Source organism: Schistocerca gregaria, chromosome 2 (assembly GCF_023897955.1).
Source record: "Schistocerca gregaria isolate iqSchGreg1 chromosome 2, iqSchGreg1.2, whole genome shotgun sequence".
Classification (NCBI taxonomy): domain Eukaryota; kingdom Metazoa; phylum Arthropoda; class Insecta; order Orthoptera; family Acrididae; genus Schistocerca; species Schistocerca gregaria.
This window is the reverse complement of record NC_064921.1, coordinates 883508703-883561599: the sequence shown is the minus strand read 5'-3', so window position 1 is coordinate 883561599 and position 52897 is coordinate 883508703. Positions and strand designations below refer to the sequence as shown.

Genomic DNA, 52897 nt, shown 5'->3' with positions numbered 1-52897 from the left:
GGAGTGCATCAAGAAAGAGAACATTAAGGAACATGGAACAACTCAGGATAATATATAAACAAAAGACAAGGAAATAAATTAATCTCTACATTGTACCAACAATAAACTACCACCATAGTGCTTACATCTTTTCATGCTTATGCTAGGTGTATTTAATCAATGAAATTAGAAAGAAAGTTGTTACTTTAGGAAAAAGCTGCTGCCTCCTCACCTGTAGTAGACTGCTGTTGTCTATTTGCTGTCAATAGCTTAATGATTTTTTTAAAGAGAATATTTACCTACATACGTAAATATAGAGTCATGTTTTCAGTACATTCCAGCTTGTTGTGAAGTTTTACAATAGATATTGCCAACTGCCTTGTGCGTAGCATAACTTTTCAATCTTCAAATCTAAATATTCAGATTATTTGTAAAAAGAGTGGCAAATAAGATAGACTTTTAATTTTATTTTGATTTGAAGTGATTCTCAATTTCTTACTTTATGTCAGTTGGGAACTTGCTGAATATCTTCTCACCAGACTACATAGCTTCATTCTTAACCCTAGATGAGGAGGCAAATGAAAATTTTTTTTGTGTCTTGTATTGTGACTGTGCAAATCACAGTTGAAAGTGACTCTTTGTGGTCACAGACAAAAAGCCAGTAAGCTAAGTATATCGGGAAATGAATGTAAGAATTCCAATATTCTTAAAAAGACTGCTGTAAAATTTGAGGTTATCTACTTTACACAGTATTCTTGCTGTGCGCTTCTGCTCAATAAATATTTTATTTATGTTAATGACTATATTGTTAGAAGAGTAGACTACTAATCATCATATAGCGGAGACACTGAGTCACAGATAGGCACAACAAAAAGACTGTCAAACAAGTAAGTTTTCAGCCTTAGCTGAGGTGCATTGTCCCAGAAAATAATTCAATAAGACAACAGGCAATGAAAAAATGAAAAATAAGCCAACACTCATACCTTTCGGTCAACAGAATGAGCTTCTTGATTAGTTTACCAATTTGTTGACTCCATTTTAACTTGTTGACCAACTAGACTTTGAGCAAATTCACACAGAATTAACATCTTCCAATGCATGCAAGTCATTATTGCTTGTTTGAAATCGCATGAATCTTTATGATAATGAAAAGTACTTTGTGGAATACATATTGCTGTGTGCTGTAAGTCACCTGACACTCTGTAGTGGTTGTAGTCACAGTCTGGCAACTTATTTCTGACTGGTTTAATTCTTGTCTCCTTTTATTATGTATCATTTAAGATTTGTAATTTCTGGATGCTTCTGGGACTTATTTATGTAATACTGGAATTTACTTGAACCTTCTATGCATGTATAAACAGAAGCTATATCTGTTTTGTTGTAACAAAATTTCATGATGCAAGCCACAGGTGCTGAAGTAGCTAGATGAGCCCCATGTTCTGAGTAAACTGTCTGAGTTACTCCAGTCTACTACATACAATAAACCCTAATTCTGAGACACCAGTATTCCAGGAACTGGCACAAAACAATAGGGTTTCCCACAACTCTGTACATGGTATATTGGCATACCAGGGTTGAAGAGTTTTGTGAAACACTTAGTCAACATTAAACGCTAGCAGAGTTCGGTCACAGCAAACATCAGCTCCTTTGCAATTGCTTCTATAAGTTTAGACAGCCATATCACCAGTCTGGACAGCCATATCACCACTCTGTATGTTGAACATGTGCCAGCCAAGTGTCATCGTGTTGTGGTTAGTCTGTGAACCAGTCATTAAATAATGGAAGGAGAAAGGTAACAATTCACTGAACAGTTGAGATGATGAGTCATCAATGCACACATGAACAGTACGAACTGTCACTAGCATTCAGATGCATCCTCCTCCAGAGCTATGGAGTACACGTACACACAGGGCCATCCTCCAGAGCTATGGAGTACACATACACACAGGGCCACTTCAAGAACATTTTTTTACACAGGCGACTTATCATTTAATGGGCTCCCATTGCTTTTGCCTCATACGCTTTCACCCATGTCAGCTTTTACTACTAATTTTGATGCACACTATAAACAAATCTTGCTCTTGGGCACTCCTGGCACCTCCCTCCATTTCGTGTCCCAAGTGACTGCTACTAATCGTGATACATCCTGTACATAGCCCTTACAGTTGTGACACCTCTGGCCCGTCTCAGTTTGGCGTCCCAAGCATCAGTTTTGTGTCACATGGGCATTAAACCGGCCGTGCACGTACGCATATACACCTGCACGGCTACATTGTCCTGGTTGACTTCAATTTGCCAGCACTGCAGGTATCTGGAGTGATCTGTTGTGCTAGGTGACATGAGGAGGGGAAGAATGTGGCATGGGGCAGAAGGAAGGGCTGGGGAATGGTGGCTGATGGCTGCGAGATCCGAGGGATAGGAATGTGTTACTGGTGGGTTCACATTGGCCACGAGCAGTGGGAGTTGTACACAGTAAATAATGATATTGAAGAGTTGGCTAAGAGGGTAGTTATGGTCATAGGGCAGGGGGCGGAAGTTGTCGTGGGACAGAGCTAGTGGACACTGAGGCCAGAAGGACAGTATCGAAGCATATGTTGCAAGTACAAATCCCATCCACTTAATTTAGAGTAAGTAGATGGTATTGGGTGGAGGTACCCAGATGGCAGTAGTCGTGAAGTAGCCATTGATGTGCCCCACCAGAGGTAGGTCAGTCCTGCTCTTGGCCACAGTTTGGTGGTGATCATTTGTTTGGGCGGACTGCTGACTGATGGTATGGTTTGGACCTGTAAAATGCTGTGCAGAAATTACAGCAGAGTTTGTATATGATATGGCAACTTTCGCAGGTGACCGTGCTTCAGACAGAATAGGGTAATCCTCTCACAGTACTGGAGTAGGATGGGTGGACAACAGATAGATCTAACACCTTAGTCTTCCACAGGGGTGTGACCCATGTGGCAAAGGATAGGATGTTAAAGCCAGTGTACTCATCTACTCCCAATACAAGTGTATGTGTTTGTATGTAAGTGTAATCTATACCTCTGAAGTATTATAAAAACCTGACTGGCAGCTGGAGAGCAATTATGAATTCAATGTAAAGAAAGCTTCAGATACAGAGCTCTTTTTTGCCTTGATTGCGTGTAGGTACACTGGATTAGTAGTTCCGGCAGGGCTAAGCTACTATCTTCACAACTGCAAGGTTACAAAAATATTAGTCTGTTTTCGCTGTAATTGTAGCTAAATGATTTTACATAAGTTATTTTTGGCATACCATCAGTGTACAGGTTATGAAGTCATGCTGGGTGATAAAACTGCACGTTTCTTTTTTCTACCACTGTAACAGACTGCGAATTTGAAATGTAAGTTATTACAGTTCCAATATAAATGCCTCAAGTAACATTACCTCATGATGAAGAGAGAGTAGAGCATTAAAAAATGTAACTGTGCCCTCATGGCAGCACAGAGTCATATAGGTGTGGCACATCAAGAAGTGCAGCATGTGTCTGAGTTGACTGCCAGCAACATACTGGTGGAAACCAGGTGGGGCTAATACAGTAATATAGAGGAGTACGATTACATGATGGACAGTTCCTCACCATAAACCAAATAAATGTACAAAGGAGAGTAAATTTGATTTGGAAAAACATTAGGATTACAAACACACACAACATGGAAAACTTTAAACATAAACTACAACACATGGACTGGTCTTCTGTGTATGCTGCTATTGATGTAAACTCCAAATTTAATATATTTATCAACAAGATTACAAGTATTTTTGAATAAACATTTCCTAAAAAGTAATTAGAGAAAATCTGTATAAATCAGATCACAGGCCTTGGGTTACTAAGGGCATCAAAATTTCCTGTAGAACAAAATGGGAGCTTTATGCAGGAGCCAAGACATCAGACGATTCACATAAGATTAAGCATTACAAATTGTACAGTAAAATTCTTAACAAAACCATACATTCATCAAAGAACATGTTCTTAAAGGCAGAAATTGATAACTCGAACAATAAAGTAAAAACTATTTGGAATTTTGTAAAGAAGGAAACGGGGAAAAGTGCAGTTCACAGTGAAAATATTCAAATAAAAAATCAGGATCATATTGTTAGTGATCCAAAAACAGTTGCTGATATGTTCAACTGACATTTTTTAACAGTAACAGAACAAATTGGATCGCAAGGCTCTATAAATCAAGCCATTAGTTTTCTGCAAGCCAGTGTACCTGGCACAGTACCACAAATCAAAATAACAACAGTCACTATTCCAGAAATTGAAAGAATAATTAGATCCCTGAAAAGTAAAAACTCCACTGGAGTTGACAACATATCTAGCAAATTATTAAAATACTGCTGCGGCCACATAAGTAGAATCCTTTGCCACATCTTTGATGTGTCACTTAAGCAAGGAATAGTGCCCAAAAGACTTAAGTATGCAGTTGTGAAACCTCTGTATAAAAAGGGAGATAAGGCAGATACTGCTAACTATCGGCCAATCTCACTACTGATGAGTTTTTCTAAGGTTTTAGAGAAACTAATGCATGCCAGGATTGTTAATCACCTCATTGAATATAAGATCATCAGTAAAAGTCAGTTTGGATTTCAGAAGGGGTTATCAACAGAAGATGCAATATTTGCATTTGCTGCCAATGTTTTGAAGTCCATCAACAAGAAGATGAAGATAGTTGGAATATTTTGTGACCTCTCAAAAGTGTTTGACTGCGTCAGTCACCAAATATTTTTGCATAAAGCTTCATATCTAGGCATAAGTGGGGCAGCAGGGAAGTGGCTCCATTCTTATCTTTCAAACAGAAAACAGAAAGTTGTACTGGATAGTCATCGGAATGGGGAACAATCACCTGTGGAGTGCCTCAAGGCTCCATTCTGGCCCCCTACTTTTTATTATTTTTATTAATGATCTTCCTCTATGTACAGATTTTTGTAAATTCACCATCTTTGCTGATGACACTACGCTACTGGTTGATAACTCAGTGGATGAACTTGAGGTGACAGCTAATAAGGTTTTTAGTGATATTGTGAACTGGTTTAATGTAAATGGTCTTTCTATTAATCACAGTAAAACAAACTATGTCCAGTTTCAGACAGTCTCTAAAGAAGATGAACAAGAACAAAAACTAGGTGACATGCAGATAGCTAAGGTCGATAGTACAAAGTACCTTGGCTTACATATAGATAGCAAACTAAACTGGTCAAACCACATCTTGGATCTCAGCAAAAGGCTGAATTCGGCATCTTATGCTTTACGCATTATCTGCTCTTACAGAAATACGGAAACAAGTAAATCAGCTTATTATGGTGATTTTCATGCCGTTATGGCATATGGAATCATATTCTGGGGAAATCAGCCACTTGCTAGGAAATTGCTATCTGCACAGAAAAGAGCCATAAGAATCATGAGTGGAGCCCACCCTAGAGCCACATGCAGAAATCTTTTTAAAGAACTTCAAATCTTCACATCCATTGCACAATATATATTCTCCTTGATGTGTTTCATAAGGAAAAAAAGCCCCTCTTCAAACCTAATAGTGTTTATCATAATCATGATACTAGATGAAAAGATGATATCCACTATGAGCACGCAAACGTGAGTCAAGGTATCTCTGTAAATTATTGTAGTATCACATCTTTACAATTACACTGTTCAGTTGTTAACTAAACACAGAGCAATGTTGTAAACATCAATAAACAATCTTTACAAATTGCAAGTTGTCTTCATTTATTTCCTTGGTCTAGATCTCATAGAATTATTACTACAGTATAAAATGTACATGTGTACACTTGTTATGAAATATGTAATTCTCCACATGAAATCAGTAACCTAGACCTCGTGTTATGGCATGTCCTTCCGATATGTATATATCCATTATTGTAATATGCCAAGATGCTGTCACTTTTATGCCAAGTTTTGTGTATGTATAAATTACAATAAAAATATGTAAAACTGCACTATAATTGGAAATTTCAATGTGAAATCTACTGTGAGATGAGAAGTATAATAAATGATATATAAAGTGAACGAATCTCATGCTGTTATCTATATTGTGTCCCACTTGACTTCATTCATTTAGCCTTTAACAAATGTTTAACATTCACTGCCTTATTGGGAATAACTTTTCCTATCTTGAAAACTGACTATGTATTAGTACGTATTGTATTTTCCATTTTATATGACTGGCATTGTACTATTTTTCATTTTAAATTATTCACATTGTATTCTTTCATATACTACTGCATGTATGTATATGTTGTTAAAAAAACCTAGAATATATTTATTACTGCCATCTGGTGGTACTGCTCTGGATTACTCTAGTAGCCTAATTGGTATTTGGCAGTATGTTGACTGCAGTCAACTCAAACACACGCCGTACTTCTTGGTGTGCAGCACCTGTATGACAGTGGATTGCCGTGAGAACACAGTCATATTTTGTACTGTTTTACTCTCTTTTCATCACAGGATATTATCGTAGGCATGTGCTGGAATTTGTATGTTTACTGTAATAACTTATTTAAAAGTAATTTTACTTTTTATTTCAAATTCACAGTCCATTACGATGGTACAAAAACAAGTGTGAGGCATATCACCCAGTGTGATTTCATAATCTGTGCATTGAGGATATATCAAAAAGAACTTATGTAAAATCATTAATTAACTACTACGGTGTCAACAGTATAATATTTTTGTAACCATGCAGAGCTGAAGATGGCAGCTTAGCCCAGTGAAACTAATAATCCAGTGTACCTACAAGCAATCACGGCAATAAAAATTTCATTTCTGTAGCTTTCTGTACATTCTTAGTATTGTTGGATAAAATACTGAGGACTTAGTGCTTCAGTTATTGTCAGAGTTGTTATCTTCACTCCTTAAATTATTATGGATTAGATCACCCAAACTTAAACTGCTAGCTTAAAACCACTTAGGCTTGTCCAGTTGTCATATGAGCTGAGTATGTGGTATAACGAGTCTGGAGCCTCAAATAGCGTGCTTGTGTTATCAGCAAACATTAAAGTTTTTGATGTTCCCTTTAAAGTAATTGTAAGATTATTTTAAGAAAAAGTGTGGACCCCATATGTTATGTTCCCCCATTATGAGTTTATTTTCATCTGAGTATGAAAGCCTCTGCTTTCAGTTATGAAGATAACAGTCAATCCAGGCAAGAGAGATACTGTTGATGGCATAGTACTTTAGTTTGCAAACATGAATTTTGTGATCCAATGCCATTTCTTTATCTTTGGACAATTCTTTGTGCAAGTGTAGCTCAGCATCATAGTGAGCAGCATTACTACTTTTTTCTGACTTGAGGAGTTTTGTAATCATTTTCGAGGTTGTATTTTGAAACTAATGTTTGCTGGTGTTGCATACAGAGTGTATGCACAAGTAAAACTAATCCATTTGTATCTGGTTTTTTACTAATGGGTGTCATGTTTGCTGCCACTGTCAGGAAGTAATGACTGAATCTGGTGACCAATATTTTGAGTGTCATTATTTCTGCCAAAGTTATTTTCTGGGTGCTTCATTTAATTAGCCTTGATATTTTTTTAATAATAGTGGAAATATTTTTGTTTTATTCTTGGAGTGTTAATCCCAAGAATTACCTGTAATTTATCCTTGCTTCTGAAGTGCCGTAGGACTATATTTAAGAAAGAGTTAAATTTTCCAGGTACATGTCTACTCCCTAAGTTTTGCCTCAGTGTTCTTCCCACAGTTACGAGGGTTGTTTTTTAAGTAAGGGCCATTTTTATTTTTTAAAAAAGGTACAAATACTTTTGTAAAAAAAACTTTTATTTCCTGATTCTACAGACTTTTACCTATTTTTCTACATATTTGCCTTGTTTATTTAAGCACTTGTCATACCGTACAACTAAGTTTTTAATTCCCTCTTCAAAGAATTCGGCCAGTTGCTCCGACAGCCAAGAGTTCACGGCCACTTTCACTTCATCGTCGTCATTGAGGCGCTGCCCGCCAAGATGGTGTTTCAGGTACCGGAAAAGGTGAAAATCGCTAGGAGCAAGGTCGGGGCTGTATGGTGCATGGTCCAAAACTTCCCAGCCAAAAGAATCAATCAAATCCTGAGTCTTTTGAGAGGTGTGAGGCCTAGCGTTATCGTGCAGGAGCAAAACTCCTTTTGTCAGCATGCCGCGCCATTTGTTTTGAATTGCTCTGCGGAGCTTCTTTAGAGTTACACAGTAGGGATCTGAGTTGACTGTCGTTCCTCATGGCATAAAGTCCTCTAGCAAAACACCGCGCCGGTCCGAGAACACAGTTGCCATAATCTTGCGCTTTGACAGCGTCTGTTTGGCTTTGACCTTGACGGGTGAGGTTGTGTGTCGCAATTCTATTAATTGTTGCTTGCTTTCGGGAGTGATGTGGGATACTCATGTTTCATCTCCAGTAACAATTTGACTCAACATGTCATTTTTTTGAGGACTTTTTGGTAGGAAGGACCCAGCATGTTATCTTGGATGGAGAGTCATCATCACATGTAGAAGTAACTTTGGGTGTGCCCCAGGGAAGTGTGTTGGAACCATTGCTGTTCATGTTGCATATCAATGACCTTGCAGGCAATATTTATAGTAAAATCAGGCTTTTTGCAGAGGATGCAGTTATCTACAATGAAGTTCTATCTGAAAGAAGCTGCATAAATATTCAGTCAGACCTTGACAAGATTTCAAAATGGTGACGAGATTGGCATAAATGTAAAATTGTGCATTTCACAAAACAAAAAAATGTAGTATCCTATCTCTAGAATATCAATGAGTCACTGCTGGAATTAGCCACTCACACAAATACCTGGGTTTAACATTTTGAAGAGAAAAAAAAGTGGAATGATCACAGAGGTTCAGTCATGGGTTACACAGGCGGTAGACTTAGGTTTATTGGTAGAATTCTGGGGAAGTGCCATCAGTCTGCTAAAGAGATTGCTTAAAAATCACTTGTGCAACCCATCCTAGAATATTGCTCAAGTGTGTGGGACCCATACCAGATAGGACTACAGGGGATACTGAACATACACAGAAGAGAGCAGTATGAATGGTCATATGTTTGTTTAATCAATGGGAGATGTCAAAGAGATACTGAAGGAACTTAACTGGAAGACTCGAAGATGGGATGTAAACTATTATGAGAAAGTCTACTAACAAAGTCTCCAAAACAGCTTTAAATGATTACTCTAACTACTACCCCCTACATATTGCTCATATAGGGATCTTGAGGATAATATTAGAATAATTACTCCATGCACAGGGGGCATTCAATCAATCATTCTTCCTGCAGTCCATATGTGAATGGAACAGGAATAAACCCTAATAACTGGTACAATGGGACTTACCCTCTGCCATGGACCTTACAGTGGTTTGTAGAGTAGGGGCCTATAAATGTTGATGTAGAAAGTACTGGATGACTACACATTTATTAGTTGCTAGAGAACATCACTTACAGGTGGGGTAGAAATATATGTAAAAACATATCTTACACCAAGATACGGTACCTTGGATCTCAACACTCTTTGTGATGAACTACATTTTGAAATATCAGGTTTAGTAACTGAGGGTCTTAAGCTAGTTATAGTGGTAGTAGGCCATCTAGTCGTGAAAACCATGTCTTCCTTGAGACACATGAGAACCTTTTAAAGCACACTTTTCATACTAAAATGTGAAAAATATAGTACTATCATTGGTTGGGGGTGTCTATTCAAGTCTTGATATGTTGCAGGACAATAAAAGCAGTGACAGAGCTCATAAATTTGCTTAAACAATATAACTTACATTATGTTAAATGTAAACCTGCAAGGGGCTCTGCTTGTCTTGACAATGTGTTTACAAATATTAAGAAAAATTGTATGTCCACTGATTTAATTAGTTTCCCTTCCTCACATCATGATGCAGTACATATTAGTCTTAGTAATGTAAATTCAGTCTGCATTGACATAAAATTCGAAATTGTGACTACCAGTTCGATGAGTAGTGAGAGTTGCTTTAGTTGGGCCTCCTTTAGTGGTAGAATTCAACATCACTCCTCTGATTTTGTTTTCACTGAGTGCATCATTGATATCTAAATCGCAAATTCCTACCAAGTCTCTGAACTAAGGAAGTTTAATAGACTAAGTGTGGACTTTAAAGAATTGCCTGTAAATGAATTTGAGGCTAAATTGTATAAGCTACTACAACCATCGTTATTACAGTTTTTCAGGAGATGACAGTACTGCTTCCTAACATGCAGTTCCTACTTTTACCTATTTGATGTAAACCAAATATCTGATACAATAGGTAGTGTAGAATTTTATGCTCCTGACTTTCTTTATAATTGTAATGCGTCGGATGACAATATTTTTTTATTATTACCACTTTATAACGCGTACCTAATGTCCATAATACTACTTAACTCAAGGAGAATATTTGCAGGAGATTTTTTACACATTATTTTGCTGATACGCATGTATGATTCAGATCCATACGAACAATTTGGGCACTAACATTTTTAGCTGTTTGTCACATTGACTGCTAACACGAGGAAAAAATAAGTTATCACTAATTAAAGAAAAACGCTTTTACCTATTCCAGCTAGCACTTTCTAAATATATATATTTTTTTGTTGACAGAAGTGTTCCGAGATATTACAACAAATGGCCCTGAGGGCAGACAAGGTAATGATAGTCCAGAAAACAAAATTTCAGAGTCCTCTTTGTACGGTAAACTATCCTCTGCAAACCAAACTGAAATACATGGCGGAGACATTACTATTATCTGCAATGCTTCATAAACGCATGTACTGGAATATAGAATTCTGCAGTTCTGGTAGCGGTAATACAATACGAAAAAAAAAACATCGCTATGATCCCTCAGCACACCATTAGCTGTCGCTATAATGTGGATATAATCATGTTGTCATTCGTGCATAGATGAATTACATTAAAATCATATTCTACGAGTCAAAAGTCAATATAATATCCTGTCGATAAAATCTGCAGTTGCCACTTTTATCCATCAATTCGTGTACCCTTACTGAACAATGTTTCTACTATATTTATGAATTTAAATCTACAATGCTATCGAGGTGTGATCACCAGTCACGAGAAAACACCTGTCGAAAATTGAATTCACAAACTGACGTAATATCGATGTTTAATAAAACTCGTTAGAAAAACAAATGAACGAATATTATACATACAGCGTAAAAAAATTGAACACGTAGTGAGATATAAAACGCTCAAGAACTGGGCAGTTTCTCTCTCGTGTGTATATTTTATTGTATTAGTATTTTTGCGGCACAATGACTGGAGATACAATACCATTGTTAAAACGATTTCCACAGAAATTGTGGGATATCATAAACAACTGTGAGTCAGACGCAATTCGTTGGGGGCAACAAGGAAGAAGTATTGTTGTGGACTACAATGTATTTCGCGATCAATATCTTAACTGCACAGCACCATTGTTCAAAACAAGAAATATTACTAGCTTTGTTAGGCAGTTGAATCTGTACGGTTTTCGGAAGATTGTTGCTCGTGGTAACCCTTCTGGTCGGAGTCTTGATGTTCACGAGTTCCAACACAAGTATTTTCGCCTTGGACGGGAAGACTTACTGGTATACGTCACCAGAAATTATACTAAACCCCTGGAAAAACTGGAAGAAATTAAAATAGAAAATCCTCTCTCTGTGGAAAACGAGACGAAATACGGATCTACGTTAATGAGATGTCGGGTAATATTTCGTTTCTTTGTGTGTTACCTTGTTTTAAATTACTAAAAACTGTTTAATAGTGCTAATGGCGTTGTTGCCAGATTAAATAGAGATAATTACCCAATACTGCATGGCGAAAAAACACTTTGTAAACATTAAAAATTACAGATATTATGGTGGTGTCTGAAAACGCGATAACGGCATATAAAAATGTAACCGATGTTGTTGCCTGTTACAGCTTTTAACAAATTTTTGTTACCTCTAGGTTATTGGTAAACCTCGTTGTATGTTTGCAAACTTAAAGTAACAACTAATGCAAAATTCTTTTGCCATAAGGACACTCATTTTGTTGGCGTAGAACGTCTGTAAGTTCTATTTAGTGTAGGCATCGAATGTTTATTGACTTGATTTTGCGGATCAATAAATATAATAATGATATGAGCGGAATTCTAAAAATATCGATCCATTCTTCGCTGCCGAACTACGAACACGGGGCTGAAATAGCGAACAGTTCGTTAAAAATCGAACACCTGGCAATCCAGGTTGTAATGCAGACAAGAAAAAAACCCTTATGCGAAGGTTCCTTGTTTACCAACAGAATTATCGACTAGAATCTCGAGTAAAATTTTCAATACAATTTCTATGCTTGCCAGATATTTTAATTTTTTGTCACAATAGAAACCACGCTTCCTCATTGTCTGCGTTTCAGCGCAATGTAAGATGACACTCCATACAAGCAGTTTATCAACTTTTCCTCAAATTTCAGTAATTGGTTTTTTTACTGAATGCTTCTTTCGCTATTGCTACCCTGGTTTTAATTTCTGTGCAGCACTTCCAGTTGGTTTCTGTTCTGCTTCGCAGGTAGTAATTCTTGCCATGCTACTAATAGTGGAAGCTCACTGTTAGACATTGTGAGAAATTGAAGTAAAAGTTAAACATAGAAAGAATTCATCCGTATGAAATTATTATCATCAGTTCTTTATTGCGTTAGCAAGTGCATTGTATGTCCGTATCATGTAGCCTATTTTTACACCTCCAACGATATTCGTGGCGGGTCGCTGAAATTTGACAGAGACGGGGAATACCATCGCATTTAAATTAGGGACTATACCTAAGATGGCGCGTAGCGAGTGAATAGTGCTCAGTACAGCTCGCCAGTTTACTCTTAAGTTTAGGTGTTCTGTACCAGTGTTATTCAGAAGCTCTCCAAATCACTTGTTGAGTGTTTATGAAGAGTATTACACTTCCTCCTTTTGGTCTGTGTGTGTGCCGTTTAAAATAATGGCAAGGCGACGAGGCACGCCACAGGCAAAGTCAGCAGCGCGGGTGCTCAGCCAATCCCTACAGAGGCGGCCGCGCCGGCCGGCGTCCTAGCGGACGTTGCGAGATCCTCTGCGATGAGGTGATGGCAGCTCTACAGCACGCCCACACATCAGACCCACTGTGCAAGCCATCACCTACGTGGTCTCTACCATAATGCTCGGGAAAATCCAGAGCACCACTGAACTTGACAAGAAGGGTTTTGTCCTAGACTCCGTTGCCGTAGCTAAGAGAAAGTACGTATCCTTTAGGGAAAAAAAACGAGTTGTTAACAGAACGGATGAGACTGAACAGTACTGAAGACGTAATAACGTTAGCCTTCGGTGTACCAGAAGAACATTTTGAAAAAAAAAAAAAAAAACGGGCGAAGTATTATTCAAAATCGCACGTGAAAAATTAGGCGTACAAGTCTTGAATTTGCAATTGGTAGGATTCACATAGTAGGACGCATGGTGCCAGATTCCAGAGAACTGTGGGCCCATTTAACATTAAGGTCATATCGGAAACGTTACGAAATCTTTGGAAGAAATTAGCAAAATCAGAAGTGACCATACGTGAGGTGGAATGAGGCAGTAATTGAACAGTGCGATTTCCCAGTTCGTGTTGCAGAATGCGTGGACCAGCCATAGCAGGATAATCGTGAAGACAGCTACGGAAAAGCACTCAGTGAACAACACATGGAACGTAGAAGCTTTAACTGTGCGCGCCCAAAGCGATCTTTTGTAAAGAAACATTTTATTTTGTAGTATTTTTCTTGTAATCAGTTCCCTGTTATCGTTATCAGTTTGTTTAGGTTAACCAGTGGCGTCAGCTGAGTCAGAGCACAAGGACACATGAACACCTAATTTTTGACACCTTGTGGATTTATTGGTTATTTTTCTTTGAATGTTGTTAAACATAACATAGATTAGGTAATCTGAAATATACAACCCCGCACTACTGCTCTTGTATAATCTGTTTAACTTGGCATCAGTGCTGTGAGCACATGTTCAGTTGTACACGTTTTGAGTAGCTTCTGCACATGCACAGTTGGTATGACGAAACTACCATATGGGCCAAATACAGATGGATTTGATTAACAATGTGCATGGTTTGTGGCATGCACAGCTATGCATTACCACTCAGCTACACGTTTAAGTTGGTGCCGCTAGGTGATAGCACACTGTGGCAGACAGTGGTCTTCGCTCATTTGGCAGTTGGCATAAAGTCTGTTAGATGATAGCACACTCCTCAGATACATACATCAAAAAAGGTTTTGCATACCTCAGTTCCGACAGTCCTGGAACCTGTACAGAAAATTGGAATAGAGATCAACATAAACCATTTCTGCAATTTTTATTGCTCATTAAAACCACACACTGCATGTTGTACCACTATACAGCAAGACCTTCAGAGCTGGTGGTCCAGATTGCTGTACACACCAGTACCTCTAATACCCAGTAGCACGTCCACTTGCATTGATGTATCCCTGTATTCATCATGGCATACTATCCACAAGTTCATCAAGGCACTGTTGGTCCATATTGTCCTCTCCTCAATGGTGGTTCGGCATAGATCCCTCAGAGTGGTTGGTTGGTGGGTCACATCGTCCATAAACAGCCCTTTCCAATCTATTTCAGGCATATTTGATAGGGTTTATGTCTGGAGAACAAGCTGGCCACTCTAGTTGAGTGATGTCGTTATCCTGAAAGAAGTCATTCACAAGATGTGTATGATGGGGGAGCAAATTGTCATCCATGAAGACAAATGCCTCGCCAATATGCTGCTGATATGGCTGTACTATCGGTCGCAGGATGGCATTCACGTATTGTACAGCTGTTACGGCACCTTCCATGACCACCACCAGCGTGCATCGGCCCCACATAATGCCACCCCAAAACCTGGTTGCCTCCAAACACGTCTCTGATGATTGGTTGAAGGCATATGCGACACTCATCGGTGAAGAGAATGTTACGCCAATCCTGAGTGGTCCATTTGGCATGTTATTCGGTCCATCTGTACTGTGCTGCATGGTGTCGTGGTTGCCCACACCCGGGTTCCCAGGTTCGATTCCCGGCGGGGTCAGGGATTTTCTCTGCCTCGTGATGACTGGGTGTTGTGTGTTGTCCTTAGGTTAGTTAAGTTTAAGTAGTTCTAAGTTCTAGGGGACTAATGACCATCGATGTTAAGTCCCATAGTGCTCAGAGCCATTTAAACCATTTTGTCGTGGTTGCCAAGATGGACATCGCCATAGATGTCAGGAGTGAAGTTGCACATCATGCAGCCTATTGCACACAGTTTGAGTTGTAACCCGACATCCTGTGGCTGTACAAAAAGTATTATTCAACATGATGGCGTTGTTGTTAGGTTACTCCAAGCCATAATCCATATGTAGCAGTGATCCACTGCAGTAGTAGCCCTTGGATGGCCTGAGCAAAGAATGTCAGCAACAATTGCTGTCTCTGTATCTCCTCCATGTCCGAACAACATCGCTTTGGTTCACTCTGAGATGCCTAGACACTTCCCTTGTTGAGAGCCATTCCTCTCACAAAGTAACCATGCAGATGTGATCAAACAATGGTATTACCCGTCTAGGCATGGTTGAATGACAGACATTATGACCCGTGTACCTCCTTCTTGGTGGAATGACTGGAACTGATCGGCTCTCATACCCCCTCCGTGTAATAGGCGCAGCTCATGCATGGTTGTTTACATCTTTGGGCAGGTTTAGTGACATCTCTGAACAGTCAGAGGGCTCTGAACAGTCAAAGGGACTGTGTCTGTAATCCAATATTCACAGTCAATCTCAATCTTCAGAAGTCCTGGGAACGGGGCTGATGCAACACTTTTTTTGATGATATATGTCCATTCACTCACTATATTGTAAAATTAGATCTGATGTCATTCTTATTTTATTGTTACTATTATTAATATTGTAATACCAGAGAAGGAAAGTTGTTACACACCATATAGCGGAGACGGTGAGTTGCGATAGGCACAATAAAAAGATTCACACAATTAAAGCTTTCGGCCATTAAGGCCTTTGTCAGTAGTACACACACACACACACACACACATAAAATAGAAAGAAACTTCCACATGGGAAAAATATATTAAAAACACAGATTCCAAGACTTACCAAGTGAGAAAGTGCCGGTAGACAGGTACAATAAATAAAACACACACACAGAATTTCTAGGTTTCGCAACCGACGGTAGCTTCTTCAGGAAAGAGGGAAGGAGAGGGAAAGACGAAAGGATGTGGGTTTTAAGGGAGAGGGTAAGGAGTCATTCCAATCCCGGGAGCGGAAAGACTTACCTTAGAGGGAAAAAAGGATAGGTATATACTCGCGCGCGCGCACACACACACACACACACACACACACACACACACACACACACACACACATGTCCATCCATACATATACAGACACAAGCAAACAAAGCTCGAAATTTTGTGTGTGTGTTTGTGTGTTATTTTATTGTGCCTGTCTACCGGCGCATTCCCGCTTGGTAAGTCTTGGAATCTTTGTTAAAAATGCAACTTGCACACACATCTGCTGTCTCAGAGAGCTGAGATCACACTGCGAACAGCAGCACCAGCGCATGATGGGAGTGGCGACTGGGTGAGGGTAAGGAGGAGGCTGGGGTGGGGAGGGGGAGGGATAGTATGGTGGGAGTGGCGGACAGTCAAGTGTTGCAGTTTAGACGGAGAGAAGGTGCGGAGGGGGGAGGGGGTAAGTAGCAGAAAGGAGAGAAAATAAAAGACTGGATGTGGCGGTGAAATGACGGCTCAGTAGTGCTGGAATGGGAACAGGGATGGGGATGGGTGGGTGAGGACAGTGACTAATGAAGGTTGAGGCCAGGAGGGTTACGGGAACGTAGGATGTATTGCAGGGAAAGTTCCCACCTGCGCTACTCAGAAAAGATGGTGTTGGTGGGAAGGATCCACATGGCACAGGCTGTGAAGCAGTCATTAAGATGAGGGTTATCATGTTTGACAGCGTGTTCAGCAACAGGGTGGTCCCCTTGTTTCTTGGCCACAGTTTTTCAGTGTCCGTTCATGCGGACATACAGCTTGTTGGTTGACATGCCTACATAGAATGCAGCACGGAGGTTGCAGCTTAGCTTGTAAATCACCTGACTGGTTTCATAGGTAGCCCTGCCTTTGATGGTATAGGTGATGTTAGCGACCGGACTGGAATAGGTGGTGGTAGGAGGATGTATGGGACAGGTCTTGCATCTAGGTCTATTACAGGGGTATGAGCTATGATGTAAGGCATTTGGAGCAGGGGTTGTGTAAGGATGGATGAGTATATTGTGTAGGTTCAGTGGATGGCGGAATACCACAGTAGGAGGGGTGGGAAGGATAGTGGGCAGGACATTTTTCATTTCAGGGCATGACAAAAGCTAATTGAAACCCTGGCAGATAATATAATTCAGTTGCTCCAGTCCCTGATGGTACAGAGTTACAAGGGGAATGCTCCTCTGTGGCCAGACTGTGGGACATTGGGAGGTGGTGGGAGACTGGAAGGATAAGGCATGGGAGATTTGTTTTTGTACAAGGATGGGAGGATAATTACGGTCTGTGAAGGCTTCAGTGAGACCCTTGGTATATTTTGTAAGGGACTCATCACTGCCATTGTGGCTAGGCTGTATGGAAGGGACTTCTTGGTATGGAATGGGTGGCAGCTGTCAAAGAGGAGGTATTGCTGGTGGTTAGCAGGTTTGATATTACCGGAGGTACTGATGTAGCCATCTTTGAGGTGAAAGTCAACATATAGGAAAGTGGCTTGTTGGGTTGAGTAGGACCAGATGAAGCAAATGGGGGAGGACAATTAATATTATTGACAGTGGCTGCAGTTGTATAAATTTTTTCATAGAGTTGCTATTGCATACTTTCAAGTTTATCTGAATTTAAAAAAAAATAATTGTGAACATCCAAAATGTATACTCACAAGCCGCCACTAGACACAACCTTACATATACTGTGACTGTTGCTGTTTCTGTTTACTTTTGTGTTATTAATTTATTCCAGTTTCAGTATAATCAGGTGGTCTTACTGTTTTCTCTATTATTATTGTTATTATTATTATTTTGTTTTCAGTATAATAACTCTTTTATTACCATTGTCTCATACTATTGTACACTGCTCATCTTGTTGCTGTGTTTTATTGATCTCTAAAAAAACTTACACAACTTCAACTTATAGGCTGTGAGTCAGACATGTATACCCAACCCTGAACTTCTCACTTCCTGTAACCACTTTCTCCCACTTCCCCCCAGACTTTTACAGTTACATTTGCCTCCTTCTTCCCCTGCCCACCACCTTTTACAAGGTGCTGGGCAACAAATGACTGTGACAACTGACTCCTCTACCTGCCAGCTAATAGAAGAAACAACCCTACAGCTCACTCACCCAAATGTGCAGTCTTTACCAGCCCACCTGACTGAGTTCTGCTGCATATTTCAGGGCCTCAGCTTTTATGTAATACTCCTGTTGGAGACATGGTTGTAGACGAGTATTCCTTCCTGTTCTGTGAGCCTTGACAGATACAATTTTTTGGAGGTGTGACAAGATGTAGCAGATGAAGGAGAGGTGTGGCAAACTTGCCCTCCCAGGTCATGCTCATATCCAAAAATGAGAACTAACATACCACATACATGTTCATTGAAATTAAGCTGCTTGGTAGATGGAATTATCCCCCAATGTGTGAAACTTGTTGAGTACCATTCTCAGTACACTATATTTTAACTACATGTATTTCCTATGTAGGTGTTACGGCAACTGTCAGTTTTGCAGGAGACTTGCCCACCATCCTAGCTAACAATAGAGTCAGTGTTTACACACATTGTAAAATTTTGTGAAGTATCAGGCCACCTACCTAAAGTTTTGAGAGAGGAAATCAATGAGATCTGAGTGGACGGCTCAGCCCCTGCTTTTTCTTTAAGTAGCCAGCCAACCATATAACAGACAGTGTGTCACTAAGACCTTTTTTTTACCAAATGATCTGAGGATACAAACTACGTACTTGTCGACATGGCCAGACTTTCTGAATAAATCTAGTAACGTGTATCTTGAGGAAATGTTGTAGCATATTTGCTTGTGAGAACAGATATTCCAACCAACTTAAGTGTGTGGGAAGTCAGTAGCCATGAATTTGTGAAATAATCTTTGGGGACTGATGCCACAAATTATAAACTTTATTGATATGAATACACACAAAGCAGAGAACACTGGAGACCAGAGTACATTAGACAAGACAATAGCAGGCACAGAAAGGCAATGACAATAATTTTTCTCAAGAGAGACACTGGCTCATTGTTTTTAATATTGATTTGGCAGTCAATGTTGGTTTTGGTGATCGATGCTGCCCCTTATCTCACTCCCTCCAGTGCAGAGCACCATGGGGTGAGTAGGAATGGAATTCTTTTCAGATATGTAATCTTGAAGAAATACTCGAGGATGAAGAGTTGCGCCATAGTGACAGCAGGTTGGATCATCAGCGATGCTTGAACCAGCGGAACGGACATTGAAATCAGCCTTTGAAGTTGTATTATCTTAATGAAGTTCCTTGGTGATGGAGCTGGAAATGGTTGAAGAATCCTTAGGTCATGAAGGAAAGTTATCATCCTCCTGTTCTAAAACCTAATAGAGTTGAGGTGCAGAACCAATACCATTGAAGGTTTGCCTTTCATTAAGATGGAAAATGTCAATCCCCCTGCTGATGGATGACTTTGTAGGAGCCAGAATAAGGTGGTTGGATTGCAGCATGAACTGTGTCATTTTGTAACATTACATAATTGCAGTTGCATGGTGCTATGGACTTGAGGAAGCAGCATGTGGACGTTAGCTGTGTGACGTTTGACGTTTGAATGCTGACAACGGTATTTCTAAAGAAGTTGCTGTTGTAGTGGGTAAGAGGAAGTCACCCGACAGTAAGAGACATTCACCATACAATACTTCTTTAAGTAAGAACTTCAGGTCATAATTGTATGGAGTCCAGATACCCAGTAGGACTCATGGCAGTGCTTCGGTCCATTGTGTGTTGTGGCATATCCAAGCGGCAATCAGGGTTTGGGACCACCTTTCAACCAAACCATTGCTTTGAGGGTGATAAGCTGTTGTATGGAAGCATTGCATTCTGCAGAATTGCTGTCCAGGTTGGTCATGATAGATAACAGGCACCCAAAACAAAATATCCATATGTTTGTGAATGTTCGTGCCATAGACTCCGCCGATGTATATTGTAAGGTGAACAGCCTCAACCCGCCCTGTCATATGGACGATAGCTGACAGAATGTGTCTGGAGCCATTGGTTGAAAGTTGATAAAGAATTGACCAAATCCAGCTGAACATGTTGGAAATGGCCTTTTGGTACTATAAAAATGTCTTACTGTGGAAAAGTTTAGTGTCCAGTATTGCTGTGCAAGCAAAGAAACTAGGCACATGACCATTTCCTACAATCTGCCTTAAACCTGAGCCAGACAAAATGCTTCATAATGAGCCTCATGGTGGGGCGATTTGCTGTGTGTGACAGATTGTGCAAACTGTCAAAGAAAGTCATTGGGACTAAAGGGTGTGGCCTGCCTTGTGATGTATTTCACCACAGGTAAATTTGAGAGCCAGGTATCCTAATGTGCTGTAACTGTATAAGCCCATATTAGGGTCATTTAAGGGGGCTGGTAATTGTTCACCTTGCTCTTGACCCCCAGGGGGTTCACAGTTCTCTTGCTTGTTCTCTTTCATACTTTTTGGCGTTTTGGTCCCCCCTTGGATTTGAGTCGTTTAGGGAAGAACTCCCTCCATAGCGTCTAAGGTATGGGTTTCTTTCCCCTTCCTTTCTCTCTTCCTTACCTGCTGCTCACGCTCTTTCGGTCCCGAATCTTGCAGAAGCCTGTTCTCCCTCTGTGACTCGCTCTTTTCATCCTCCGAAAGAGAAGAAGACGTAACACAATCCCCAGGAAAAGCCCCCTCCGGTGCCCCCTGCAGGTACCATCTTCCTCCTCACAATTTTAGTATGACCTCTTATTTATGGAGCTCACCCCTCCTTGTCAGTGCCGACTACTGGCCAAGTGACATGACCTCCCCTTGGCTTCCTTATGTCTAACCTTGACTCTTGGCACATGCTAAGCTAATGGAATTGCAATGAATATTATCATCACCTACCCGAAATAGAACACCTCATTTCCTCTTATTCTGCATTCTGTCTTGCTCTTCAAGAAACGCATTTCTCCAATATTTCATGGCTATTAGGCATTCTGTCAAAACCGCGCTGGCTCCAGAATAGCATCTGGAGGGTCTGCACTGATGTGATTAGTGACTGGATCCTGCTCCTTACCAACCTGGTAGCAATAGCGGTACGAGTGCAAATGACCACAGCAATCACCATTTGCAGTGTCTACCTCCCTTCAGTTAGGCCACTCCCTTATGTTGACCTGCCTATCTTAATACAGTAACTCTCGTCTCCATATCCCCTCCTCGGGGAATTCATTGCACACCACTCCCTGTGGGGGAGTGCGACTTTGACCGGTATGGGTCTTCTAATTGACCAACTTATTACAAACTTTGATTTGTGTCTCCTCAATTACGGTCCCCCTACCCACTTCAGTGCCACTCATGCCACCTTTTCTATTATTGATCTCGTGATCTTCTCCCCTACTCTCGTGGCTTCCACAAATTGCTCACCCCATGATGATCTTTGTGAGTGGCCACTTTCTGGTGTTCCTATCATTCCCCTGTCACTGCCAGGCAGACAGGCTCCCACATTGGGCTTTCCGCAGAGCCAACTGGCTTTTATGTACGTGTGCTATGTACTTTGATACCTCTCTCTCCATATGCACTGATGCTGCCATACAAGACATCTCTGATACTATCCTTCATGCCGCTGGCACTGCTATCTGCCCGTCCACAGGTCCCCTTCATCATTGACAGGTACTGTGGTGGACAAAGGATGTAGCAGTTGCTATCCAGGACTGCCGATGGATGGTACAGTGATTTCAACACCCTTCACATAGCAACTGTATCACTTTTAAGTGTCTCCGTGCTAAAGGCTGCTGCCTTATTAAGCTGAGTAAAATGGAATGCTGGGAGTGCTATGTTTCCTCATTGGGGACATATGCCTCTTCATTGCAGGTTTGGACCAAACTCCGTAGCCTTCTGGGCCACCAGTGACAATCAGCTGTCCAGGGTCTTATCCTACAGGGTGCCCTGTGTGCTGATCCATTGGTCCTTGCAGAACACCTCACGACACACTTTGTGACAGCATCATCATCTTATTCCTCGCTCTCTTTCTTCTGCAGAAACACCGATTTGAACAAACCCCTCTCTGTTTCAACCCCCAACAAGCTGAAGCCTATGTCAAACCCTTCACCGAATGGGAATTCATGCAAGCTCTTACCTCGTCACATGATACTGCTCAGGCCCAATTCCATCCATAACCACATGTTCAAACACTTGGATTTTACCCAGAGGCATCATCTACTCAAGGTCTTCAACTGCATTTGGCTTACGTGTGCATACCTCCCCCTTGCAATGGCAAGACAGCATAATTATCCCTGTCCTTAACCACGGGAAAAACCCAATGTCTCTCGACAGCTATGGACTGATTAGCCTGCCAATGTACTTTGTCAACTACTGGAGAGGATGGTTAGGTTTTGATTACATTGGGTACTCAAATCTTTGGACCTTTTATCCCCATGTCATTCTGGCTTCCTGGAAGGACACTCCACAATTGACCATTTACTCAGATTAGAAACAGCAGTCTGACAGGCTTTTACTAACAGCCGACAGCTTGTCGCATTCTTCTTTGACCTACATAAGGCACACGACATAGCTGGGCACTGTCACATTTTAGTTATCCTCCATAACTGGGGCTTTCACAGCCCCCTTCCAATTTCTATCCGTGAGGTTTTATCCCACCGGTTCTTCCAGGGTTGAGTTGGATCCAATTTCTATCCACGAGTTTTTATCCCACCAGCTCTTCCTGGTTTGAGTTGGATCCTCACTCAGCTGCTCACAGACACAGGAGAACAGTATCCCACAGGGTTCTGTGATAAGCGTCACACTGTTCCTCATTGCAATCAGTGGGTTTGTACCTTCTGTTGTTCCTGTGATTACCCCGGCTTTGTATGTCAACGATTTTTGCATCTGGTGCACCTCCCACTTGTTAGCATCTGCTGAATGCAAGCTCCAAGGGGCCATCCAATGGGCCTCTGCGTAGGTCCTTTCCGATGCCTCACAGTTTTCTCCCTCCAAAATGTGGGTTTTGCTTTTTTGTTTGGACCTAATACACCCTGATCCAGAACTTTATTTAGGGGACCAGCACCTAGATGTTGTAGTGCAGTTCCATTTCTTTGGCCTTCTTTTTGATAAAAAGCTGACCTGACTCCCCCATATTTGCCACCTGAAGACTACATGCATGAAGAGGCTTAATGCTCTCTGCATCGTGGCCCACACATCATGGGGTGCAGACCATGATACTCTTCTCCATCTTTACCATGCTCTGGTTTTGTTCAGACTATGAGGGCTATTCAGAAAGTAGGGAACATTTCCATCTGACGCCACTAGGTGCACACCGATCATGTATATTTTGGCATGTGCATGCTCGGCAGCTCAGTCGGCATCCATCTGCGACAGCAGGAACGTCTCTGTGCATCTGCTTTTTTCGATATTCGGAATTTGAAATTGGCACTGGAATTGAAAATCCCACCAGTTGTGAGGTGCGGTCTGTGATATGGTTTTGTTGGCAAAAAACCTAAAACCTGTAGAAATATATTGTGAACTGTGCAAAGTGTATGGAAACAACATAATCAGTGAATGTTCCATGCGTAAGTGGTGCATTTGGTTTAAAAATGGCTGAACCAACATTCACGATGAAGAGAATGAGGGGACGCCCAAGCATTGTGATTGACAATCTTGTCGCTGAAGTTGATGAAATGATTCGTGAAAACAGACGCTTCACAATAACGGAGCTTTTCGCTTTCTTTTCCGTAAGTTTCACAGACTTTGTTGTTTGAAATTGTCACTCAAAAGCTGATACCACAAATTTTGTGGTCCCCCCAAACACCAAGAAAATGTTTGCAAACCTTGTCAGCAAGGAAGTTGATGGCGACAGTGCTTTGGGATAGGCAAGTTGTGCTTCTTATTGATTTTCTCTCAAATGTGGAGCAACCATAAATTCTTCCTGGTACTTTCAAACTTTGCACAGCCTTAGAAGAGCAGTTCAAAACAAACACCGAGGAAAGCTGATATCCAAAATTTTGTTTTTGCACTACAATGCCTGACTTCACATGGAAAACCACACTAAAGAACTCCTTAATACATTCAGAGGGGAAATTTTCCCTCATCCACCCTACAGCCCCGATCTTGCACCAAGCGACTTCCTCTTGTTTCTGAAGATGAAGAACTGACTTGCAATGCAGCGCTTTGATGACGACATGCAACTCCAGGCGGACATGACTCACTGGCTGAAGTCTCAGGCGGCAGAGTCCACCGCTATGATAAGTGCCTTAATGTGTTTGGTGACTATGTGGAAAAGTAGTATGTCAGTCGCTCTTTCAGATGTATGTAATAAAATGTATTTCTTGTACTCAGTTTTTTTAAAATTCCAAAATGTTTCCTACTTCCAGAATAGCCCTTGTAGATTTTAGTTGTCAGGTTTATGGTTCAGCAGCTCCTTCCACTCTGAAACTACATGACCCTGTTCATCATTATAGGCTACATCTGGCTATCAGTACCTTTTGCACTAGTCCTGTTGACAACCTTCTCACAATGCTCTCTGCCTCATGGCCCACACATTGTGGGGCGCAGACCATGCTACTTGTCTCCATCTTTACCATGCTCTCGTTTTGTTCAGACTAGAGTATAGTGGTCATGTTTATGGCTCAGCGGCTCCTTCCACTCTGAAACTCCTTTATTATGTTCATCATTATAGGGTGCATCTGGCTATCGGTGGCTTTTGCACTAGTCCTATTGACAGCCTCCTCACAATGCTCTCTGCCTCGGGGCCCATACAATGTGGGGCGCAAACCATGTTGCCCCTCTCCATCTTTACCATGCTCTGATTTTGTTCAGACTTGATTATAGTTGTCAGGTTTATGGCTCAGTGGCTACTTGACCCTGTTCATCACTATAGGGTGCATCTGGCTATCAGTGGCTTTCGCACTAGTCCTGTTGACAGCCTCTTCCCAGTCACAGGGATTCCTCTCTCTACAAATACGGTGGAATCAGCTACTGGTTTCTTACACAATCACCATTCAATGATTCCCTGACCATCCCATGTATCCTGTCCTATTTGCAAATGATGGATGTTTCCCTCCTGATACCTGCCCCTGGATGGGATTGCTGGTTGGAATGCATCTTACTTTCCTGCGTTGGGATCTCCGTCTCTGCTTCCTGGAAAGTGCCCCGTCTACTTCTTCCCATGCTCCCCCTTGGGTGGTGCCTTGACCACAGATTAGGACTGACCTACGAGGTGTGACTGGAAAGTTTTAAGAATGGATCCACTACTGCTTACTGATTTGGTGGGAGAGTGGAGAGTGAGTCATTGCCTTGTCCTTGAACGCCCTCTGACAGGCATCTGCATTTCCTTTATTCAGTTTGTTGTGGCAGCTGATTGAGTGCGGGTCTGGTAGGGCTTGTTGCTGGATGCTGTCTGCATGAAAATGGACGTAAAAACGGAGCATCAAGTTTCTGTGAAATTTTGTTTTAAAACCAGAAAATCAGTTTTTGAAACTTACAAACTATTAAAAACAGCTTTTGGAGATAATTGAATGAGCCAGTCAAATGTTTTTGTCTGGTTCAACAGATTTAAAAATGGCCGCGAATCATTTGAAGATGAACCACGATCCGGCCGTCCTTCCACCTCAAAAATGAATGAAAATGTTGTGAAAGTTCACATCTTAGTGCACTCTGATCATAGACTTACAATTAGGAAGATGGCTAATGAACTTAATTTAAGTTTCTATGCAGTTCAGGCAATTTTATCTGAAGATATGAACATGCATTGAGTGTCTGCAAAATTTTTCGAAAAAAAACACCGCAAAGTTGGTTGAAGGTACGTCGTGAATTTACCCCTGGAGGACAGACAATTAACCAGGAATACTACAAATGTGTCCCTGAGCATTTGTGTGAAATGGTGCAGAAGAAAAGGCCTTCATTGTGGAAAGACAGGAGTTGGGTGCTATACCATGACAATGCTCTGGCTCATCGTGCCTTCTCCATCATTGAATTTCTGACCAAATTCAAAATTCCTGTGCTTCCACAACTGCCATATCCTCCTGATTTGGCCCCTGTGAACTTCTACCTGTTTCCTAAACTAAAATTTTCACTGAAAGGGAAGCGATTTGACTCGATTGAAAACATCCAGGCAAATTCGGAGAGTGTCCTTAACACACTTGAGGAAAAAATTTCCAGGATTATTTTCAAAAGTGGAAACACCATTGGAGTCAGTGTGTTCAATAAGAATGGGACTATTTTGAAGGAGATGCATCACAGTAGCATGTAAGTACCACCATTGTACAATTACAGGCCCATTCTTAAAACTTTCCAATTACACGTCATATTCCAGGGTCCTGTCTCTGTCATCCCAACAGTATTCAGGCATCTTGTACATTCCATCTTTGAGGAGTTGCAGGGTGCTACGACCTTCCACACTGATGGTTCTAAAGTGATAGATCTACATCTACATGACTACTCTGCAATTCACATTTAAGTGCTTGGCAGAGGGTTCATCGAACCAAAATCATACTATCTCTCTACTATTCCACTCCCGAACAGAGAGCGGGAAAAACGAACACCTAAACCTTTCTGTTCGAGCTCTGATTTCTCTTATTTTATTTTGATGATCATTCCTACCTATGTAGGTTGGGCTCAACAAAATATTTTCGCATTCGGAAGAGAAAGTTGGTGACTGAAATTTCGTAAAAAGGTCTCGCCGCGACGAAAAACGTCTATGCTGTAATGACTTCCATCCCAACTCGTGTATCATATCTGCCACACTCTCTCCCCTATAACGCGATAATACAAAATGAGCTGCCCTTCTTTGCACTCTCTCGATGTCCTCCGTCAATCCCACCTGGTAAGGATCCCACACCGCGCAGCAATATTCTAACAGAGGACGAACGAGTGTAGTGTAAGCTGTCTCTTTAGTGGACTTGTTGCATCTTCTAAGTGTCCTGCCAATGAAATGCAACCTTTGGCTCGCCTTCCCGACAATATTATCTATGTGGTCCTTCCAACTGAAGTTGTTAGTAATTTTAACACCCAGGTACTTAGTTGAATTGACAGCCTTGAGAATTGTACTATTTATCGAGTAATCGAATTCCAACGGATTTCTTTTGGAACTCATGTGGATCATCTCACACTTTTCGTTATTTAGCGTCAACTGCCACCTGACACACCATACAGCAATCTTTTCTAAATCGCTTTGCAGCTGATACTGGTCTTCGGATGACCTTACTAGACGGTAAATTACAGCATCATCTGCGAACAGTCTAAGAGAACTGCTCAGATTGTCACCCAGGTCATTTATATAGATCAGGAACAGTAGAGGTCCCAGGACGCTTCCCTGGGGAACACCTGATATCACTTCAGTTTTACTCGATGATTTGCCGTCTATTACTACAAACTGCGACCTTCCTGACAGGAAATCACGAATCCAGTCGCACAACTGAGATGATACCCCATAGCTCCGCAGCTTGATTAGAAGTCTCTTGTGAGGAACGGTGTCAAAAGCTTTCCGGAAATCTAGAAATACGGAATCAACTTGAGATCCCCTGTCGATAGCGGCCATTACTTCGTGCGAATATAGAGCTAGCTGCGTTGCACAAGAGCGATGTTTTCTGAAGCCATGCTGATTACGTGTCAATAGATCGTTCCCTTCGAGGTGATTCATAATGTTTGAATACAGTATATGCTCCAAAACCCTACTGCAAACCGACGTCAATGATATAGGTCTGTAGTTAAATGGATTACTCCTACTACCCTTCTTGAACACTGGTGCGACCTGCGCAATTTTCCAATCTGTAGGTACAGATCTATCGGTGAGCGAGCGGTTGTATATGAGTGCTAAGTAGGGAGCTATAGTATCAGCGTAATCTGAAAGGAACCTAATCGGTATACAATCTGGACCTGAAGACTTGCCCGTATCAAGCGATTTGAGTTGTTTCTCAACCCCTAAGGTATCTACTTCTAAGAAACTCATGCTAGCAGATGTTCGTGTTTCAAATTCTGGAATATTCCATTCGTCTTCCCTGGTGAAGGAATTTCGGAAAACTGCGTTCAATAACTCCGCTTTAGCGGCACAGTCGTCGATAACAGTACCATCGGCACTGCGCAGCGAAGGTATTGACTGCGTCTTGCCGCTTGTGTACTTTACATACGACCAGAATTTCTTCGGATTTTCTACCAAATTTCGAGACAATGTTTCGTTGTGGAACCTATTAAAGGCATCTCGCATCGAAGTACGTGCCAAATTTTGCGCGTCTGTAAATTTTAGCCCATCTTCAGGATTTCGCGTTCTTCTGAACTTCGCATGCTTTTTCCGTTGCCTCTGCAACAGCGTTCGGACCTTTTTTGTGTACCACGGGGGATCCGTTCCATCTCTTACCAATTTATGAGGTATGAATATCTCAATTGCTGTTGCTACTACATCTTTGAATTTGAGCCACATCTCGTCTACATTCGCATAGTCAGTTCGAAAGGAATGGAAATTGTCTTTTAGGAAGGCTTCTAGTGGCACTTTATCCGCTTTTTTAAATAAAATTATTTTGCGTTTGTTTCTGATGGATTTGGAAGAAATGGTATTGAGCCTAGCTACAATGACCTTGTGATCACTAATCCCTGTATCAGTCATGATGCTCTCTATCAGCTCTGGATTGTTTGTGGCCAAGAGGTCAAGTGTGTTTTCGCAACCATTTACAATTCGCGTGGGTTCGTGGACTAACTGCTCGAAATAATTTTCGGAGAAAGCATTTAGGACAATCTCGGAAGATATTTTCTGCCTACCACCGGTTTTGAACAAGTATTTTTGCCAACATACCGAGGGTATGGCACTCTCCCTTCTTCTCTTCTTTGAAGGAGACTGCTGTCTTGTGCCATCTACACATTGGTCATACTTGCGTAATGAGCCACCCTACAATGTGGTTGTGGAGTCAGACTGACAATATCCCATATACTGGTGGCATGTCCCCTTCTTTTGGTCCTTCATACTAAGTATAGCCTTCCAAATTTCTTGCCTTTAATATTTGCAGATGATCCATGGATGGCTGAACTGTTCCCCAGTTTCCTTTGTGAAAATGGTTTTGATTTTCAATTCTAATGTTTTGCTTTCCTCATGGAGCAGGACAGGTTGGTTGTGGTTGGGGCCTCTCTTCATATTTTCTGGATCTGGGACCCATGACCACCTCCCCGTGCAAAGACCGCTACATTATCCCTTTTGTTTTTTCCAGTTTTTAGATCTGACTTGCCCTTTTATGGCTTCTACTGCGTGCGTTTTTAGCTTACTCACCTTATAGTTTGACCCTTCTGACTGGATCCGCCCACTTTTCTTGGACACTTATATCTTACACATGTAGCTTTTGAGTTGTGGGCATGATGACCTTGCTGTTTAATCTCATAACCCCCCTCAACCAATCAAGTTAATCAATCTTGCTCTTGTGCTGCAGCAAATCCATCAAAATCTATCCAGCACACTAAGAGCATGAATGCGAGACACGTAATCTGCAGTCACGTTATCCCCCTCTTCTCATGCCATTATCGGTTGAAAATAGCACAATATAGTCCATATGCCTGAACTGATGGGGTAACATGTCCCAACTAGGGGTATAGATAGCATGGACCTAGGGGCAATGGTCAGTGAAAAATGTGAGAGATTGGCCCTCAGTGTCTTCCTTAAAGCATATAGCACTACTTAATGTAGCCCTACTGTTCAATTTATACATTGAAGGAGAAAAGATGGAAATAAAAGAAATGTTCGAATGGGATTGAAATTCAAGCTGAAAAGATATCAATGATAAGATTTGCTGATGACATGGCTATCCTCAGTGAAAGTGAAGAATAATTACGAGATCTACTGAGCAGAACGAATACAGAATATGGACTGAGAGTAAAACAAACAAAGAAAGATGAAAGCAATGAGAAATAGCAGAAATGGGAACAGTGATAAACTTAACACAAGAATTGGTTATTGTGAAGTTAAGGAATTATGTTACTAGGCAGCAAAACAACCCATGACAGACAGAGCAAGGAGAATATAAAAAGCAGACTAGCACTGGCGGAAAGGGGATTTCTGAGAATGGAGGTTTGAAGCACAGCATTGTATGGTAATGAAACATGTACTGTAGAGAAGAGAATCGTAGCATTTGAGATTTGGTGCTACAGAAGAATGTTGAAAATTAGGTGGACTGAAAAGGTAAGGAGTGAGGAGATTCCTCACAGAGTAAACAAAGAAAGAAATATATGGAAAATGTTGACTAGGAGAAGGGACAGGATGGTAAGACATCAGGGAATAACTTCCAGGCTGCTAAATGGAGCTGTACACCATAAAAATTGTAGAGAAAGACAGAGATCGGAATACATCCAATAAATAATTGAGGATGTAGGTTACAACTGCTACTCTGAGATGAAAACATAGGCACAAGATAGCAATTTGTGGTGGGCCACATCAAACTAGTCAAATACTGATGATTCAAAAGTAAATCACAGTCAAATGCTGACCACTACTATTGTGATCCTTTTAATTTACAGGGCTGTTGGATACAATCCACTGTTTGTTGTAAAGCTGCATTAGTTGCAGTTTTGCTAGTGTCAGCAATGATAGACAGATGGGCTATGGATGAGAAGTGAGCCATGGTCACGGCATTCTGTAACAATCATTTGATCAGTTCAAAAGCTCATAACATTTCCTGTGACCACTGCACAGGTCGTTTCCCCTTATTATTCTTTCGGTGTCTCAGTTAGAAGTGCATGGATTTCCACAGCCTGTGTTATATGATGCTAATAGGAGTTAATCATGCCTAAAAATCTCCTTAGTTTCTTGTAAGTTGTAAGCCTAGGTATCAGCTGAATTAATTCTATCCTTTCTTCTATCAGTTTGATCCCCTCTGGTGATACAGAATGACCCAAAGATGTTACATTCTGTTGTCATATCGGACATTTCACTACCGTGCCTAATTGATACAGGGTACAAGAAATCTACTAGAGGGGTTCTTCATTTCTTTTGGTGAAGAAGAAAGTATGGAAAACAAAACAGGAGCTTGCATAAAACAGAATTGCTGACTATCCGTCATGTTTCTGTGCTACATTTTTTTTTTTTTTTAACACAAGCAGTACATGTAACATTTCAGATAACCTGAAGGGGGTAATAATAGCAGTTTTAGGGATATCCTCCATTGCCATCAGTATTTGCAAGTAAGCCTTCTGGCAGTCTATAATGCCAAAGACTGAAGCACTTAATAATGAATCTGGAAAAGCTTCTGAAATGTTCAACCTTTTTTTTTTTTTTTTTTTTTTTTTTTTTTTTTTTTTTTTTTTTCAGAACTGAATGAACTGGTAAAGCCTGTGCACTCTTTGAAGGGTGTATAATGCCCTTTGTTAACAGTATGCTTATAGCATTTTTGTAATCTGTAACTTATTAGGCGAAAGGCATCATACCTCTTAAGAGAAGGGTGGTCTCACCATAGTTTTGATTGTATGCACTGTAATCTCCCTTAATCGTGTGGTGGGTCAGGGACTGGGAAGCACTAAATGTTGTTGGTCATTGTCACTGGATACACTGTCAGTAACCTGTATGTGTGTGTAGTAGGTGCAGAAGAAGTGTAGTTGTAATAGGTAGGGGATGTCGTCAGCAGTGCTAGATGATTTCCTCAGCTTTACTTCAGCAGTGGTGTGCGCTCATCATCCTTAGTGTCCACTGAGCCCAAAGCCAGCACAGCCTGGGTCAGTAACTCATAGATGTGTCTATCTCGCCATACCGAGGGCTGTTGATGAAGTCCCATTCTGTGATTTAAATATCCTCCACGTTATGCCAATTGTCCGTGAGGTTGAAATCCACACCACTCATTGTTGGTGTCAGATGAAGGTTAAAATGAAGAAAGCTGACATTTAGCCTCTGTGGACTGATTGCATTGCACACGCAATGTCTCCTGTAATGAGGAATCTTCTTTTTGCAGTGAGAGACGTTCCTTTCTGGTGCCACTCTACAATTTATTGGTTGTGCTAGTTGATCCTCAGGGGAGGAGTGTAACTACTGAAACCTGCACATAGGGGTTTACAATGCATCTGCATGTTGTGGAACAGACTGTGTTGAAGGTCTCCCAATCAGGCCCTGAATGCTAACACCCCATCATCTACAGAAGAGCACTCCATCTTAAATCTGGATTCAAAATACAAGTGGTGGAAAAATTCTGCTCCTAACATGGATTCATTATGTCTGCTTGCATGAAAGGCCTCTTGAAAGTCTGGCTGTTGTTGAAGTCAGTGTTGTGTAAAGCAGATCTGTGCATGGTAATAATCGTCCCCTTTGCCACCTTCAATTCAGATGTGATATCTGTAGCGTAAGAAAAAGTAGTGGTGTTTGGGATTGTGCTAACTTTGAAACCCAAGTCAATGAAAAAATGCTGGTTAGTAATACAATCACATACATAGAGGTGACCATTGCAGATGATGGAAACAAGTTGGTTTGATTCACCTGCTTGTATTTTTTTTCATATTTTGATAATGTTGTGTCACCTGACGTCTAATGAAGGTCACAAGTGGTACTTGTGTGACTGCAAGGAGGAGAACACTTGCACGTGGCAGTGTCAAACCATTCATGGAACCAGCATCTCTGCACTGTGAAAGGTGAGCGACACCCGGTAGTTTGTTGTTGTCAGCTGAGCACAGTGCGTCTCAATTGCCTGAAATCGGAGCAGTGTTGAACATCTTCGGGCACACTTGGTCCTGCACAGTTGTTGCATGCTGAAGGGAAGGCCGAGACGGCTGCCGTCATTCCATTGTGTTGTGAGGCATCAGGTACTGTTGGTTCTGCTTGGTCACCAGTGACTGTTGTGTAACAAGGGCACACTTGGTCCTGCACAGTTGTTGCGTGCTGAAGGGAAGTCCTAGACGGCTGCCGTCATTCCATTGTGTTGTGAGGCATCAGGTACCGTTGGTTCTGCTTGGTCACCAGTGACTGCTGTGTAACAAGGGTGTCCACATTGCAACATGAAAACGCAATCTGCTAACTGTAACTTAACATCTTGTGTGAGTCCCTCATTACATGTTAAAGATGCTTGAATCTCGTGAGGCACTTTGCTTGTCCATCTGGGTCACAATGAATTGTTGGCCATTAATATAGCATCTACTGAAGTTTCTAGGTGATGCAAAAACTGCGAGGGCATCGGTCCATTTAATTGTTCCGAGAAAATAGCCAGTTGAATATGCAGGTCAGGCAATTTTCTCAGTCTTTGAAGTAATGCTTCCTTGGCTGCCTCAGACTTGTTAAAAGGAGGTAGTGGTAGTATAACAACACTGATGGTGGCAGCATGTTCACCAGTATGACACAGTAATGCAAAATATTTCACTGTATCATTAAAAAGTTGGAAAAGGGAGAGAAGGAAACATAGTAGGTGAATATGGATTGGAGCTAAGAAGTGAAAGAGGAAGCCGCCTGGTAGAATTTTGCACAGAGCACAACTTAATCACAGCTAACACTTGGTTCAAGAATCATAAAAGAAGGTTGTATACATGGAAGAAGCCTGGAGATACTGACAGGTTTCAGATAGATTACATAATGGTAAGACAGAGATTTAGGAACCAGGTTTTAAATTGTAAGACATTTCCAGGGGCAGATATGGACACTGATCACGATCTATTGGTTATGAACTGTAGATTAAAACTGAAGAAACTGCAAAAAGGTGGGAATTTAAGGAGATGGGACCTGATAAACTGAAAGAACCAGAGGTTGTGCAGAGTTTCAGGGAGAGCATAACGGAACAATTGGCAGAAACAGCGGAAAGAAATACAGTAGCAGAAGAACGGGTAGCTTTGAGGGATGAAGTAGTGAAGACAGCAGAGGACCTAGTAGGTAAAAAGACGAGGGGTAGTAGAAATCCTTGGGTAACAGAAGAAACACTGAATTTAATTGATGAAAGGAGAAAATATAAAAATGCAGTAAATGAAGCAGGCAAAAAGGATGTGAAAATTACCAAACAATCAGTTTAATAAGTCACGGATGCAAAATACTAACTCATATTGTCTACAGATGAATGGAAAAACTGGTAGAAGCTGACCTCGGGGAAGATCAGTTTGGATTCCGTAGAAATATTGGAACACGTGAGGCAATACTGACCCTATGACTTATCTTAGAAGCTAGATTAATGAAAGACAAACCTACATTTCTAGCATTTGTAGACTTAGAGAAAGCTTTTGACAATGTTGACTGGAATACTCTCTTTCAAATTCTGAAGGTGGCAGGAGTAAATTAAAGGGAGCGAAAGGCTATTTACAATTTGTACAGAAACCAGATGGCAGTTATAAGAGTCAAAGGGCACGAAAGGGAAGCAGTGGTTGAGAAGTGAGTGAGACAGGGTTGTAGCCTATCCCCGATGCTATTCAATCTGTATATTGAGCAAGCAGTGAAGGAAACAAAAGAAAAATTCAGAGTAGGTATTAAAATCCATGGAGAAGCAATAAAAACTTTGAGGTTCGCCAATGACATCGTAATTCTGTCAGAGACAGCAAAGGACTTGGAAGAGCAGTTGAACGGTATGGACAGTGTCTTGAAAGGAGTGTATAAGATCAACATCAACAAAATCAAAACAATGATAATGGAATGTAGTCAAATTAAGTCGGGTGATGCTGAGGGAATTAGATTAGGAAATGAGACACCGAAAAGTACTAAAGGAGTTTTGCTATTTGGGGAGCAAAATAACTGATGATGGTTGAAGTAGAGAGGATATAAAATGTAGACTGGCAATGGGAAGGAATGCGTTTCTGAAGAAGAGAAATTTATTAACATCAAGTATTGATTTACGTGTCAGGAAGTCGTTTCTGAAAGTATTTGTATGTAGCGTAGCCATCTATGGAAGTGAAACATGGACGATAACTAGTTTGGACAAGAAGAGAATAGAAGCTTTTGAAATGTGGTGCTACAGAAGAATGCTGAAGATTAGATAGGTAGATCATATAACTAATGAGGAGGCATTGAATAGGATTGGGGAGAAGAGAGGTTTGTGACACAACTTAACTAGAATAAGGGATCGGTTGGTAGGACATGTTCTGAGGCATCAAGGGATCACCAATTTAGTATTGGAGGGCAGCATGGAGGGTAAAAATCGTAGAGGGAGACCAAGAGATGAATACACTAAACAGATTCAGAAGGATGTAGGTTGCAGTAGGTACTGGGAGATGAAGAAGCTTGCACAGGATAGAGTAGCATGGAGAGCTGCATCAAACCAGTCTCAGGACTGAATACCACAACAACAACAACATCATTAAAAATTTTGTGACCAGTGAACACTGATTAATTGATAGCAAAACAAGTTTGCCACTGTTCTGATAGGAACCAAGGCAGTTTCGGTTTCATATGCTGTACGGTGGAAACACCGCAGGGTATCATTTAACCCCTCAGATGAAAATTTAATAACGGCATGAAACTTGGTTTTCTCGATTTTCAATCTCAGTCAACACACTGACCAATTTAGACAGCTATCGGTAACAAGCTGTAAGCTGTATGTTGTTGAAAATCATATCATTGTATGATTCTTGGAGTAATTGAGCTTACCAACCATGAAGGCTCAACAAAAATGTCCCAGTCTTTCACGGAAACTTACCAGTCTTGTCAAACCACGCTCGTATATTGATTTTCCAGAATAAGAGTCTCACTAGAATACAAAAGCAATAAAAAATCTAAATGTGCTGTTCATAATGTGTGTTTTAGAAATTGCCGAGGAAGAGTTATTAAGATCATTTTGTTTCTGTTATGTATATAATCAAGGTCAGATTTATATGTGAGTGTGATGATAAATGTTAACGTCTTATTCAGTTATTTAAAGAAAAATAATCACAAGTACCACAGGTGCCTTCATATTTACTTTTATTTTTGTGACTGTAAGAAATAATAGTAATGTTGGAGCTTTCTTGATTCATGCTGACCTTATCTGCCAGTATCTCGGACACATGGCACTGTTGTCAGTTGTTAAAGATGGTGGTTGTGCTTCAAATGCCCATGGCATTAGAACAGCAAAGCGTGATGTTTTATGGGGAGAGATACCGGGAAATGCAAGCCCGCATATGGGGAAAACTGTCTCGCTTTGAGAACTGTGAGCTGGTGGTGGTGTGAGTTCGATAAAGACCGTGAAGTCTTACATGACAACGCACATTTGGGGAGGTCACGTTGATCACTGACAGACGATGACAATTCCCACGTGGATGCAATGGTGAAAGCAGATTAGCATGTGCACATCATGACCATTTCCCAGGAGCTTGGCATATCATATGGGAGTGCTTACAACATCATTCATGGGTCCTTGGGTACCGGAATGTTTCATGTCAGTAGGTGCGTAAGCTGTGGATGACATGATGAAAGGCAAGTGAATGATGTCTTCACTGAATCATCTGGAATGGTACTCCAAGGAGGCTGAAGGTTTCCTGTGCCTCATTGTTACTGGTGATGAAATGCTTCATCTGTTGGGAAAGGGACGTTAACGGCCTTCTGGAATAACCGTGTACCGCTACTGCTGGATTTCATGCCACAAGGTGCAACCATCAATGCCAACAGTTATTGTACCACGCTGTCATGTCTAAAGGCTGCCACCAGATGAAGGGTCTGAGGGATTCTCAATGTGGACAACAGTGCAAGACCATGTGTGACAATCAGAGCTGCTGAAAAGCTCTGGGTATTTCACTGGGAGATTCTTGACCACCCATCATATAGTCCAGGCCTTATCTCTAGTGATTTCCACATTTTTGACCACTGAAGAAATTCCTGGCAGGGCAGTGATTCATGAGTAATTATGAAGCCAAGACAACAATTTGACAGTGGTTAAATAGTCAGCTGGATGAATTCTACTACAGAGGTATCTCAAATTTAGTGCTGCGATGTGACAGATGTGTGAATTGGTGTGGGGACTATGTGTAAAAATAGTGTAAGGTGCTTAAAATAGAGTGTATGTAGCTTACTTTTGCTAATAAAAAATATGGGCAAAGAATCTCTGATTTGCCCTCGTATCTTAGGCACAGAACAAAACAGTGGCCAGAGAGCGGTTAAGTGCCCTAAGACTGGGAACAATTGATCAGTTAAATATCAGTCCACTTTCCTATTAGATGATTGTATCACAGAGTCTATAGTTTTAATTAAAATATTTCTCCACCTAAAGTTACTTAGGTATGAAGAAAAATCGTAACAGTAGATTGACTATTAGGCAAACATTTTTGGACTTTTTCATGTTATGTTACAGCAAGCCCTGGAAGAAGCACTTGAAAGAGCTGTTGCCCAGTACAATTACCAGAGAAAGCTGTTGATGGAATCTGGCAATATATCTGATACCAGCTCAGATTCAGGATGTCATAGCACAGGTAATATAAGCAAAGAGCATAATGTGTCTAATATCACTGCAGGTTTATTAGCTTCCTATCATTAGACCAAAACTAGATGCAGATTACATAAAACTCTTATTTGACTATTTAGAAGAGTGAATTCTCAGTCAGTAGAAAATTCACTAAAAGCTTGTTTGAATTTCCTAATCAAACAGTGGAATCTCAGGTAGGAATATCAACAATGTAGGAAAAGGCAGATTGCTATTTACCGTAAGGAAAACACATTAGGTTGCAGAGAGGCACAGTTAAAAGGCACTTAAATGAAGCTTCCAGCCAAAGCTTTCAGCAGTAAATAGAAACACATACCATTCATACACACAACCAAGCACATCTCATGTACACATGACCGCCAATTCCAGCATATCGGGCCCGAGTGCAGCTATCACGTGGAATGAAACCATCAATCTGGAGGGGGCAGGGAAGGGGAAGAGGTAGTAGTGTACAGATGGGAGAGAGACGAATTCTGTCTGGTGGAGTGTGCAGGGGCTAGAATGCCAACGGGGCAGCATAAGGGGGTTGTGGGCAGGGCAGAGGGGAAAAAAAGGAGAGGAGTGGGGAAATACAGAGAGGATGTATTGGCAGAGGGCAGCAAATAAACTGGGTGGGAGATGATAATACAGAGGGAGTGAAAACTGCTGGGTGGTGGGTTACTGTAGGTTGAGGCCAGAATAATTATGGGAGCTGAGAATGTGTTACAAATATAACTCCCATCTGCACATTGAGAAAAGCTTGTGGTGGAGGGAAGGATTCGGCAGATGGATTGGGTAGTGAACCAGCCATTGAAATCAAGTGTGCTGATGCTCAGCTGAATGTTGTGCTACAGGGTGATTTACTTTGTTCATGGCCACAGTTTGGCATGGCCATTCTTCCTGGTGGACAGCTGGTTGGTAATCATACCAATATAAAAAGTTGTGCAATGATTGCAGCAGAGCTTATAAATGCGATGCATCCTTCGGACTCCAAACCCACTACCTCATTCCTCACACACCTTGCTAACTTTATTCTAACTCACACCTACTTCTCCTTTGAAGGGAAGAAAAATAAAAAGTGAATGAAGTATACAAACAAGGAATGAGAGAGGAGAAAGACTAATTGAGTTTTGTAATAAATGTCAGCTAGTAATAGTGAATACTCCCTTCAAGAATCACAAGACGAGGAGGTATACTTGGAAAAGACTGGGTGATGTGGGAAGATTTCAGATAGTTACATCATGGTCAGACAAGGATTTCTGTAATCAGATACTGATTGTAAGGCATATCCAGGAGCAGATATAGACTCAGATTACAATGTAGTAGTTATCAAGAGCAGACGGATGTTTAAGAGCTTTGTCAGGAAGAATCAGTGAACAAAGAAGTGGGACACAGAACTATTAAAGAATGACAAGACACTTGAAGTTCTCCAAAGCTATATATACGGCAATAAGGAGTAGTTCAGTAGGCAGTACAGTTGAGGAGGAATGGACATCTCTAAAAAGGGCAATCACAGAAGTGAGGAAGAAAACATAAGTAAAAAGAAGGTAATTGTGAAGAAACCATGGGTAACAGTAGAAATACTTCAGTTGATTGATGAAAGAAGGAAGTACAAAATTTACGAATACAGAAATACAAGTAATTCAGGAATGAATTAAATAGGAAGTGCGGTGAAGCTAAAATGAAATGGCTGTGTGAAAAATGTGAAGAAATCGTAAAAGAAATGATTGTCATAAGGACTGACTCAGCATATAAGAAAGTCAAAACAACCTATATTGAAATTAAAAGCAAGGGTGGTAACATTAAGAATACAATAGGAATCCCATTTTTACATGCAGGGCTGTTGCTATAACAATCAGTTTTCAGACATTGTCATAGATTTTATTTCACATACACAAAGGTTTAATTCACATACATAAATGCACACATTGATATAAATAATGAAGGTCAGAAATTATAATTTTTTTGTTGCAAAAACAAGCTTATGCTATATACACTGTTTTACTGAGAGACTTTACAACTTGAAATGTAAATGCATATATTGATATAGTGTGTCAAAATCAGATATTCTCATTTTTTGTTGCAAGAACAGACTTATGCCATATACACTGTTTTACAAAGGGAGGCTACAGCTTGAAATCTTCTACTGGATAACAGCTTTTCTTTATTAACAAATGCTTAAGATTATTCTTTAGTCTTTAAATTAGCTGTCTTGAGGTCTGAAAATTTTCCCTTCCCCATGTATTGTACCTATGTACATTACTGTTTGGTACATTATATTCAGGATTTTGTTTCACAAACATTGTTGCCTGCAGGATGTACATAGAGGAGACAGGTAGTATTTTACATTTTCTATAGATTTCTCTGCAAGGCTCTCTCCTGTTTACCTTGCCTACCACTCTTACTGCCTTTTCTATTTTTTTTTTCTTTTTCTTTCTTTTTTTTTTTTTCAGTCTGAAGAATCTCTTTGAATAATCAGCTGGTGTCCCAACCCATATCTCGATACCATACTGAAGATGTGGCTGTATCACTCTGAAGTATATTTGTCTCTAGCTGTCATGGAAGAAAGCTGAGACCCTTTTCGGTATATACACATTGGTACTGATTTTCTTGCAAATATGGTCTTTATGTTCTTTCCATGACAGGTGTCCATCAAGAATTATACCCAAAAATTTGTATTTGTTTGTGTTGTTAAGGTCCAGTGGAGGTGTAGAGTTCTATTTGTCATGACTATAGCTGGGCATAAATTGCATTGCCACTGTCTTCTGTTTATTTATGAGTATCTTATTTGCAGTAAGATAACTTGAGAGAAAATTGTAATCTATTTCACTACTGTTTGTAGTAGTTCGCATATCACAGCCCCAGCTGACAAAAGATATGTCATCAGCATAGCTTACAACCTTGCATTTTGGTTCAGTTAAATCATTTATGTACACAAGAAACAGAAAGGGATACGTGGAAAAAATACGTTGAAGGTGTGTATGAAGGGAAAGATTTCTCTGATGTGATAGAAAAAGCAAGAGGGGAACCACTATTAGAATCAGAATTTAAAACAACTCTGGAAGACTTAAAATCAAACAAGGTGGAAGGGATAGATAACATTCCCTCAGAATTTCTAAAACCATTGGGGGAAGTGGCAACAAAGCGACTATTCACTTTGGTGTTCAGAATGTATGAGTCTGCCGACATACCATCTGCCTTCTGAAAAAATATCATCCACAGAATTCTGAAGATTGCAAGAGCTGACAAATGCAAGAATTATTGCACAATCAGCTTAACAGCTCATGCATCAAAGTTGCTGACAAGAATAATATACAGAAGAATAGAAAAGAAAATTTAAATTGTGTTACATGACAATCAGTTTGTCTTTGGGAAAGAGAAAGACACCATAGGAATGAACAGTTTAATGAATATAGAATGTGGATTGAGAGAAAATTGAAGAAAGACAAAAGTAATGAGAAGTAGCAGAAATGGGAACACTAAGAAACTTAACATCAGGATTGATGGTCACAAGTTAAGGAATTCTGCTACCTAGGCAGCAAAGTAAGAAATGATGGATAGAGCAAGGAGGGAGTCAAAAACAGACTAGCACTAGCAAAAAGGTCATTCCTGGCCAAGGGAAATCTACTAGTATCAAACATAGGCCTTAATTTAAGATGTGGTGCTATAGACAAATGTTGAAAATTAGGTGGACTGATAAGATATAACGAATGAGGAGGTTCTGCGCAGAATCAGAGAAGAAAAGAATATGTGGAAGACAAGGAAAAGGAGCTGGATGATAGGACATATTTTGTCAGGGAATGCGTTGTATGGAACTAAAGGAGCTGTAAAGGGCAAAAACTGTAGAGTTTACATGCAGTAAATGATTGAGGACATAGGTTGCAAGTGCTACTCTGAGATGAAGAGTTTGGCTCAGGGGGAAAAAAAAAAGTATCCATGGCATAGCCATGGGCACCTGCATGGCACCCTCCTATGCCAACCTTTTTATTGGCCATCCAGAGTAGATCTTCTTAGTCCCCCAAAACACTAAACACCAAGTCTGGTTCACATTCATTGATGATATCTTCATGATTTGGACTCAGAGCCAAGACACCCTATCTTCGTTCATTCACAACCTCAACACCTTCTCCCCCAACCACGTCACGTGGTCCTCCTCAACCAAGTGTGTCACCTTCCTAGATGTTGAGCTGCTTCTCTTTGAAGGCTCTATCTACACTGCTGCCAACAATAAACCCACCAACCACACCTGCATTTTGACAGCTGTCATCCCTTTCACACCAAGAAATCCCTCCCATACTGCCTAGATACCTGGGGGTGGCATATTTGCAGTGGAAAAAACTCCCTTGCTCAGTACGCTGTACGTCTTACTAAGGCCTTCACAGGTAGGCACTATCCCCCAGACCTAGTCTGCAAATAGATCTTCCACGCCATTTTCCCTTTCACCCCCAATCCTACCACCACCCACAAGAACCAGCCAAAAAGGAGTGTCCTCTTCATCACCCAATACCACCCTGGACTGGAACAACTGAACCACATCCTTCACCAGGGTTTTGATTACCTTTCATCATGCCCTGAAATGAGGGACATCCTACCCGAGATACTTCCCACCCCTCCTCCCATCGCTCACCCAACCTCTACAACATCCTAGTCCATCCCTATGATGCACTTCCTATCCCAACCCTACGCCAAAAGGACCATACCTCTGTGGAAGACCCAGGTGCAAAACTTGCCCAATCCACCCACCCAATACTTCCTATTCCAGTACTGTCACAGGTTTATCCTACCCTATCAGGGACCATGCCACCTGTGAAAGCAGCCATGCCGTTCACCAGCTCTGCTGCAATAATTGCACAGCTATTTATATTGGTATGACTACCAACCACTGTCCAGCAAGGTGAATGGCCATTGCCAAACTGTGGCCAAGAGCAAAGTAAACCACCCTGTGGTACAACATGCAACTGAACGTAACACACTTGGCTTAAATGGTTGCTTCTCTACTGAAGCCATCTGAATTCTTCCCTCCACCAGCAGCTTTTCTTAAATGCACAGGTGGGAGTTATCCTTACAACAAATTCTGTGCTCCCATAATGATCCTGGCCTTAACCTACAGTAACATGATATCCCCACACCTTCCACCCAACAGTTACCACCCTCTCTGTCCCATCATCTCCCACTCTGTTTATCTGCCACCCTCTGTCAACTTATCAGCCGTCTTTCCCCACTCCTCTCCTTTTTGCTCCTTTTTCCCCGCCTCCCTGCCCGACAACCTCCTTACACTGCGTCTGTTAGCATTCTAGCTCAAGATTGCTGGTTCCATCCCATGTGGTAGTTGAATACTGGCCCCAGATGCTGGTGTTGGTGGTTATGTGTGCCTGAGGCATGCTTGCTTGCGTGTATGAAAGATTTGTGTCTCCCTTTTACTGATGAGGATTGTGGCTGAAAGCTTTATTTAAGTGTCTTTTAATTGTGTTTGTCTGCAACTTAATGTATCTTCTTTACAGTAAGTATCGATCTGTCTTTTCCTGCAGTGTTGTCTGAATTACCTAGCTTCACTAATAATTACCTAAATCAAGAGTGATATTTTTCATTATAAAAAGTTTATGTACTGTTGAGTAGTCTCCTAACTTAAGTTATATTTTATTGTAATACAAAATCAACAGATACTCCATTTTTTGTAATTACCATATTAATTGTGTTAAGTACATAAACCAAACTATGAAGTCTGTTTGGAATGTAAGTTTTGATCCTGTCTGGTGCATGAAGGAGTGGAAATATTGGTGACATCAGCATACTTTTGTCACCTGGCTCAATGTGTGCCAGGCAGTGTTCCAGAAACGTTATTGAACAAATTTTTGCACTGTAATTGTAAACCAAAATGGACACCATCATTAAAAGTACTGTCACCTTGAATGATGTGCTGTAAGTCACTGTGTGTATATTGTTGTTGTTGTTGTTGTTGTTGTGGTCTTCAGTCCAGAGACTGGTTTGATGCAGCTCTCCATGCTACTCTATCCTGAGCAAGGTTCTTCATCTCTCAGTACCTACTGCAACCTACATCCTTCTGGATCTGTTTAGTGTATTCATCTCTTGGTCTCCCTCTGCGATTCTTACCCTCCATGCTGCTGTCCAATACTAAATTGGTGATCCCTTGATGCCTCAGAATATGCCCTACCAACCAATCCCTTCTTCTAGTCAAGTTGTGCCACAAACTTCTCTTCTCCCCAATCCTATTCAATACCTCCTCATTAGTTATGTGATCTACCCATCTCATTTTCAGCATTCTTCTGTAGCACCACATTTCGAAAGCTTCTATTCTCTTCTTGTCGATGCTATTTATTGTCCATGTTTCACTTCCATACATGGCTACACTCCATACAAATACTTTCAGAAACCACTTCCTGACATTAAAATCTATACTGGATGTTAACAAATTTCTCTCTTTCAGAAATCCTTTCCTTGCCATTGCCAGTCTACATTTTATATCCTCTCTACTTTGACCATCATCAGTTATTTTGCTCCCCAAATAGCAAAACTCCTTTACTACTTTAAGTGTCTCATTTCCTAATCTAATTCCTTCAGCATCACCCGACTTAATTCCATTATCCTCGTTTTGCTTTTGTTGATGTTCATCTTATATCTTCCTTTCAAGACACTGTCCATTCCATTCAACTGCTCTTCCAAGTCCTACGCTTTCTCTGACAGAAGTACAATGTCATTGGTGAACCTCTGAAGCTTTTATTTCTTCTCCATGGATTTTAATACCTACTCCAAATTTTTCTTTTGTTTCCTTTACTGCTTGCTCAATATACAGATTGAATAACATTGGGGAGAGGCTACAACCCTGTCTCACTCCTTTCCCAACCACTGCTTCCCTTTCGTGTCCCTCAACTCTTATAATTGCCATCTGGTTTCTGTACAAATTGTAAATGGCCTTTCGCTCCCTGTATATTACCCCTGCCACCTTCAGAATATGAAAGAGAGTATTCCGGTCAACATTGTCAAAAGCTTTCTACAAATGCTAAAAACATAAGTTTGCCTTTTCTTAATCTAGCTTCTAAGATAAGTCATAGGGTCAGCATTGCCTCACATGTTCCAATATTTCTATGGAATCCAAACTGATCTTCCCCAAGGTCGGCTTCTACCAGTTTTTCCATTCGTCTGTAAAGAATTCATGTTAGTATTTTCCAGCAGTGGCTTATTAAACTGATAGTTTGGTAATTTTCACATCTGTCAACACCTGATTTCTTTGGGATTGGAATTTATATGAAAAACATAAAAGCTCTAGAAACCCTTAGTGAACATTGGGCACTATATAGAGAGAAAATTACGAATGATAATGCTTTAAGAAAGGGTGCTGTTTTTTTATCAGACCAATGGCCATGGTGGTGGAAGAAGTAGATGACCATCTGTTGTGACAAATGAACTTGTTCCAAAGGTTAATGACAGAATCAGAGAAAATTGACAGTGCATAGTGAGTCCCATAACTTATGACTGATGCAGGAGAATATCAAACCATGTGACAGCTCACAGATGGCATAATACTACAATGTTGTTGTTGTTGTGGTCTTCAGTCCTGAAACCAGTTTGATGCAGCTCTCCATGCTACTCTATCCTATGCAAGCCTCTTCATCTCCCAGTACCCACTGCAACCTACATCCTTCTGAATCTGCGTAGTGTAGTCATCTCTTGGTCTCCCTCTACGATTTTTACCGTCCACGCTGCCCTCCAATACTAAATTGGTGATCCCTTGATGCCTCAGAACATGTCCTACCAATCGATCCCTTCTTCTGGTAAAGTTGTGCCACAAACTTCTCTTCTCCCCAATCCTATTCAATACTTCCTCATTAGTTATGTGATCTACCCATCTAATCTTCAGCATTCTTCTGTAGCACCACATTTCGAAAGCTTCTATTCTCTTCTTGCCAGTCTACATTTTATATCGTCTCTACTTCGACTATCATCAGTTACTTTGCTCCCCAAATAGCAATACTCCTTTACTACTTTAAGTGTCTCATTTCCTAATCTAATACCCTCAACATCACCCGACTTAATTCGACTACATTCCACGTTTTGCTTTTGTTGATATTCATCTTATATTCTTCTTTCAAGACACTATCCATTCCGTTCAACTGCTCTTCCAAGTATACAACCTCCTTTCATGATTCTGAAACCAAGTGTTTGCTATGATTAAGTTGTGCTCTGTGCAAAATTCTACCAGGCGGCTTCCTCTTTCATTTCTTAACCCCAATCCATATTCACCTATTATGTTTCCTTCTCTCCCTTTTCCTACACTTGAATTCCAATCACCCATGACTATTAAATTTTCGTCTCCCTTCACTATCTGAATAATTTCTTTTATTTCATCATACATTTCTTCAATTTCTTTGTCATCTGCAGAGCTAGTTGGCATATAAACTTGTACTACTGTAGTAGGTGTGGGCTTCGTATCTATCTTGGCCACAATAATGCGTTCACTATGCTGTTTGTAGTAGCTTACCCACATTCCTATTTTCCTATTCATTATTTAACGTACTCCTGCATTACCCCTATTTGATTTTGTGTTTATAACCCTGTAGTCACCTGACCAGAAGTCTTGTTCCTCCTGCCACCGAACTTCACTAATTCCCACTATATCTAACTTTAACCAATCCATTTCCCTTTTTAGATTTTCTAACCTACCTGCCCGATTAAGGGATCTTACATTCCACGCTCCGATCTGCAGAATGCCAGTTTTCTTTCTCCTGATAACGACATCCTCTTTAGTAGTCCCTGCCCGGAGATCCGAATGGGGGACTATTTTACCTCCGGAATATTTTACCCAAGAGAACGCCATCATCATTTAATCATACAGTAAAGGTGCATGCCCTTGGGAAAAATTACGGCCGTAGTTTCCCCTTGCTTTCAGCCGTTCGAAGTACGAGCACAGCAAGGCCGTTTTGGTTATTGTTACAAGGCCAGATCAGTCAATCATCCAGACTGTTGCCCCTGCAACTACTGAAAAGACTGCTGCCCCTCTTCAGGAACCACATGTTTGTCTGGCCTCTCAACAGATACCCCTCCGTAGTGGTTGAACCTACGGTACGGCTATATGTATCGCTGAGGCACGCAAGCCTCCCCACCAACAGCAAGGTCCATGGTTCATGGGGGCATTGAAGACATTGAAAAACTCATTCCTCAGTGACATGTCTTGATATAGGAAGCAATTAACTAGCAAAATCGCTGGCAGTTGTTTTGCATTTATAAAATGTAATAAAAACACTTAATATACTAGTGAAAACAATCAATTATTGACAAAATTATTTAATTGATCCTTAGGTCTTCAGCCCTTGGTTTGGTTTAGACACATTGTGACTTCTTTACCATACGGACTCATGCCAAAACTGAACTGCTAAAATCCCTGGAATCTCTGAATACCTTCTCCCAATTAAATTTCACATGGTCCTATTCCGTATCCCATGCCACTTTCCTTGAAGTTGATCTTGTCCCCACCAAAGGCCAGCTACACACTTCCATCCACAGTAAACGTACCAACAAATAGCAGTACTCACATTTTGACAGTTGCCATTCTTTCCATGTTAAATGTTGTCTCCCATACAGCCTTGGCATACGGGGCAAACTTATTTGTAAGGATGCAGACTCTTTACAGCGGTGCACCACCATTCTCACCTCAGCCTTCACTGCATATTATTACCCCACCATCCTAGTTAAAAAGCAGATTTCTTGGGCCATCACATCCAATCTGGTACTGCAGATCCCTCCAAAAAAAACAACTTCGGAGCACATCATTGGTGACTCAGTATTATCTTGATGTAGAATGTGTTAATCAGCTACTTTGACAGGGCCATGACTTCCTAAAATCATGCCCTGAAATGAGATCCATTCTGTCTGAAATTTGGACCACCACAACTAGAATAGCTTTCCATGACCCTCCCAATCTCCACAATATTCTTGTCAGACCCTACGCTCCTTCTGCACCCATCTCCCTCCCATATGGTTCCTACTCCTTTGACGATCCCCACTGCAAGACTCACCCTATGCACCCTCCTACCACCACCTATAACAGCCCTGTAACTGGCAAAATATATGCTAACATAAGGAGAGCCACCTGTGAAATGACATGTCATATACCAGCTGTTATGTAAACACTGTTCAGCCTTCTATGTCGGCATGACTACCACCAAATTATCAATTAGGAAGAATGGACACAGGCAGAGGGTGCGTACTGACAACTCACAATATTCTGTTGCAGAGCATACTCTACAACATGGCATTCGTGACCTTGGTGCCTGTTCCACCACACACATCATCTGGATTCTTCATTCAGACACCAGTTTCTCAAAACTCCGAAGGTGGGAATTAGCTCTACAACATGTCCTTGGTTCTCACCACCTACCTGGCCTTAATTTATGTTAATTTCTTCTGTCTCAGCATTTCTTCACTATAGCTACTCTTTGCTTCACTCCGTTTTAGTTTTCTACATCTTTCATTGTCTTACCCATCTGTGTGTGTTCTGCCCCCCTCCCACCTCTATTATGTACAATGCACTTAGCTTTTCACTCTTATTAACCCATGAATGACGTTTAAACAATAATTTTGTCTGCATATTACCCTGTCTTCCACCTTTAAGCCCTCAGGTTTTCAAATCTCGTCTGATGCAGTCCTCAACAATCAGTCTTTCCTTCTCATCTCATATGGTAAGTCTCCCTTGATCCCCAGTTCTGAGTGACTTTTCTGAAATCTGCCCCTTTTCCTAGACCTCTCCAGTCCTTTTTCTTCACCTGTCTTCCTTACCCTTCAATGCTTCTGCCTGAAAAAGGAGTCACTGGCTCCAAAAGCATGTCATTTACAACCATCTTTTATGTGTGTGTTCTGCTAGTGCTTGGTGAGAACAGTTAAATAATTTTCTTAACATACTAGTGATTTTTATGAATTAGTGGAACTTACTTTCTGGATAGCCGTCATACTTTTGCTGAAAACAAAATCTGCAGCTGTGGTGTAACCATATCCTCTGATGTATAGCTATTGTATTATATATATAATCCTCTGATGTATAGCTACTATATTATATATATAGCTATAGTAGTAGTAAATCTGGATTTTTGCAATAGTAAATCTGGCTTTTTGCAGATGATGCAGTTATCTATAATGAAGTACTATCTGAGAGAAACTGCACAATTACTCAGTCGGATTTTGATAACATTTCAATGTTATGCAGAGACTGGCAACTAGCTTTAAATGTTCAGAAGTGTAAAATTTTGTACTTCACAAAACAAAACAAAAATGTAGTATCCTGTGACTACAATATCAGTGAGTCACTGTTTGAATCAGCCAACTCTTATAAATGTCTGGGTGTAACACTTTGTAGGGATGTAAAATAGAATGATCACATTGGTTCAGTTGTGGGTAAAGTAGCTGGTAGATTTTGGTTTATTGGTAGAACAATGGGAAAGTGCTGTCAGTCTGCAAAGGAGATTGCTTACAAATCACTCATGCAGCCCATCCTAGAATATTGCTCAAGTGTGTGGGACCTATACTAAATAGGACTAATGGGGGATATTGACTGTATACAGAGAAGGGCAGCATGAATGGTTACATGTTTTTTTAATCCGTAGTTTAGTGTCACGGAGATACTGATGGAACTGAAATGGCAGACTCTTGAAGACAGACTTTTTTTGAGAGGCCATGTGATTTTTTTATTTCTAACATGTGGAAAAGTTTGTCGCAAGTGTTGTTGTGATATTTAGAGAATTATACCAAGCTGACATCCGAGCTGGTCCCATATGTGTTCCATTGGGGCAGATCTGGAGATTATGCTCACTTGAGCACCACACAGACACTTCATAGGGACATGTACCATGTGTGGATGAGAATTTTCACATTGAAACACTGTTACACGAGAGGTAAAATGTAAGGACACGGACTGTCCTTCACATGCCATTCTGCTGTCATAGTTCCCTCAGTTACCACCAGCTGTGACCTAAAGTCATACCTGATGGCTCCCCACATGATGACACCAGGAGTAACACCACTGTGCCTCTCCAAAACATCAGAGAAATGTTACTCTGCCAAGGTTGCTGCCATACTAGAAGACAATTGTCTTCCAGGGTATTGTACAACTATGATTCATCAATGAACACAGATGGCAGACACAGATATGAAATAATGTTGGTCTACTTGGTGCACAATATGGTGATCCTCCTATGTGGTGGTAAGATGTGATTGACTCGAGTCTTGATGATGTGGACATCTGCCCTCATGTTCCCATGCAGTCCGGCATCAAGTCACTGTCACATTCAAATGCTTCACAAAACTGAATATCACACAATTTGACTAGCCGATCAAATGGAGACTCACAATGAGACCTCTCTCAAACAGCCAGAGGCTGATAACACTGTCTCACACAATTACATGGCATCTCCATGTTCTTCACAGAGATCATCAATACCCGACACTGTTTATACCCCTTACATACCCTGCCAGGCCTGGTAACAACACTAATGCTCTCTGGTGGCTTTTCTACATTTCACAGTGTTGCAACTGTAAGCATTTACATATTTACTGATGTTTGCAGAATTAGTTATGTGCTACTTGACACAGTCATGTTGGTCAAATATCTAGACGTAATGCTGCAAAGCGATATGAAACACAATGAGCATGTAAGGCCTATAGTACGGAAGGCAAATGGTCAGTTGTGATTTATCGGGAGTATTTTAGGTAAGTTAAGCTCATCTATAAAGGTGCCATCTATAGAACACTCGTGCGGCCCATTCTTGAAAACTGCTTAAGTGTTTGGGATATCCACCAGATTGGACTGAAGGATGACATGAAAGTAATTCAGAGGCATGCTGCAAGATTTGTTACTGGTAGGGCTTATCAACGCATGACTATGGAGAAGCATCGTGTACACAAACGAGAATCCCAGGGAAAAATGCAACATTGTTTTCACAAAACACTATTGAGAAAATTTAGAGAACAGACATTTGCAGCTGACAGCAGAGCTATTCTACTGCTGTCAACATTCATTTTGCATAAGGACCATGAGGACAAGGTAAGATAAATTGGAGCTTGTACAGAGGACTGTAGACAGTTGTTTTCCCCTCACACCAGTTTGTGAGTGGAACAGAAATGGGAATGACTAGTAGTAGTAGTAGTAGCAGCAGCAGCAGCAGCAATGTAAGGTACCATCTGCCATACACCATGTGGTAGGTCGTGGAGTGTGTCTGTAGATGTAGAAAGTGTGTCCATGTACAAACATACATCGACATTTGTCAGGTAATGTAGTTGAGGTATTGAAAAGTCGACAGATATTTAAACAAGATTGAAATCACACTAGAATCTGGACCAGTGCTGTTCCTTGAGCTAACAAACCACCAAAAACACATATGAGAGTTCATAATTCTGCAGCTCAGTATGGGTGTTTACCAGTGTGTGTCTATTTGTATATTTTCATTAGTCTATTGGCTGAGAGAAGAGACCCAAATTTTAAGAAAGATTTCAATTTTGTTCATGTGCCAGTTAATAAGGATTAGGCACTGAAGTGAAGCACATATCAGTGACTGATTGAAGTGAAGCACATATCAGTTCCTGCTTCACAGCCTACACTATCTGGATACAACCTACCAACACCAGTTTTTCTGAATTATGAAGGTGGGAACTCTCCCTACATTCCCGTAGCCCCCTTGCCCTCAGCCTTTACCGGTCGCTCTCTTGCACCTATCTATCTTCTTTCCTGCTCCCACTCCAGAATAACACAGTCTTCTGTTCTGTGCCGCCCCCCCCCCCCCCCTTCCCAAACCTCTCAACTGCACATAGAGACTGTGGTTTGTGTGTGTGTGTGTGTGTGTGTGTGTGTGTGTGTGTGTGTGTGTGTGTGTGTGTGTGTGTGTTTAATATTCCATTTGTATTAACTCTTAAAGTAAATAGCCATATTTGTGTTTTTCAGAGTCAACAGGGTCTGCCTTTACATTATCAACAGGCAAAGATCAGTATTCTGAGTGGACCTCAACCTCACCACATGTTAAACAACACTTATTAAAATATGGTAATAAGTAGAGAAACTTGTTGGTGTTATTGACTGGCATTAATAGATGGCACCAAGTGCTGATTAAGTACTGATATTTATAAAATAGCTGTAATTATATTATTGCTGCTGACAACCAACTTGTCTAAGTTTGCAGATGTATCATTTGTCTACTGAATATATAGCAGAAAATTAAATAAGGTGTGGGTGTGTATTTTGATTCAGAATCAAGCTAAACTGAAATAAAACATCACATCATCTCCACTTTTCCTTCAGTGTTATGTGTTCAACAGTCATTGCATAATGAAAAGAATTCTGTGGAAACAAGTAAAAATTTGTGATGAGCTGGACTTGTTGCCTGTGAATTCATTTCAGTGCCCAATTACAATCGATGTCAGAATTTATTCCATCATTTATGTGTGCAGCTGTCAGATCAAGAATGGTGTCTGTTCTTTACATAATCATAAATACACTCTGAAGTCTGTCATGTCTTTAAGATGCGTGCAGTTAAAATACTTAATAAAAATTAAAGTTTCATTATTTTCTTTGCTTAAATAACCTTTGAAAATCATGCAGTGTGTTATCAAATCCTATTGCAGGCTTCTATGCGTTGTATGGGGTACTTTGTAAATAAAGTTTTGATAAGGGACTCATATCTGGAAAATGTGTCCACATTTGGATGTAAAACAAGTTTAAAGATTGGATTCCTTCACATCACCTATTTCACAGTATGCACACAGCAAATCTGTAATGTGTCTGCTGTACATGAGCTCATAGCATTGGTAATGTTTCACGTACTCAGTCGGGTTCTCTTCTATGTGACAAAAGATGTCCTCATCAAAGTAGAGAGTGCATGGAGCACCACAGTCACAGTCAATTCTTGTAGTTGCAAATGTACCAGAGTCTCACAGCCATTGTTATTGTTGAATTAAAATGTCTATTATGTCATAATTACAACAGGTACTGATGACACTGCCCTCTTCTCAGTTGCTGGATAGGTGAAGGGGGCCGACCAGGCCCACGTGAATATGTTGGAAGCGTCCCTTCAATATTTGGAAGGAGCTGCATGTGCCGAATCGTTTTACATTGCTGGCATGGTACACAGACCCTCATCCATGACTTGCAGTCTCACTTCACATGGGGCCAAATATATTGCTCAGTTTCAAGACAAGTAGTGGGTTTGACACCAGGGTGGGTGAGACTGTGAAACTGGTCAAAAATAATTCTTTGGAATTGCTGTGGGACGAGCAGACATGTGTGTCTTTGGTACACGTCACAGAGGAGAGGGCAGGTGGAACTGGAGATAAACTTTGGTTTCCATGAGGAGAGTGGAAGAGGCATCATTTAAGAGG

At 40.8% G+C, this 52897-nt stretch overlaps 1 protein-coding gene across 2 annotated transcripts; it reads left to right on the top strand.

Moving 5' to 3' along the window:
* The first annotated feature begins 11154 nt into the window (after positions 1-11154).
* Positions 11155-51930, top strand: LOC126335306 (heat shock factor protein 5-like). 2 transcript variants are annotated; one of them, XM_049998437.1, is made up of 3 exons: positions 11155-11699; positions 37418-37535; positions 51468-51930. In XM_049998437.1, exons 1-3 carry the CDS (start codon positions 11268-11270, stop codon positions 51575-51577), a joined length of 660 nt encoding a protein of 219 aa, XP_049854394.1. In that variant the 5' UTR covers positions 11155-11267; the 3' UTR covers positions 51578-51930. The 2 variants fall into 2 exon arrangements, with proteins under 2 accessions (XP_049854394.1, XP_049854396.1); XM_049998439.1 differs by lacking the exon at positions 51468-51930 and adding an exon at positions 39979-40049 and having other exon boundaries at positions 11181-11699.
* The last annotated feature ends 967 nt before the right edge of the window (positions 51931-52897 follow it).

Excerpts from the sequence above, each read along its gene's own strand:
- LOC126335306 (XM_049998437.1), top strand. The coding sequence starts at position 11,268 with ATGACTGGAGATACAATACCATTGTTAAAACGATTTCCACAGAAATTG. Across the intron at positions 11,700-37,417 it reads CTACGTTAATGAGATGTCGG|CAAGCCCTGGAAGAAGCACT; the intron begins GTAATATTTCGT and ends GTTATGTTACAG. Across the intron at positions 37,536-51,467 it reads TTCAGGATGTCATAGCACAG|AGTCAACAGGGTCTGCCTTT; the intron begins GTAATATAAGCA and ends TGTGTTTTTCAG.